At 33.4% G+C, this 58172-nt stretch overlaps 1 protein-coding gene across 1 annotated transcript; it reads right to left on the reverse strand.

The window, feature by feature from the left end:
* Positions 1-594: 594 nt before the first annotated feature.
* Positions 595-54189, reverse strand: LOC149926903 (plasmolipin-like). Its single transcript, XM_090158467.1, has 4 exons — positions 53789-54189; positions 12043-12207; positions 7039-7173; positions 595-1395 (listed from the first exon to the last, which is right to left on the reverse strand). Exons 1-4 carry the CDS (start codon positions 53957-53959, stop codon positions 1309-1311), a joined length of 558 nt encoding a protein of 185 aa, XP_090014593.1. The 5' UTR covers positions 53960-54189; the 3' UTR covers positions 595-1308.
* Positions 54190-58172: the final 3983 nt, after the last annotated feature.

Raw genomic sequence — 58172 nt, forward strand, 5'->3', positions numbered from 1 at the left:
TGTGCCAGGTTACGCTTGGCCGCACACGCCATCATACGGAGGCCTGCCGAGGCGGCTAGTTTGCACGGACCGTCTCCGTTTCCAAACCTGACCCTACAACCCGCATACTCACTATTTTCATATTTGAATTTCATATCAATTGTTACAGGCGCCCTCTAACTCGTTCGCCAGGTAACTCGAAAAATTCGGTTTGTCTAAAAATTAATTTAAATTAACATGGTCGCGTTTCGCTACTTTATTTCCATAATATGATTGAAAATTTGTTCAAATTTAAATTTAATATTTAAAATATAGTTATAATATCGGGGAGATTGTGTGTACTTAAATGTCCGTGATATCTTGTTGCTTCTGTTAACACTGAAGAGGGTAAAAGCTATGTTCTTGGTTATTGCTTATAATTGTGTATAACTTAACATGGCGAATACACTTCGTTTTAAATTATTCTAATTTAACTCTTTTAAGAAGCAAATGCTAGTTACGCATTTAAATCCATAATTCGTTAAAAAAATTTACATAAATTTGGTAGTTTCACAGCAACCAAAATAACATCTTTAAAATTTCACTAAAATAGAAACCCTTCGAAACTTGGTTAAAAAATTTTATTACTTTGAAAAATGAATACAAATAATTTACGCAATATTCGAAGGAGGCTGGTACACGCATATTTCTTATTTAAGTCGCTTAATTCAGCGCATCGTTAGGCAAAACAATTGATTTCTTAATACAATAAAAGCTATCGAAAACGCCACGTTTTTATTAAAAGATAACTTTTGCCCCCTTTTTTACTCCCGGTGATTTTGGTGATATATCAAAATAACAGAATTAAATCTATTTTTTAAAAATCCTCCCTTATAAAGCTTATAATTCGTGAAAAAAAAGAGATTTAAATTAATATAAAATGGATAAAAAAATTTCGATCAAGATTGGCTTTTTATTTTTAATAAATTATTTAAAAAAACCCCTGGTAGCGGATGACATGAAAAAAAACGGAAAACTTTGGACCAACCGCAGAGAGCTTTAAGTTTCTAAAAATTTAAAATAAAAAAAATCAGGCCTTAATATTTTAAGTAAAAAACCAATACATAACGAAGGAAAAAAATATTCAGTATTGAATAAAAACACAAACACGCAAAAGATAAAACCAGAATCTCCTCAGAGGAGATTTGAAGTTTTAAATGAACCGCCCTCTTCGATCAGGCTTTCAGAGATGGCGCGACGATCTCGCGTTGATATTATTATTATTACAGTTTTTATGTATAATACAAAATTAAAGTAGTTGGAAGTCTCCCCGCCACTAGAGGCGCTTCTTTAGTTGACTTGTCGGGACTGCCTCCAGTCTCTGAAGAGGAAGAGCAAGCCAATGCCGTAGGCGATCACGTTAAAGATGGCGAAAACCTGCAAAAAAGTGACGTTATCGTATTAACAAAAAAATGAATTTATCAAAAACGTAATAATGGAAAAAGAAACTACAGCGCATTGAGCGTAAATAAAGCAAGCTTGGTCAAAGTCAAACCCCAACCGGTAGAGGTGATTTTGGGAAAAGGAATATTTTAGATAAATATCCGATAGGATGGAGGTAAAAATAACACTTTGGAGTCACATATTCCGCCACCAAGAAAACTCACCCATTTGAAAAACGTTTCAAGTATAAAATAATAGTATAAATAGAATGTCTGCTTTTAAAAATTTGCAAATACCATAGGCTCCAGGGGCGTAGGAACGTTGAGCAAAGCGAGCCCCACATATATATGATATTATAAAAGTGGACAAATATTTGGAAATTTGACTTCAATTTGACCAAAAATCGAAAGTTGAATTTGAATTCGATCTTACTTTGTTGTTAAAAGTTTTAAACGACAAATATTTCTCTTTCAGAAGGGTTGTAAAAACAAATTCACAATATTTCAGGGGGGGACAAACACAGGTGTTGTCCCCTAGTAGAAAATTTAGGAGGGGACATTGTCCGCTTGGTTGCTCCGCCGCTGATAGGCTCCATATTAAATCTGGCAACTTTTTTCACTCGCCAAACAAATTACATTTTATGTTTTTTTGAAGATATCTTTCCCATAATATACTTTATTTCATCATACGAATAATAGATTTGCGATAACCAAAGTTACGATGTTATTAAGCTTAAGTAACTCAAGAAGATGCACAACTAAAAGCCGAAATTATTGCCACATTTCTTTTAAATTTGTAGTGACCGAATAGATTTAAAATGTATGATTGAAATTTATTAATTTTTAATTTATTATTAATATTTTTATCAATTAAAAATTTCGCCCCAAAATAGACAATTTAAATTGGTTTTCGCGTTTAAAAAATATTTCTTAAGATTTCTGTTAAATTTAAAAATATTTTATTTATTACACGCATTAAACTTCTGTACTATGGTAAATTAATATTGGTTAAAATTTTATAAAAAAGACCGATACTTTATGGTTAAAATATTTAATCCGAAACCTCCGTATTTGATTAAAGATTTTAACCATTAAATTTTAACAATATTCCATTTATCGTATCTGGGCGATTCGGATTCTATCCGTGGATTTTAGGTTTCTATTTTTTTTAAAAAGATGTACGTTTAAATATGTTTAAAAACTTCATAATAGCCAACATTGCTAATTGAGTTTGTTTGTAACAAATACGTGCCCTGAGAAATCGATCAATTTTACGCAAAAGTTGACTTCCCCAAAAATTACGGAAAAGAAAATTTAATACTAGTATATAAAAAAAAAATCGCGACGTGCAAAATTTTAATAAATTTTCGGCGGTTTTTCAAAATGTTTCATTTACGATCCTTTCAGCGTAATTTTTATAAAATATTACCGGAGCCTGGCTTCCAAAAACGTGCTAAAACCAGAAAATCTACGTATTTAAATGTGACTTTAATTTAAAGCGAAATACGCCCTCCTTATTTAATTACACGTTTTCTACAATTAATGGATGGTTCACGAGGCGCCCGATGGTTTGCCGAATGGTTTGCTAAAACTGCAAATACACCAAGCGCAATGGAAGGGCTGATTTTCATTTCATTTTGATAGAGCCATTTGACGGCAGGGTTGGCACTTTTTGCATTTTATTGATTTTGGTTTTTTTCCTGTATAATTAACGGTTGTTTTAATTTTATCAGTTAGCTAACCTTGAATTAAATAAAATCTTAATTAAATTTAATTATTTAACATTTTAGTTTGCTCAGATTTTCTACGTATTTTAATTTTTTTGAGAACCTAATTTTTGCCATTTTTTATTTCCCCATTGAAGTATATTGTGTGACTTAAATCAATGATTTAAAAAAAATCACTCTATTTAAATCAGCCAACCCTGTTCGAGAGTGTCGTAATAGACGGGTTAAGCAACCTCTCGAAAACGTGTAGCCGTGTAGATTGTATACAATAAAGCTTCTTGTACACTCGTACAAGTTTCACCTACACGTCTTTTAGAGCTGGCTTAACCTGTTTAATAAATGAAACGTGCAATATCAGCAGCCCAAGTAAAAATACAGAAACACTGAAATGCTAAATTATGGTTAGTTATTGAATTTTACTACTATCATAAATAAATAAAATCACCCGTATAGAGAACTATCCATATCCCTACCTAATGCTGTCACCTTGAAACATGTACCGGAAGTTTTCTAATGATTCTGTGCTGTCCTGCTAACTCTAGGGCCGTGCGGAACCATTTCGGGCCCCGGGGTAAATTATGCCTTCTAATTGAAAGATCCAAGGGGGAGGGGATATTGGTGCGCTTAAAGAGCACGCCGGGCCCTGGGGATTTTGCTATTTCCGCCCCCTCTGCACGGCCCTGACTATAGCTCTAGAGCCTAGACGGAGGTGGGGTGGCAGAGTGGTTGGCCCTTTCGCCTCGCAACAAGAGGAGCCGGGTTGGATCCCAGCTTAAAGCAAGGGGCTAGCCACTTCCTCAAATTCTGTACACCGATTGCAGCGAGTACAGCCTTTGGTAGTGCTAAATCCGTAATCGATTACGTAATCACGTAAGTACAGTCAAAGCTACACTGTAAAAAATAAAGGTATTGTTAAGGTACCTAAAAAGACCCCATGGTATTTAATAGTACCTTGAAAGGTACTCCTTCGTTTTATTATCCGCGCAGGTATTAAGTGATACCGGTAAGGTATTTACAACTATATCGTGGTATTGAATAGTACCTTGAAAGGTACTCTTGCGTTGTTTAATCGGCACAGGTATTAAGAGATACGGGAAAGGTATTTCTTACCATTAAAGGTATTTACGGAAAACGTTTTGGGTTTGAACTCTTGATGTTGTACATTTATGGCATTTAACGAATCCTTTTTGAGTTTTATCGCCTGAGGTGGTACGAAACCCTCAATTTTATAAATATATAAATTGTTTTGGTAACCAAAAGTTTCTTTCACAATAATTAGTCGTAACTCAGTGTTGCACATAATTTTTCTTATCTATCAATTTTGTATATTTACTAAGAGATGGCGACAGTGATACTATCTTATCTTTTTTTGACATCTGTATTTCAGATGGCAGCACCATTTCGCTTTGTTTTCTAGGTGAAAATATTTCGCCTTTTTTAAATAAATATATAATTTTAAATTATTTACTTCATATCATACTGTTTGAAATATATCATTAGTTATATTTCAAAGCTAATTAATATAATTCATGTTGAAAATATTTTCGTATCCAAAATTCATTGTTACCACAATGAATTCTTGGTATAATCTAACACCCATTAAGGTACTTTTAAGTACCTTCATAAAATTATAAGTACAAATGGGAACCATTCTTGGTATAAAATAACACCCGTTTAGGTACTATTAAGAACCTTCACAAAATTATAAGTACAAATGGGAACCATTCTTGGTATAATCAAACACCCATTTAGGTTCTATTTAGTACCTACACAAAATTATAAGTAGCAATGGGAACCATTCTTGGTGTAATCAAATACCCATTTAAGTATGGTACAGTACCTTTAGGATTAAGGAGGTTTTAATAAATACCTTCATCAAGACGTACCTTATAGCACCTCCTTAAAGAGCCATTATTTGATACCTTTAAAGGTTCGTCTGGGGATGCAACATAAAATACCTTAGTCGGTACCAAAATGCACCTTATTTTTTAACAGTGTACGGGCTTGTACACCGTATGCAGCGAGTACAGCCTTTAACAGTGCTAAATCTGTAATCGATTACGTAATCACTTTAGTACAGTCAAAGCTACGGGCTTGTACACCGTATGCAGCGAGTACAGCCTTTAACAGTGCTAAATCTGTAATCGATTACGTAATCACTTTAGTACAGTCAAAGCTACGGGCTTGTACACCGTATGCAGCGAGTACAGCCTTTAACAGTGCTAAATCTGTAATCGATTACGTAATCACTTTAGTACAGTCAAAGCTACGGGCTTGTACACCGTATGCAGCGAGTATAGCCTTTAACAGTGCTAAATCTGTAATCGATTACGTAATCACTTTAGTACAGTCAAAGCTACGGGCTTGTACACCGTATGCAGCGAGTACACCCTTAACAGTGCTAAATCCGTAATCGATTACGTAATCACTTAAGTACAGTCAAAGCTACGGGCTTGTACACCGTATGCAGCGAGTACAGCCTTTAACAGTGCTAAATCCGTAATCGATTACGTAATCACTTAAGTACAGTCAAAGCTACGGGCTTGTACACCGTATGCAGCGAGTACAGCCTTAACAGTGCTAAATCCGTAATCGATTACGTAATCACTTTAGTACAGTCAAAGCTACGGGCTTGTACACCGTATGCAGCGAGTACAGCCTTAACAGTGCTAAATCCGTAATCGATTACGTAATCACTTTAGTACAGTCAAAGCTACGGGCTTGTACACCGTATGCAGCGAGTACAGCCTTTAACAGTGCTAAATCTGTAATCGATTACGTAATCACTTTAGTACAGTCAAAGCTACGGGCTTGTACACCGTATGCAGCGAGTACAGCCTTAACAGTGCTAAATCCGTAATCGATTACGTAATCACTTTAGTACAGTCAAAGCTACGGGCTTGTACACCGTATGCAGCGAGTACAGCCTTTAACAGTGCTAAATCTGTAATCGATTACGTAATCACTTTAGTACAGTCAAAGCTACGGGCTTGTACACCGTATGCAGCGAGTACAGCCTTAACAGTGCTAAATCCGTAATCGATTACGTAATCACTTTAGTACAGTCAAAGCTACGGGCTTGTACACCGTATGCAGCGAGTACAGCCTTTAACAGTGCTAAATCTGTAATCGATTACGTAATCACTTTAGTACAGTCAAAGCTACGGGCTTGTACACCGTATGCAGCGAGTACAGCCTTAACAGTGCTAAATCCGTAATCGATTACGTAATCACTTTAGTACAGTCAAAGCTACGGGCTTGTACACCGTATGCAGCGAGTACAGCCTTTAACAGTGCTAAATCTGTAATCGATTACGTAATCACTTTAGTACAGTCAAAGCTACGGGCTTGTACACCGTATGCAGCGAGTACAGCCTTAACAGTGCTAAATCCGTAATCGATTACGTAATCACTTTAGTACAGTCAAAGCTACGGGCTTGTACACCGATTACGTATAGTGATCAGCCCCTCTGCGTTCGCAAGTTATATCCCCACTGGTTATGGAAAGAGGAAACACCTTTAAGTGTAGGGAGCTGTTGGCTCCTGTGGCATGCAGGGCTTGCCACCACTCATTGTAAGCCGGCCACCTGGATTAAAGGAAATAAAAGTCGCTAGTTGACTTGGGCGTAAGGTGATGCCTTGGTTATTAGCCTAGCTGATTATTGTTAATTGTTAAAAGTCGCTGATGACTTGGGCCTAAGGTGGTGCCTTGGTTATTAGCCTAGCTGATTATTGTTAATTGTTAAAAGTCGCTGGTTGACTTGGGCCTAAGGTGGTGCCTTGGGTATTAGCCTAGCTGATTATTGTTAATTGTTAAAAGTCGCTGATGACTTGGGCCTAGGGTGGTGCCTGGCTGATTAATATTATTCTGTCAGTACGAAATATGAATAGCGTGAACAAGAGTAACTTACCCCAGCGGCGATGTAAGCGTCGAAGAATCTGGCGACCTTCAGTGCGTACGCGTAATCGCGTCGGGAAGTCATGGCGAGTTGAACTATGGAAGCGAGAACGTAGAAAGCGGTTGCCACTGCCGTGAAGATCAGTTCCTAAGCACGAGAAACAGGCCGATTAGTGAAACATTAAATCATCATTAGCAGGAAATTTTATATCGACCTACTCGGAATGTCTAATGATATTCATTGGATGACCATTGTGGCTAATGTCACCTTTTAGCAACAAACACAAGGAGAACGCGGCTAGCCTTTAAACACGCTAACGCAGTGTTGCGTACACACTTCATTGGACGAACCTTTTCGCTGAGCGTTTTACGGAAAAGGGGAAGACAATTTCCGTACTTTCCCCTTCCGACGGTAGGAGGCGCTAAAGCGTCTAACCAATGAAAATTCTACGCGAGAAAATGCACGACTTTTGACGGGTTACGTTCTCCTTGTGTGGGCAGTGCTGTGTTTGTTGCTCCTAGATGGCACTCACTCGAAAAATAAACCGAAAATGGATTTAAGAAACCCAGATTCGTTCTTGGATAATTTATTATGTAAACTAGCCAAAATTAAACGGTTAAAAAAAAGCCAATGAAGCGTCGCGGGCTCTTATTTGAGACAAGGCTTAATCTCGAATTGAAGCTTCGAGTACCATGGCGCGAGCGAAAATCTCAGTTGTAAACCACGCCCATTTCTATGATAATAATCATGGTCTTTCTTAGACATCCCAAGTGTTTACGTATATTATTACCTTATAATAATAATAATAATAATAAAATTCAATTCTCAAAAAAAAACCTTTTACTGGCAACCACTGAGGCAAAACCCGATCAGAGTGGTTACAAGCAAAAATTATAAATTATTTAAAAATTAGAATAATTTAAGAATTTAAAAAAAAACTTAAATAAAGATAAAATATATAAATAAAATCGATGGCAACTGCATAATTATGGTTCATCTTCCAAACACACAAAATGTATTCAACCTTTGAGATTAAATTAAAGCTTTAGCGAAATAATAAAGCTTGGCATCCTTACAGTCGAGCGTTGAAAAATTTGCCGAAACCTTTTCAATTTTGACCTTTTGCCCTAGTTTAGGAGCTTTATGAAGAAAATATTTATTGGAAATGGGCTTCGATCGTAACCTATAAAACATAACTCTCGTGTTGTTCAACTCGACAAACAAATCACTTGTTTCCGTAGCCCACATTCCCCAAGTCGCTTATCACAAAATAGCAGAAAAGTGTGATAAAACAGACTTCCATTAGCAGTTAAATCTGGAACAACAGTTTAAAATTTTATCAAGATTCTTATACTTGTCTTTTTGGTCACCCCTATATAAACATGCCAAAAAAACCATATTTAACTACGTTAGGTGGAAATAAACAAGTTTTGGGGGAAACAAATTTCAGCAAAAATGGCTGAACGAAACATGACTGCGCCCAGGAATAGCTAGAAAAATAAGTGTATAGACCTGGCATAAGTAACACCTAGTAGCCACAAACACAGCACCCCACACAAGGAGAACTCAACCCGTCAAAAGTCGTGGATTTTCTTGCGTACAGTTTTCATTGGCTGCCGTCGAAAGGGGAAAATTCGGAAATTGTCTTCCCCCTTTCCGTAAAACGTTCAGCGTAAAGGTTCCTCCAATGAAATGTGTACACAACACGGCGGCGTTAGCGTGTTTAAAGGCTAGCTGCGTTCTCCTTGTGTTTGTTGCTCCTAGGTAACACCATAAGTGTATAATATTGATACATAAGTGTGAAATTTCCTATTCTTCATATGCAAAAGTTTTACTGAGAGCTATTCACAAGACAGACTGCATTACGGGCTTCGTCGCCGTTTTGGGTCAGTTTGCTCCCGCGTCACACGTAGCCTTTGACAGCGCCTCGCTAGGAGGAGATTTCCTTCTTGTGATGACGTCACTTCGTTATTAGCTATCAGTAAAATATTCCCCAAAGTGACAATATTATAGATTTATGGTAACACGAAGAAATTTAAGTATGACACAGCGATTATGTAATCGTAAGTTTCGGCATGATTTTGAAAAGTTTAATTCTTTAATAAGTCTTGGCTGCTCCGTAAATATGGGTGGAGTGAAGTCCTGGCAGCTCCAAGGACTAGTAACATCGAGAGTCATTAAAACAGACTATCACTAAAAAAATATAGCGTGTCATACTTATAATGTTACCTATAAGAATATTAAGCAGCTATGTTTATAAACCGCATTGCAACAGGCCTGAGGTATCTCGTAGTTATTACAAAATGCGCGTCTCTAAATTATATCAATTCGTGTTTCGTGGTTTCCGGGGTCGAACTGAATTGATGCATTCGACCCCTGTTCACACGACTAATATTTATTTCTTTGAGCAGTTGATTATGCAGCAAAGACCGCGTGAAAAAAGGTGAATTTAAATCTATTTTTCCTACTTTTGTTTGAGATAATTTCTAGCTGGCGGATTTGTCGAAAGTGAAAGAAGAATTTCCCGAGGCATTGTTGCACACACTACAATTGGAATCTCGATTTGGTCATTAGCCCATTTGCAATTCGAACAATTAAAAAGAAATCGAAGAACACGACAAAATCCTAAAAGGTTAATAAACCATTGCTGGCAATCTAACTCTACACGGGACACCCGGGTCAAAATTCTCTGAATCGGCACAATGAGCGCTCTTACAAGTTTTTGGACAGATGTCAATTTTTTTAAATAAAATAAAGAAAAGTTAATTAAAGAAATACCAACGTTTGGAATCGCTTGAATAATATTGTATAAAATAATTATAATCATATTAATTATATTATATAGTTATATTTAGAACGTATTTTCAACTATAAATGAATATATCAATTGAGAAGCACATTGTGAAACAAAATGAAATTCATAATGAGACAAATATTTATTTTATAATTTAACGTTTCAAATTAAATCTATATTTTGAATATAAACCGTTAATTAAACGTGTAATTAATTTTATTTCGTTTCACAATTTACTTCTCAATTGATTTATTCATTTATAGTTGCATGATACGTTTTTTTCGCTATAATTATATATAATATAACTAATCCAAAATAATTATTTAAAAATAAAATTTATATCTTAAATATCAACCGTTTCTTACTTCTAATTATTAATATTTAGAATAATAATGTTTTTATAATTTTTTCCCTTAAAATTCGGAAAATTCGGAAAATAAAATTACGAAAGCGTAAAAAAAATTTGAAATGAAATTGAATTTTTTCTATTTCTAAAATTTAATTTTTTGTTTTTTTTTGGGGGGGGGGGGTATTGTTTTTTTTCAATTACTGAAAGACCTACTTTTCTTCGTCTTGTCCATTTTAATCTTTTCAATCAGAGATCAAAATCCACGCAAAAGTGCCCTATACTCTATTCTACCAAACTAATATTTGATATTCTGATTCAGGGCGTTACCAGGGAATCCGTGATTGATCAGTACTATCCGCTATTCAAAATGAATGCTATTCCGTCATCAACCGAATACAAAAGATTGTTACCTACTTTTAAATTACACAATAGCACGAATACGTAAATGTTACCCCTTTCCCAGAATATTCTTATTTGAAGCCTTACCAGAACATGTCATAAATTGCTTTCTACGTTTTACAGGGTTGCCACGGCTTTTTTTCAGATTAAAATTCCCTGACTTTTCCATGTTTCATCTGGTCATTTTCTTTGAATTTTAAAATTTTTTACAATTGTTAACCAATAGATTAGTAAAGATTTCCTATTTTCCCTATTTCCGTGGATTTTCTATGATTTCTTTTATGCCGAAATTTTACAATTTTTAGGAACTATTTGCAACAAAAAATTAAATTATCAGATTATTATACTAATTTGTAAAATTACGACGTTTCCCTGATTTTTCGACCAATTTTCAAATTCCCTGACTTTTCCCTGATTTTTCGACCAATTTTCAAATTCCCTGACTTTTCCCTGATTTTTCGACCAATTTTCAAATCCCCTAACTTTTCCCTGATTTTTCGACCAATTTTCAAATTCCCTGACTTGTCCCTGATTTTTCGACCCATATTCAAATTCCCTGACTTTTCCCTGATTTTTCGACCCATTTTCAAATTCCCTGATTTTTCGACCCATTTTCAAATTCCCTGACTTTTCGACCCATTTTCCAATTCCCTGACTTTTCCCTGATTTTTCGACCCATTTTCAAATTCCTTGACTTTTCCAGATACTGTGGCAACCCAGTTTTAAGTATGAAGGAATGAGGGTTTATCCCAGTTTATCTGAACCAGGGAGGCTCGTAACTTATCCGCTAAACTTGCAAACTTTGTAGCTAGGTTAAATAGTTAGATATATAATTCTTTAAACAAACCATGGTTTGCAATGAAGTAGGTTACTTTAAATATTCATTTAATTAACAATTAATTTAATATCAACAAATTTAATATTTTAATGAAATGTTTTACTATAATAAAACTTCATTTATGCCATAATTTGTGTCTTTTAAATGACAGTTAAAGCAGTGTAAGGTTAGAACTATAATATTTTAGTATTCACTTAGTATTTATTTTTAGTATTTTTTCATTTATTTATTTTTAGTATTTTTCCATTTATTTATTTTTAGTATTTTTTCATTTATTATTTATTTTTAGCATTTTTTCATTTAGCATTTATTTTTAGTATTTTTCATTTAGTATTTATTTTTAGTATTTTTTATACTATAACTATATCCAAAAAATTACCTTCAGGAAAATAATAACAGAAATGTGTTCAACATATTCTAATTCCGACTGAACTAGAACTTATATATTCTTTGCGAAGGCTTTTAGATGGTTTAGATACGAAATTATCTATTTCCGGTATAGAAAGCGATTTAGTTCGCTAAAGCTAGTCATTTTGGACCAAACTAGTCCATCTCAAATGACTCGTAATGTTAGGGACGAACCATAATAGCGGGTAATGAAGATCGAAATGAAATGAGAAACAGCGTATACGATACCATGAATAGCCAGGGAATATTAGCGGCTAGTTCCTGGATGGAGAAAAGGTAGACGAAACACAGCAGCACGGTGGTCAGGAAACACGTCGCCACCACGAACATGAAAAAGTGAGTGAAACTTGTCAGCACCGGACTGGCGCATGCCATGCAAATAATGGCGAACAACTGCGGGAGAAACAAAACACAATTACTCAATGAACACGATAATAGGTGTTTCCAAAAAATAAAACAATACAAAAATTAGGGTTGTTAATTTTCCGGAAAAATAAAATGCGGAAAAATTTCCAGAAAATTTTCCGCAAATCGGAAAAATAAAAAATTTAAACATATATTACTTTTCAAGGGTTTTTAATGTTTTAAACTTTTTATCGATTTAAAATGACTAATATCAGTAAACATACTACAAAACAATAATAGTGTTACATTTCAACCAGTTTAAACTAGTCTATAGGTTTAGTTTTACTTTTAGATTAGAAAAAATGAGGTGAAAATGCCGCTTTATTTAAATTTGCAAACAATATATTAGACAAATCATGGAATGAAAACGTTTTTAATATTTTTCGGAAAAATACGGAAAATTTTCCGGAAAAAAGGCCTCCGTAATTTTCCGGAAAATTTTCCGAGCGGGAAATTTTCCGACTTACAACACTAACAAAAATTAAAGTATAAAATGTTTTTCTGCGCGTCATGAGCTTAAGCTTTTGAGTACTTTATTGGCACGCGCGTTTCACACATCAAATTCCAAAATCATTATCGACTCCCGCGCGCGCTCTATATCTTCAATAACTATTGCTAGTGACGTAGAAAAACCATTTTTACGTGACCTCCCGTATTTTATCGAAAAATCTATTATCACCTGAAAAAATTCATTTAGCCGAGTGAATGATAACTTGGGGTTGTCTCAAAATTTTCAGATTCAAATTCTCTGACCATTTTAAGAGATTTTCCCTGACTTTTTAGGACCGAAATTTTTATTATATATTTTACTTTTATCAGAAGTATATAAATTTAAAATGGATTTATATTTCAGTAAAAAGGTTATTGCAAGGTTGAAAAAATTAGACAACTTTCAAGGAAATAAATTATAATCATAGAATTTGTCATAGATCTAGAGTAAAATTACCTTCAAAAAGTGTGAAGAGAAAATCGAATTCCCTGACTTTTTAGGCCCATTTTTAAATTCCGACTTTTCCATGATTTCCCGGTTATCTTATACTGTGAATTATGTCTGACATTTGCAAATTTTGCAAAGGGAATCTTGAATCTTTAAGTTATTTCAGAAATGAGAAACTGATTTTGAAATTTCAAAGCATAATTTCCGTGTTTATTTCTGTTGAGGCTGATTTTTAGATTTTTGGACTGATTTTATCCCATTTTTCTGAATTTTCCGGTTCATTTCAAGATTTCTAAAATCATTTTTCTCTAGAGTGTATGGGGTTTGTACGCATTTCGGACCCCTCGGTCTTGACCCAATAACTAAAACAGTTTCAAAATTTATCAATACATTTGTGTGGATCGGCAAATCTAAATGATTTTATACAAATTAGATTATCTCGTATAAAATACTTTTTGTGAAATCATAATAGGATTATTCATAGTTTAGCTAAGATCAAAGTGTAGTATTTTTCGTTCGTGAAATCATAATAGGATTATTCATAGTTTAGCTAAGATCAAAGTGTAGTATTTTTCGTTTGTGAAATCATAATATGATTATTCATAGTTTAGCTAAGATCAAAGTGTAGTATTTTTCGTTTGTGAAATCATAATAGGATTATTCATAGTTTAGCTAAGATCAAAGTGTAGTATTTTTCGTTTGTGAAATCATAATAGGATTATTCAGTTTAGCTAAGATCAAAGTGTAGTATTTTTCGTTTGTGAAATCATAATAGGATTATTCATAGTTTAGCTTATAGCAAAGTGTAGTATCTTTCATTTTGTGAAATCATAATAGGATTATTCGTAGTTTAGCTAAGATCAAAGTGTAGTATCTTTTCGCATACGCTAACCATATCTGGACACATTGACGTTTAAAATTTGATAGTCCCAACTGCAACGTAGATTTAGCTCAGGGGTGAAGCCATAGGTGGGCCGGGTGCGGTGGAAGCCGCCCCTCCCCCAACTTTTTTCCAGAGTTGGAAAACTAGGCATTTCATTCTTAAAGTTAGCAAACTTAGAATAATGTGATATTTGCTTTGTTATTTAAAGAAACTTCAATTCGTTAAAATATATTTAAAACGATATCAAATAAATGTTTGTACAATTACGCAGGCCCGGACTAGCCAGTAAAAGCCATGTCGGTATTTACCATTTTTTGCCATATTATTTGACACCTGAAATTTACCACTGCAGAACACTGGGTTTAAGACTAGCTATTAAAGAGAGAGTGTCAGCTAGGGAAACAATTTAATTTTTTAATTTAGTGTTCTTCATAAGATAGCGTTTTAGGTCCTGATTCCGAAAATATATATGTTATAGTACTTTAAAAAATTATTTAAGTATGAAAATTCAATTTAAAATTTTGGGTTATGTTGGCTTCCTTGAAACTTTACGGTCTTTACCCAGTCTCTACGTCATTCTTTCACGAGACGTCAAGGCAGCTAAAGCGTCCTACTCGCGCGCGAGCTGAGAAAAAAAAAGATTTCAAAACCCATTTGTGACGTCAGAGAAAGCCTACCCATCCATTTAAGAACTGAAATATAATAGTGAATGCGTAATATTTAATTAAAATCATTATTTCCACAATTATTATCAACGCATATTCATATACTTTATGTAAAAATTAAATATGGGCAAAAAATTATGTCACTATCTCTTAAAAACAATTGAAATATTACTTAATTGAAAGTAGTCGCACGTGCCTAATGTTATCCTAGGTGGAGGGCTAGTATTTTTACTACAATGGGGTACATGACTACTGAATAGAAATCAGAAACTGCAGATCTAGGAGCTTTTTATTATAATGGTTTTAGCCTCGTCTAAGCACCTTTAATTTCTTTGTGTACCCCGGCTTAGCGCAAAAATACCCAGAGAATGCTCTATCCATCGGAAGTTCGGAAATACTCGCCAAACAATCTTCGCGTAGCTTTATAAACCATAGGCGTTAAAACGGGGTTTACACCAAATATTTCCCGTAATCCATTAGATTGTATTTTTAGCGGGATTATTAAATCAAAGCCATTAACTATGAATTTAATTAGACAGTTGATAGTGAAAAATATATTCCACGAAGTTGGCCAAAAATTTATCTCCCCCCCCCAAACCTAAGTGCTTCGCTACGCCCCTGAAATCACAGTAAATTTATACAAGATGGCACAACCACAATAGTAGCCTCTTCCTCCTAGCACTCTTGATTTTACCCCATTGATTAAAAACCGCGACTGAGCACTGGCATAGGTAGTTAGAGAGAACTAATAATACCAATCGAATGACGCCTGAATTAAATTTATATCGAGTGCCGTTGAAGAGAATTCGTCGATTCCCGGGGTCCTATACGGAGTTATAGCCTGTACTGTATCCTAGCTTACACTGTACTATTCACCTTCACCACCACCGCCTACATCAGCGACGAAAGTAACAGCCTCTTTCCTCAATACTAGAGGAAGAGGCTAAAAAACGACGAATTAAATCACTTCGAATTAATATTAATTTCAAAGTCGCTCGATGACTTAGGCCTAAGGTGGTGCCTTAGCCTAGCTGATTATTATTATTAGAATTCCATTCCTTTAAAAAGGAATTTAAAAGTAATATTAAAACAAAACGCCAGTACTGAAATAATTATTACAAAAATTCCCCGTGGGGCTGACCACTATCCGTAATCAGTGTACAAGCCCGTAGCTTTGACTGTACTCAAGTGATTACGTAATCGCTTACAGATTAAGCACTACCAAAGACTGTACTCGCTGCAATCGGTGTACAGAATTTGAGGAAGTGGTTAGCCCATGGATTAAATACCTTACAGGATAGCCCCTCGACTTTCCCGACAGATATAATTGATACTAACCTAACTAGATTAGATGGAATTTTAGTGTTAGACACTGGAATTTGATGTAATTGATATGATATTTTAGGGTTAGTCCCTCGACCGAGGGGTCGGACACTTGGCATTATTTTGTACGGGATTTCGGGATTTCGTAGAGATTTTGGCAATTTTATCAGTACTTTTTGAAGTGATTTTGGGATTTCAATGTTAATTTACCATAGAGAGAGAGTTAAAAGATTTTGCGATTTTCGACAAAGTGTATGGGTAAATGTCCGACCCCTCGCCCTCGACTTTCCCGACAGATAAAATTTATACTAGATTAGGTGGAATTTTAGTGTTAGGCACTGGAATTTGATATAAATTATATGATATTTTAGGGTTAGGCACTCAAATTTCATATAATTTATATGATATAAATTAAAACGATAATTTTTAATTAAATTGAAGTAATTTGACCACAAAACGACGTCAAATACGGGTAAAATAAATATTATAAATATATGGAGAATCTAGTTATGACCTTGAAATTTACAAAGCGTTAAACAGAATGTATTTACCTACAAGGATAATCTTTCATTCCTAGTGGCCAACGAACGAATAGAGCAACTTCAATGACATCACTCTTTGACTGGAATATAAAACCCGTTATAGAGAGCCGCGGAGAGAGGAACGTTCGTTCGAAGGGTTACGGCTGGAACTGGCTCGAGGAGCGTACGCGAAATAACGCAACAACGCGCCGGAAAATAGGGCTTTTAAGGTCAGTCGGTCTAAGCTTCGATTCCCCCAAAAAAGAAATAAAAACTTAAAACAAAATAAAATACCGATTATTATCTTCAAAACTTAAATCTCTTGAATAGAGATAAAAAAACCCACAAAATGTGATAAATTCTTAAACCGCGAGAAGAAATAATTTATAGAGACAGATTAAGGTAAACTCTAAACAAGAAAAACTAAATTTATTAACTCAGATCACGTAATATCAGTTTGATTAATTACGTATTAATTTTTTTATTCCATAAATAATAAGATGAATTTGGAGCTCAGTGATTGGTGACTTCGTTTATACACGAATCACGCAAAATTTGAGCTGTTCGGGCTCAACCAAGATCTTTTGGGTTTCACGTTGTTTTTGGTCGGATGGCACGTGCTTTTAAGCCGCTAACATATTTATAGTTTTGCAAAAATAATGCTTATCCAAAATACATTATTGATACATGGTTTAATTGGTAGCGTTAGTATTAATTACAATCTTAGCTTGTGGCACTGGGTGAAAGCTCGGAACAATTCCTTCGGCATTGATTTTGCAAGTTCTCTCCCCACTATTTCAGAGGGTTTTAAGAGGGTTTCCCCTGTTAATTAAATTTTCGTATGCACTCACAAGGAGACTACCCGAGTTGGTTATCTCCGATTTGGTTCAAACTCGGGTGGTAAGTAAACCTTCGTGTAACTTGAAAATCCCTAAAAGGGTGGACAAGAATGGGCTTAAGTTTTGCCATGGCAACCAAAAATGTTTTTGACAACTTAAAAACTGATTACTCGTATTTACCCAATATATGTATATTTAATCATATTTACCAAAATTGACGTATATTGGTCCAAATGTACCAGATTTAGCCATGATCTGAATTATGTATCTAATTGATGAACCTTTTTTAATTTTTTTTAAGGGGGGGGACCCTTAAAATCTTCGATTTTCCCATGTTCATTTTCATAGAGAAATGCAGTTTTTAAGTTGCGAAAAACATTTTTGGTTGCCATGGCAAAACGAAAGCCGATTCTTGTCCACCCTTTTAGGGATTTTCAAGTTACATGAAGGTCTACTTACCACCCGAGTTTGAACCAAATCGGAGATAACCACCTCGGGTAGTCTCCTTGTGAGTTTTGCAAGTTCTCTCCGCACTAGTTAAGAGGGTTTCCCCTGTCCATAAAATCTTATAGACATTAACGGTAATAGTGAGTGTAGAGCGCTGTTGGCTCGCGTGGCATGAAGGGCTTGCCACCACCCTCCTGCGGCGCTGCGCAGCTTAACCCGGCCACCGGAATTAATGGCATTAATGACTTGGGCCTAAGGTGGTGCCACGGGTATTATCTGATTATTGTTATTATAATTAGCCCATTTTAGTAGAAATTAGTGCTTATATGGGAGGATCTCGATGTCAAATGGAATAAAATAGTGTCATATATATATGAAGCAGGATACTTAATATATATATATTCATTTTCGATCACAGTCTGTACTAATTTTTCTTTGTTGATATTTATGAACTAGGAAATAATAACATAGAATACCTTTAACATGGGTCATTTTTCGAAAAATATTTGCTTTATACTAGATAGAACGTTTCAAGAATTCTTCAAAGTTTTCATATCCAATTTTTGTACGGGCATGACTTCAATAAAAATATTAAAAATAATTTTGTAAAATTTTCAATTAGTTTCTCTAATTTTCTTCAAAATCATGTTTAAAATCTCTTTACAATGCTTAAAGAATTTTTGAGAATGTCTACAGTCAATTTTTGTACGGGCATGAGTTCAATAAAAATATTAAAAATATTTTAGTATTATATAAATATATTTAAGAATATTCAATTCTGGAGATTAAATTTATCTATAGGCTAAATGCAAAAGAGCCGCATAAAATCTCCATAAAACTCTTTCTATAGAAAATATTTGTATAGGCATGATTTCAATAAAAATATGAATAAAAAGTTCAATTCTGGAGATTGAATTTTTCTTTAGAAATATTTATAGAATACACAGCCTCATAAAGTCATCTATAGAGATTATTAGAATTTCTACAGTCAATTTTAGTAGATCATGATTTCATTAAAAATATTAAAAATTAATTTAAATTTTTTTCAAATTGGAAATGACAAGTTTATTGTCTACGTCCTTAGACCAGTGACCATCTTTTCACTTTATAGCAATTTCCATATAGGGTACTAAATCAGTGGTTTTTAACCTGTGTACATTTCACAAAAAATATAAAAAGGTTAAAAACCCAAATAACAAATTTATTATCTAGCCTATTCTATTTCATATTTGAGTTGTTTTGATTAATAAATTGATAATTCTGCAGTTTTTTGTTTATAAAATAATTATAAAAATCATTATAATTAATAATATTTTTTTTATATAAATACGAAAGATTTTATATTTGAATTCTGAGGCGTTTTAGTTTTCAAGTGGTTTTTCCCTAGGGGCTGGTCTTTTCCATTTTGGGTGCGTCTTTATCATAAAAATCTTGATTAAATTAGGGTAATCAAGATTAAATCAGGGTAATCAAGATTAAATTAGGGTAATCAAGATTAAATCAGGGTAATCACGAATTAATCAATCTAATCAAAATTTAAACGATATTAAATATTTCTAATCATGATCTAATCTTTTTAATCATGATCTAATCATTTTAATCATGATCTAATCTTTTTAATCATGATCTAATCATTTTAATCATGATCTAATCTTTTTAATCATGATCTAATCATTTTAATCATGATCTAATCTTTTTAATCATGATCTAATCATTTTAATCATGATCTAATCATTTTAATCATGATCTAATCATTTTAATCATGATCTAATCTTTTTAATCATGATCTAATCTTTTTAATTATGATCTAATCTTTTTAATTATGATCTAATCTTTTTATTCACGATTTAATCAATATAATCGTTCGAATCGAGATTTTATAATTAAAATCAAAACTAAAGTACGATAATTTAATATGAATTATTAATATTCGTGGTTCTATCGCAATTGTGTTTGATTATCGTTCTAATTTCTAATCGCGATTTAATCATACTAATCATGATTAAATGGAATTTAATCAAAATAATCACGATTAAATCGGATTTAATCTTTCGAGGGTTGCGTCGTTAATCATGGAAGTGACCTGCCCCTCAGTTTTTTCAAACGCTGGAACCAACCCCCGGGATATTAATTAATTCCCAAAATTTCAGTGATTCCGCGGATTTTGTTTGTGATCGCGAAGGGTTCCGCAAAATATAAAGGTTGAAAGCCACTGTACTGAATAATATCAGATCCGAAACTAATTCTTTCACAGATATTTTAGAGATGTCACCAAATGAAACACTTAGCCCGAAGATTATATGGTCGAAACAATGTAAAAATATTGACCCGAGAAAAACCTGGATGTTTCCTTTACCCATAATGGTGCTCAAACTAAGATAAATAATGGGAAAAAACGCATGGTTAAACTGGCAGACTACTTATTTTCAAGCCCAACGGCGAAGTGGAGAAAGCGGAAGCGAAAACCGATCGACAACAATGACATTAGTCAAGCTATACGCCGTTTTGAGTTTTTCACTATTTAGTACGGTACCATTTTTGGGTGAAAGGTGAAAATCGGCCAGAACAACCGGCGACGATTAAAACCGTTAAGAATCCCTCCTCTTTTTGACAATTACCGAACGATAATTTAGTCGAAACACTTCGAACGGCACTACAAACCCGTTCTGAAGTCGATTGCATTTAAAAGAAGGATACCACTGTTATTATTTTTCTTTCCTAATGGTTATTTTACGCTTTTTTCTCTCCATAAGCCGCTATAGTTCCAAATATTTTGAATAATTAAAAGTTGGTTGATAACAACAAACACAGCACTGCCCACACAAGGAGAACTCAACCGGTCAAAAGTCGTGCATTTTCTCGCGTTCAATTTTCATTGGTCAGACGCTTTAGCGCCTGCTGCCGTCGGAAGGTGGAAAATTCGGAAATTGTCCCCCCCCCCCCCGTATAACGTTCAGCGTAAAGGTTCATCCAATGAAATTTGTACGCGACACTGGGCTAGCGTGTTTAAAGGCTAGCTGCCTTCTTATGTTTCTTGCTCCTAGATAGCACGATCGTTTGGAGACAGATATTAATGTATAATTTGTCATCTGTTAGCTAGGATTTGTCGTTGAATGATTCATTCGAGGTTAACTGGATAAGACACTAGTTAGATATTCAGATAACAGTTGCGTAATGCGTTATCAGAACTTAAAAACCGTTGATAAATCAAATATCAAATTATTCGCATTTACGCTTAGATATCATCAGATCAAAACGCAAACCAGATAGTTTAAACCCGAAACTATTCTAAATTCATTGTAAACCCAAGGACAGAAGATTGGCAGATTTCAGATGCGCTACAGTTACCGATTTTACATTTACCCCTGATTAAATTTCGGTAAAAATTTTAATTACTGTTTTATTTTCACAAGATTATGTATCTGTTTTGATGAATTATCAGATCACATTGGATTGGTAAAAGATAAACCTGATCTGACCAACTAATTATCTTCACATCTCTAAAAATTACGGCTTGAATAACCTGTTCAGTTGGACGTTGGAAGGTTAAATTTTGCCGTTTTAACTATTGGCCAATTTAACACAGTTTGGAACCATAATTGTTGGTTACAACGTCCTAGAAATTTTCAAACTTCCTTGTTCAAAATACTTTAATATTTTGTCTAATAATTATTTACTTAATATTAATGATCGCTTCAATTAAATTGGAAATAATGGTTATATAACAACCGGTTGGTTATAAAAGGGTCGGCGGACGTCAAACCCATCCAAACTTGATCAGATTACAGAAGTTTATAAACAAAATATTAAATATCCGTAAACAATAACAACCTATTTCACATTGACCACCGTATACGTAGCCAAGCAAAGCAGAAACTAACAGAATGGAAAATAATTTCATTAAATTTAAGGCTATCGTTTTGGACGACTGAGAGCTAATAGTTGAAATCGTGATTTAAATCAATTTTTTTTTCATTGTACTAAAGTTGGTTCTTTAGAAATTTCAATTCAAAGAAAATTCAATTAATCAATAAAAATTAGACTCACATAAATCGATTTTTTTTAAATAAAAAAATCAACAACTCTAATAGGGTGGTCCGATTTCAATCAATTTGATTTAATTAGTGTTTTGATTAATTATTGATTTAAATAGGTTCTCCAGCATGTCAATTCAGAGCAAACTCAATTTCATTTCATTTTTCATTAATAATTAAATTTAATGAAGATTAAATTAAATTTTGGTATACATTACCGCTGCACTCATACTATTAATGAGTTTAAAAAACCAATCATAAAACCTTAAAAAAAATCAATAAAAACCGATTTAAATCAAATAAAAAAATTTTTTAGATAGAAAAAAAAATCAACAAATTTGTCCAAAAAGTTGAAATTTCCGCAATAACATAAATTGATATACCTTTCTTTGCTATATTTTGGTGTAATTATGTAACATACTTTTTAAAAACTGAAATAAATTGTTTTGGGGAAAATTGATAAAATACTTTTTTTTTGAAATTTAATTATAAGCTTATTAATCTTGAACTTTAAAATTGTTCAAAGTCATGGTTTTTGCTAATTTAATTAAAATAATTTTAGAGGACAAGATACTTCATGACTAAAATGTGATTGTTTAAATAAAAATACATATTTAAATATGAATTTTTATTAAAACAATCACATTTTAGTCATGAAGTATCTTGTCCTCTAAAATTATTTTAATTAAGCTTATTAATCGTTTGTAAAGGTAAAAGTGTAGTAGAAACATACCTCGTTACGGCCACCCTTAATATTGCATAAATTAATACCTTACATACTCTTTTGGTTAAATAATTGTAACGATACAAATAAACAATTCAACTAAATCGTAACTAAACAAGGATAAACCAATAATTAGAATATTGTTATATATTTTTTAATTAATTCTGAATAAACAAACATTTTAACCGTTTAAATTTCTCAATATACACTAACACTCGTAAATTAACTTTTTTTCGCCAAAAAATTGTGAACAAAAATGAAATAAATATTAAAAATACAATATTTGGTAAATCGGAAAAACGTAGGACAAAAGCGAAATTTTTGGCAATGGGTAGTGGGCACACTTCCGGCGTTCAAACGAAGCGTTAAAAGAGATAGTTCCGGGCACGGGGCCAAAGTGGCGGTAACGCGATATGCCGACGTGACTCGTCCCAGGGCGGCAAGCAGTCACCCACGGTGGTTCCTCAACCGTTTCCAGGTCCACCGACACCCGCTGGGACGACGCTATAAATAGTCTCCTTCGCGAAGCAAAAATATAGACACAGTCGGGTGTCACGGCAAGACAAACCCAGGCTGCGCGGAAAATTGGGCTTCTCCCCATTTTTTGTCACGAAAAGAGACAATTCGACTCGACACCCGGAAGAAAGACAGACGGCGAAGACCTCCAACATCTTCCACATTTATTATTTCAAGGACTTTTTGGACAAATCGAGAAAGTGTTAGTACAAAACCAAGGTTCGTAAAAACTAGAAGCAACAAACACAAGGAGAACGCGGCTAACCTTTAAACACGCTAACGCTGTGTCGCGTACAAATTTCATTGGACGAGCCTTTACGGTGAACCTTATACTGGCGAGGGGGAAGACAATTTCCGAATTTTCCCCTTCCGACGGCCGCAGGTGCTAAAGCGTCTAACCAATGAAAACTGTACGCGAGAAAATGTACGACTTTTGACGGGTTGCGTGCTCCTTGTGTGGGGTGCTGTGTTTGTTGCTCCTAGGTAAAAATGAGTCCCCTTAGATTCTTGGTCCATAGACAGTACATATCCCTAAGGGGACGAGAATACTTTCGGATTTTTAGACCACACCACAGTCGCTTGGCGGCCAACTCCAAGAGTTCGTATCGATGCTAGGGCTCCAGCTGAATAAAGACGGCCGTACTTTAAAAGTGTAAGATTTTAAAGTCATTTGAAGCGCTTAGAAGCTTCGTTTGTTCAGCCTCTTTTAATAACAGAACGTCAGTGATAGAAACAGCGGCGCTAATGCTGTGGGAAGAAGGCGATTTCTCGTCCCCTCAAGCCAGGCGCTCACTGCTCTTCGTAACGTCTTCGTCGTAGCTTCCACAAGCCTTTGCTTCGTAACGGAGACAATGCCTTGTGGATGGCAGGACGGATACGAAACGGAGAGCCAGTGGGCGCCTAGCCTTAGGGATATATACTGTCTATGCTTGGTCAATGATCGCACCTAACACAATAGATTGGACCACCGAAAACGACATCTATCGTAGTATCCAGGTACTATACTAGAGCCGCCACCAGGGCTGGACATAAGACAGTAGTCACGGCATTTGACTACTAAAATAAAGGCTCGGACTACTAAAATTTGTCGAAATCTTTGAGCTCACTAGTCAATTTAACTAGTGAAAAATTCACCTAAATATTCACAAATAATACCGAATATGGCGTATTATAAATTCATCATTCATCAATCCCATTTTATTTTTAAAAATTACAACATGTTTGTAGAGCTTATACAAGTTCTGATTCAGAATCTCGATTAATTAATTAATATTATCAATGAAAATATTTTAAACTAGTCAAAGACTCTTAAGTCATGAAAAAAATATGATGGGCCAAAGTCATTGTAACTCAAGTGATTACAATATCCTATTTTTATTATGTGGGCTGTCTTTCTTGTTTTTATACCCCATTTTTACCCCCACTAGTTGGTGACTACTAAAATAAATTAAGATAGGAGGATTACTATAGTCAGGCTGACTACTATAAAAAAAAATCCTTATGTCCATACCCTGTGTACAAAACACATTGAGAATTACCGTTACGACTTTAGCTCGTACGTCTACGTCACTGTTTTCATTAAAGTAATCAATAGGAAACCGATTACTGACGTCCTTTCCAAAAGATTAAAATATAATTGATTTATAATCTTTCTTATTCTGAATTCCGGCCCGAGGACAGACGGTGGAAAACCGTACCAAATTTCTGGGGCACGTGGCGCTTGGGTGGCCCCCGGGTTTGGGCCCTTCCTCGAGTGCCCCCTTCCCCCCTATAAACATAAGTAACATAATATCAATAAGTATGATGATTGACTAAAACTATCACCAAACTGATTTTCCCACTATTTGACTTCCCGTTTCTACGCAACGCGTTTTGAAATGATTAAGGTTTAGGCTTAGTTTATCTTTTTGATTTAGATAGTCTCAAGCCAGATTCCCTGCGCGGTACTGATGAGCTCCAAATAGGACTAGCTTTTTTAATTCCATTTTAATTTGTTTTTCACTCGAAGATCTATTTGGTCCGAGTTTCACGTTTTAATTTTATTCTCGAAGACCTATTGGTCCGAATATTTTCGTCAGTTTTATCATTAATAGGTGGTTCTCGGACTAAAAGTGTACTCTTTTTTTTTAACCTAAAACGTTTTATTCGCCTGTTCCGGGGATGAGAATTGCTCAGGGCCCACAAGGTATTCGCTTGTTCCGGAATATTAGGGCTACTCTTTTTACTCCTTCCGAAAAGGAGGTGTGAAGGAGTAAATCGGATTTTGTCGTCTGCTAGTTAGAATTTATCTGCTAAAAATGCCACAGGCAGCCATTTTGGAAAAAACATTTTTACTCCGACTCGAACTATGCTCCACCACAGAATCTTACCCTACTCCAAAATCACGGATCAAGCGAAAAGAAACCACCTACTTTAAATTGGTGAGGGTTTAGCTTTTTTGCCCCTTTTTATTATGGACTTTTCTACTTTTTTTGCGTAATTTAACAGCATTATAGTCCATAGGTGGTTTTTATTAACTTTAACTTATTGTGAAATCAAGGTTTAGTTCAGCACAGAGTCACCTAGTGTCTAAATATGCCCATGGCGAAATATTCCAAGGACAATAATAAACAACCCAATTCGATTGCAATTCCAAGTCGGAGCTGAGAAAGGTTCGGTAATAAAATTAGCATTAAAACAAAAAGAAGTATCATAACTATTATTATAATATTATTTATGCTAACACGCATCTTTATCTTATATTATAGCTGCTTTTTTAAGACCCAAATCAGGGCTCGTACGAAAATTTCTGATCTAAAATCCCTGACTTTTCCAGGTTATCCCTGACTAATTTTTGCCAATATTCCTGACCTTTTTGTTTATATTTTTAGACATTTTTTTGTTAATGTGTGGTTTGGTTGACTAACTAAAATCTCAGACTTATGGCTGACTTTCTAAGAAATTATTTAAATCCCTGACTTATCCTAGACATTTTTCCTCCATTTTACAGATCCCTGACTTATCCAGGATATCCAGGTTCTGTACGAACCCTGCAGATAATTAGGGTATTCTTTGTAAAAGATGGTACGGAAATAGTAGCAGACGACGACTATCAGAATATTTTTTCCGAAATTAAAAATATATATAAAATTTCGCCAATGAAATTTGCAGATAGGTCAATAAGCTATTTCAATTCTATCGGACGGTTGGGCGGTTGGGCAAAAAAGCAGACGAGGATGGTACGTTGACGTCACACCTCAGAGTGACCTGGATTACCTTTGACGTCAGCTTAGGCTTACCCTCGTTGTTAAAAGTACCATAATAATAGTTATTTTTGATACCGATATATGGCAGTGCGGTTATTGAAACTAGCTCGTTTTAACTGTTCGGGGCATCGACCAAGAATCTAAGGGCACTCACGTCGTCAGTGTTCCCGTTATTTTGACAGGATAGGCGTGGCCTAAATCGGAAGGCTTACTGAGGTACGCCAGCCGCTTTGAAGCGCCTCAAGAATTCTGTTCAACTATCACTACGAGAGGCTTAGTCGGGGCTTAGGCGAGAAGGTTAGGTTAGGCTTAGTTCATTAAATTTTCAAAAATTAAATATATTCCAGTGAATTTGATTAAAAATCCTCAGTCATACGCGGCTTACTGGTTATTTTAAATTAACACAATGGTTAGTTACCATTACTTAGACCTTTAAAGAAGCAATTTCAAAAATAAAAGGTCAAAAACTTACTAAGCCTAATAATTTAACCGACAACAACGGCGCCGTTTTGTCAAAATTGAACGTGAACGCTCCAGTTTCTCTACGAAACTACGCCGGAAATCGACTTCAGCGACGCCAAGTTTGTCCGCATTGAACTAAAATTAACCTTGATTTTCCTATTCCCAGTATTCACGGGTGCCTTTAAAAGCCTGAACAGTGAGTCCCCTTAGAGTCTTAGTCCATGTTCAAACTCAAAAAAAATGTTATAGGAAAAATAGGAAATTTGTAGTCAATTTATAGGATTTTATTGACAAGATTTTTTTGCAAATTAGTTGATTTTATAAAATGTCTTTACGCTTGCCCAACTTGTTGTAATGTTGCCCTGGAATAGTTCAGCCAATGCCTAAGAATGAGTTCATAAACTCTTTAGTGGAAGAGAAAACGGATCCACAGCTGAAGCCGGGAGGCAACATTTCAACAAGATGGCCAAGGTTATTTTATAAAAAGAACTATTTCATTAAAATTACTGGAAAATATAGGTTTCAAGTACTTATAAAGGGAAAATCAATGGTTTTAGGGTGGAATTTTGTTTAATAATTGGTTGGGCGAGCGAAAATTTATAATATTTCAAAAATTATTTCTAACTTTGGTATCAAAAGATATAATTGCAACAGTTGAAGCCCGAAAAATTCCACAAAAAATAGGAAAATAGTGTATTTATAGGAAGTTATAGGACCACATTGCAAATATAGAAAAAATTATAAAACGTATTTCTAATGAATTTTAGTGAGCTTTTAAACTAAATGAAAAGCATGGTTTCAGTTTACAATTTCGGCCGTGAGATGTCTCTGATGTCGAATAATAAAAAAGCTATAATTATATAAAATTTGTAAAAATGCGCGTAAAGAATACTGAAAAGAGAGGATAAACTACATTATTTAAATCTACATTTAAGATATAATGGATATATTGAAATATATAAGAATTAACTGTCGAGTTATTGGACCATAGCGCCCACTCGAAATCATCGGGTATTTGACGCACCGGTTAGAGCTACAGTTACGGACTATCGTATCTTCAGCTTACTTTGCTTAATATGATCGTCCAATTTCAAGGCTTAATGAACAGCAAAATTACGCTTGGAAAACTAACAACTTAACGTGTAACCTAGAAGACGTAAGACCTTCCTATAATTTGTTTACTTCAGATTTAACAAGTGGTAAATAATGATTTTAAATGGGAAAAGTGGTAAATAATGGTAGATAAGATATTTCAATGAATTATTTACAATATTTAAAACTTAAGCCTATATTTATAGAGGTAAAACATTGAACGTTTAGAAAAAAAAACTTGTAGAGTCATGAAAATAGAGTTTAAGATCTTCCAAAGTTGAAATATTCAATTTTTTTAATGATTTTCTTGATTTCACAGATTACCATACAATATAAACTATATTTATTTTTCACCATTTACCAACGTAACCATTATTTATGAGAAAAAAGTGGTATTTTTGGCAGTGGCGTAACTAGGCACACCGCTCCCCCCCCCCCCCCACCCGCGAAAAACGACTCGGGGCCCTTATAAATAGCACCGATTTTAATCATAAACGTTTGGGGGCCCCCTTAGTTCTCCCCCCCCCCCGGCGCGGGTTCTGCGGGGGCGCTATTTACGCCACTGATTTTATGGAATATTGGACACGTTAATCCAGATCTAGAAACCGTGTAAGTGATACTTGTAGCCGAGTGTGGACGTAGCTTTATTGCATACAATCTAATCTCCTACAAGTTCATCCGTTCACGTTTCCGAGACGTTGCTTAACCTGTCTAATGTAACATTTCTACTTATTAGAACCAAAAATGTGTATATTTCAATTTATTTTTGGATTTTATTATTTTTCCACATTTAATACCTCTATTTCTCGACAAATTAATAAATAATTTAAGCGCAACGGTAATGTAAACTAAAATTGAAATTACTCTGAATTAATTGTAATTATTAATAAAATGATCTTTATCTGAAAATCGCGACAAGCGGACATAACGGAATTTTATTTTTCAAGATCTGCAAATTACGTAACCACAGAGAAGGAAATCCAAAGACTATAATTACCAGTTTCACGTCACCCATGAACTTATCCACATACGTAGATATGTCTTTGGGCGTATTTTCTGTAAAGTTTCCCATGTAGTTCGAGTAATATTCTACTACACGTATGGGTAGCCACAAATATTTTAGATTCAAATTCCCTGACTATTCCCTGTTTCCCAGACAATTTTAACGGATTTTCCCTGACTTTTTCAGGCCAAAATGTTTATTTTATATTTCACTTTTATCCAGGGCTGAAAAAAAAAACGTTTTTTTTTTCAATAAAAACCCAAAAAAGCGGGTTTTTTTGGGTTTAAATCAGGTTTTTTAAACACTGCTTTATTTTACTTTTAATCTATTTTTCGCTTTTGTTTAACCGTGCATACATATAACCAATCAACTCAAAATTCATATGAATAATAAAAAATATGACTAGATTAAACCATGCACAATCTCTCTGTAAATTGTATAGAAAAAATAGGAAATATTTAAGCGAATTAAGGGAAAATATATTAAAACCCATAAGCAAAAATAAGGATTATTGTCGAAAAACAGTAGCTAAAATTAAGTGAAATATAGGATGAAGAAGGGTACACGACGACGGAATGTTTTCGGGTTATATACTACACGAGAAAACTTAAGGGGTTAAAATATAGGAAATGTGGCCACCTTGTAAATGTAAGAAAATGTACAATAATTTTGAATAATTTTTAGTTAATTAAAAAAATAACTTGGTTTTAATTATGAATCGGTTTAAACTAGCCAACCCTGTTTTATAAGAAGTTAATAAATTTAAATGGACTTATATTTCAGTAAAAATGTTATTACTATGTTGAAAAAATTAATTGATTTAAAATAATAACACTACACGACGACGGATACTTCATGGTAGTAATTATATTTTAAAAACACTCACAATATTTTTTAAAAAATACAAATTTATACAATTAAATTTGTAAGGACTAGTGTTTTCAAAATAAAATTACTACCATGAAGTATCCGTCGTCGTAAAGTGTTATTATTTTAAATCAATTAAAAACCATGGTAAGTAAATTCAACATATACGATTGAAAAAATTTGCCAAACTTTCAAGGAAATAAAAAATAATCATAAAATTACCTTCAAAAAGTGCCAAGTTAAAATTTAATTCCCTGACTTTTACCTGAATTTTCACAAATTCTTAAAATTCCCTGACATTTCCCTGCCTTTTTAGGCCCATTTATAAATTCCCTGACTTTTCCCTGCCTTTTTAGGCCCATTTATAAATTCCCTGACTTTTCCCTGCCTTTTTAGGCCCATTTATAAATTCCCTGACTTTTCCCTGCCTTTTTAGGCCCATTTATAAATTCCCTGACTTTTCCCTGCCTTTTTAGGCCCATTTATAAATTCCCTGACTTGTCCCTGATGTGTAATACGAACCGGGCTTTCAAGTGAGCGAACCGGAACGTCCTGGGGTTTTTCAACTCTTTAAAATTAGAGGAAAAAACACGTGGAGAATTTCATAGTGAACCGGGAAAATGATTTTCTTAAATTGGATATGGGGAAATTAAAGAAAACAAAAACGTATAAGCCAATAGCCACAACGGTCGAAGGTTATTGTCCGAGCGAGGACTATTTGTAGACATCAAATCTTTTGGAGTATGTGTTTGTGTTGTCTTGAGACTCTGACTCGATAACTAAGGCTAAATTTCAACAGAAAGGCTTGAAATTCTAGCAATACACTACTTAATTTACATTCCTCCTTGCTGTATGGTTTATATTTAATCGATTTATAAGATAGTACATTCGTAGATTCAATTAAATCAGAAGTAAATGAACCGAAGTTATTGAAATGGCGCTCAGAATCGGAGGGCGTTTCTTTATGAAAATGATGAGAAAATCGAGTGAAATAAAATCTAATTTCCCTCCCCGTCCTTTGACGCGATAAATTGCACTTGGGAATTGCTGGTATAGCTATTTCTATGTAAAAAAATGATTTCATAAAAACAAAAACGTTTTTTTTTCTACCTAGGAGCGCGCAAAATTTCAAATTCGAGGTAAAAATGTAACTTCATAAGGAAAACGCCTCCAACATGGGGAGTATATAGCAGTCTGATAACTTCGGTTCATTTACTTTAAATCAATAGAGATAATGTGTATGGAAAACAGCTACAAGTTCTACCTACGCGTTTTTTTCTAACTCGGGCTTAATCTGTCCAATGATGTTACCACAATTTAAATATGTTAACTGATTATAAACTACAAACGAAAAAGTACCAGTAACACGACTCATAATGAAAATAAGTTCTACGCTTTCAAACTTTAGAACTCTTCAGTACGCAATATAGCAAAATACGTAATTAGGTTAAATAAAATAATCTTAAAGGTTTTGAACATTCAAAACTTCTTAAGTGCTTTGAGTGTTTGATTACGATAAACGAGACAAACATTACCGAACTTCAAAGCGCCGAAAGAATTGAATCGAATTAAAAATCTAAATTCAAACAGGATGTTACGCCACCACATCAACGAAACGAAAATGAATACTTCAAGGCAAAATATTTTTGGAACTCTTTCTACAAGCTGATTACAATTTCACGCAATACGCTTAATTAGGCCGTTACCATTTATTAGAAAATTGAGTAACTAGATTGAATATTACTAAACGTAGTTATAAAATGAGGACCAATGCATTTCGTAAACTTTGAAACTCTCAGGGTCATATATTTCGGTACGAATTGGGAAATTTGGGAGGGAACTTCCCTATTTTAAAAGGTGGGTGATATCGTCACCGCGCCATTTCGTAAGGAAGTACGTGACCTTGGACCACAAATTTATGTTCTAAATTAGTAGGTTATTTAATGTGATATAGGTCCAGTGTTCTGTTGTGGTATTTCACAAATGGTAAATAATGTGTTATTAAATTATGAGTTAATTTAACGATATTTAAAATTTAAATCTACAATTCTGGTGACTATTATATCAAGAATGTATTTATTTATACTCAGGGAGAATGAATATGTCGAGACTATCGACGGACACGTTTAGGCCCTAACCCCGTCACGCTAAGGGGGGGGAGGGAAAAAGGAGGGGGTCTTATTTTTTGCGTCCTCCCAGCAGCGTTAATCGCGTCGAAAAACGTAATTTTTAAGGACCAATGAGATTGCAGTATTATTTGATTTTATTAAAGCGGGGGAACATACCGGGGGCCCCAACGGGCGGAATTGGAGAAACGCTAAAAATAATCATTCTCCCTGAGTATAAATAAATACATTCTTGATTATATTTAAAACTGGAGTTTTAAAAAACTATGAAATGTAAATTAAGGTTTAAGAACTTAAAGTTGATAATTTATTTTTGAATTATTTTCTAAAAACTAATATTTTAGGCTGATTACCATATTTACCAGCAGTAAGCGCAATATTCGAAGAAATTTGAAGGAACACTGTATAGGTCTTATCATAAAAAAAAAATACCAATAAGTATGACAATTAGTCAAATTATCCCCGAACTGATTTTCAGAATTTTTGGGATAATATTGGTTTATTGTTATTTGTTACTTATGGCAACGTTAGAAATAAGTCAAAATAATCAGAAGAATTATTTCATTATTATTGTAATTGCTACAAAAACTATGTGGAACAATTTCATAAATACATTAATGTGTATTATCTGATGGAAATCAAACAGTTATCGAGCGTTAGGGTTGGTCAGATTTCAATCAATTTTATTTAAATCGCAATTTAAATCTAGTTTTTTTTTGGAAAAATAATTGATTTAAATCACCTATTATACTTCAATGTTTATGTTACATCTGCACTCACATTATTAATCATAGTGTCGTAAAACGTTAAAAAATAAATAAAGTCAAAAATAAATAAATCAATAAAAATCCGATTTAAATCAAATTAATTTTTGGGATATTTCTTTAGAAAAATAAAAAAACAACAACCCCAATGCTAGTTCAAATTCTGAGACGCAAATACATATTTAATAGTCGTAAACACTAAACTAATAAGAAGTACGAAAGAAATAAAAATGTAATCTTAATTGGGAAGACTACAGTGGCTATTGTCTAGTTTCGCGCTATTTCAAGCTGAGCTCTTTTAGTTTTGAATTTTAACTTATAAAATTTATATTTATGTGTAGTGACTAAAATAATTTTTACCATTTTAAATTTAAAAGTAATTAAGTTATTACGTTTTAATTCGAAACCCCGGAGCTAAACAAGTTGGGCAAGCGCCCAAACTACCCTTTAGTTAGGACCTTATATCTCGTTAACTATTAATATTATAATTATTAATATTATTTTAAGCACTCGAGGAAGGTTCATCCTAATAAGAAAAATATAATTTAATTGTTTAATTGTTAAAACAGAAACGTTCAGCTTGAACGAAAAAGAGGCTTTTACTGTATTCTTCCCCCTTAAAATATACAGACTTGTAGATAAACGTAAAAAATATATACATACCGCATATTTCCCAAACGATTAAAATTCCTCAAAATACCGGCAACACCGTTTCTTTAAAATATGGGATAAATTAAAATGACTAAATTCTGGGGAAACGGGTGACTTATGCAAAGTGAATCGAATGAACTCGTACAGTGGTCAAACCAGTGTGGCCCGAAGACAGCACCGGTTTCCTGGGAATATCAAGTTTAAATAAAAATCGTAAAAATTTGAATCCTAAATATTGTACATAGCTATTTAATTCGGTGGACGTCACCTCGGCTCGATCGGAACGCCAATGAAGTGGTACCGGCCACTTGATCAGAGAGCGGCTGACGAATACAAACTAGCGGCGGTGGTGAGGGTAAAATTGTAATCGGTAGAAAGATTCTTTCGTCGGGGGAATAAAGGTAACGAGGTCACAAAGTCACGCATCACCGAGGTCTCTCTTTCTGGCTCCTTCGATAAGACATCTCTCTCGTTTCTTTCATTTTATGGCAATATGCTAAATTGACGAAGTATTCGATAATGATGGGGTTATTGGGATGCGACATTTTCACGTTTTTAGAATTTATATGAGTGCGTTTCTATGCATTTTTCTTATCAGGGCCGTGAGATAAACATGTTTAAAAGTTTCACTCCTAGATTTTCAACAATTTGATTACTTAATGCCGAGATTTTGAACAATTTGATTACTTAATGCCGAGATTTTGAACAATTTGATTACTTAATGCCGAGATTTTGAACAATTTGATTACTTAATGCCGAGATTTTGAACAATTTGATTACTTAATGCCGAGATTTTGAACAATTTGATTACTTAATGCCGAGATTTTGAACAATTTGATTACTTAATGCCGAGATTTTGAACAATTTGATTACTTAATGCCGAGATTTTCAACAATATTATTTAATGCCGAGATTTTGAACAATTTTATTACTTAATGCCGAGATTTTGGACAATTTGATTACTTAATGCCGAGATTTTGGACAATATTATTTAATGCCGAAATTTTCAACAATTTGATTACTTAATGCCGAGATTTTGAACAATTTGATTACTTAATGCCGAGATTTTGAACAATTTGATTACTTAATGCCGAGATTTTGAACAATTTGATTACTTAATGCCGAGATTTTGAACAATTTGATTACTTAATGCCGAGATTTTGAACAATTTGATTACTTAATGCCGAGATTTTGGACAATTTGATTACTTAATGCCGAGATTTTCAACAATATTATTTAATGCCGAGATTTTGAACAATTTTATTACTTAATGCCGAGATTTTGGACAATTTGATTACTTAATGCCGAGATTTTGGACAATATTATTTAATGCCGAGATTTTCAACAATTTTATTACTTAATGCCGAGATTTTCAACAATTTTAATACAAAACCCAGGGAATTTGAACTACTTTAAAACTACATCTCGAAATTTTAAACAATTTTAAGACTACTTCCCAATATTTGAACTATTTTAAGACTACACTCAGATTTTGAACTATTTTAAGACTACATCCCAATATTTTGAACTATTTTAAGACTACACTCAGATTTTGAACTATTTTAAGACTACATCCCAATATTTTGAACAATTTTAAGACTACTTCCCAATATTTGAACTATTTTAAGACTACACTCAGATTTTGAACTATTTTAAGACTACATCCCAATATTTTGAACTATTTTAAGACTACACTCAGATTTTGAACTATTTTAAGACTACATCCCAATATTTTGAACTATTTTAAGACTACATCCCAATATTTTGAACTATTTTAAGACTACATCCCAATATTTTGAACTATTTTAAGACTACATCCCAATATTTTGAACTATTTTAAGACTACATCCCAATATTTTGAACTATTTGAAGCAGCCAGGGTCGTTTAAAGAAAGGGGAACGTACCACCAGGGGCGCCAACCCAATGAAAACGCCCAAGAAATTGGGTTACCTTTTTTTTCGGGATACCATAATTTTAAATAGGCACCGTTTATCTCAATTATTCTTATTCTTTCTGCGTGTATAAGAAGAGTTGCTTGTATATTTAAAAACTAAAAGTGAAGTCAAAAAGTTTCAAAACCAATAATGAACTTTTTGTGTTACCTTTTAGTTTTGAAATATATAATTTGCGCAGCAAGATTAGTGGCAGAAAACATACAATACCGAATAAAGAAATCTAGCTTCAATATTTCAGAGACTAAATTTCTTAAATTTTATATTAATCTAAGTTTTTTTAAGTATGTTTATTGATCAAATTTGCCCCACCAGAAGTATATAACAATTCCATTACGAGATAAGTATCCACCTCCCTATCAAGCTAATGTTAATGAAATAACTTAGCCAGCTCCCGCTGATTTTTCAAACATTTTTCCGAAGAATAAAGGATAAATACATCACGTACTAATTTTCAAAAACTCTAACATCGAGAAAACATGTTTTAGAAATAAGGTAATATCCCAATAGGTGCTTGAATAAATCTTATTCATGGAAATCGATAAGAAGTAATATTACCGAATGCCAGGACCTGCAAGTTACAGTAGTAACAAATTAAGGCTTAGCAAAAGCACCATATTATGTTACTTATAAAAATTAAATCAATCAATTTTTTATTTTATTGAAATTATTAATTTTTATACAATTAATGGCCCTTTTTATTAACGGATATTTTACTTTTATCAATTATCTATTCTTGAATTAAATGAAATCTTAGTTAAATTTAATTACTATTTAATATTTTAGTTTGCTCAGATTTTCAATGTAAATATTTAAATTTTCTTAAGAACGTATTTTTTTGGTAGTTTTTATTCCTCCGTTGAAATACATTGTGTGATTAAATCGGGGATCTAAAAAAATCACTTGATTTAAATCAATGATTTAAAAAATCACATGATTTAAGTCTTGATTTAAATCAAATATTTACAAAAATCACTTGATTTAAGTCCGGATTTAAATCAATGATTTAAACAAATTACTTGATTTAAGTCTTGATTTAAATCATCCAACTCTGAACAGTAACTTGAAGGTCCTCCGGGCACTTTGAGTTTTTATTTAAGCGGCTATTGAATTTATTTTTAAAATTTTACCTTTGTTCTAAATCCAGGTAAGTTGACTTAATCTAATTAGATTTTTTGCCGTTTTTCAAAAAGCATATCTAGTTATCAACCTTCTTTTATAGTAAAAATATGAAAAATAAAGTCCATATAGTTTTTAAGTGATTGATTTTTAAACATTTCTAAAACTGATTTTTTTCTACAAAATGTAATTTTCTGAGATACCTGATTTTGGAACTAAGGTAGCGACTTAAAGGCATTACAATTTCGATCATATGATTCCTATTAAAAAATACTTTGATGCGAAATGAAAAAGAAATAACTAAAATGAGAACGTGAACTCAAAAATGCATAGTAATTTTGTATTGTGGATTATCTTTAATGCGCTTATCAATGAAACGCACGACTTGAAGTGAATAAGAAAATAATAAGATATTTAATTATTCTTTAGCCATATTTTTTTCTAAGAAAATCGTGGAGCACGGAGTTAGATCTACTGATTAATTAACTGACTACCGAATTTTTCGAATTCAACGCACGCGTGAATACCGAAAGTTTTCGACCAATATTTAACTTATAATTACACTGCAAATCTCGAAATCTAACTAAACCTAATTACTAATAGAACCTTACGAATAAACCAACGTGAATTTCCGTGATGTACCGATAACTAATATGGCGAAAAGATTTATTATACAACCCTCATTAATATGCGTTTGAAATTTAGAACGTCCAGTAAATTTTCATAATTTTCCCATAATTAAATCAAACACACAAAAACGTCTTTATTTTCTTTCAAAGCGAGACCGATTTCCGCGTGAGTTTCACGATAAATTCGGACACTATTCTTACAAATAAATCACTTTTATACAAACGAACAAACACGTGGTAAAATGTTGGAACAAAACCGGTTAACAATAAAATGAATGGTTATTTCACCGGCATTGTGCTCGATTATTAGAACGCAAAAATTATGTAAATTAACGCGGTAATTATAATTACCAAAACGCCAAATTCGTTAAAGAATTTGTTAAAGATGATGGAAAATGAGATATGATTCTCGGCCATACCAAGCGCCAAGCGGCCATCCATCGGAAATTCCGCGAACTAAAGAAATATTCCAAAATTCCAATAAATAAACTATTTACCCAGGTGGGGCGATTGTTATTTCAACCCCCTTATTGTAAAACCAGTTGACTACAGTGACGGTATGCGATAGACCGTTGCAAAGTGTAATATTAGCCACACGCGTGGAGGGGGGGTGGAAGGTTTTCACGGCTAGTTTATTCAAGCGTAAATGAAACATTATAATTTTCAAAATCTGGTAAATCCGGTGCCAAAGGGAGAAGGTAATTTTACTTCCTTACGGATCCGCCAGGGGCCACGTCAGGATCTGCTAGCTTTCGGGGCCCATGCGGGGGTATCACATTTGGCGAACTTGAAATCGTGCAGCTAATGCCACCTAACGGCTATGGTTGGAATTAAATCATGGTTTCAAGCGTCGATTTTTTTTTCAAGGTTCTTTGCCGTTTCAAGAATTTCCGAGTTTTTATTATAATGTTGTAAGTCGGAAAATTGTCCGGAAGGTGACCAAGGCTTTTTTTCCGGAATATTTTCCGTAATTTTCCGGAAAAAAATAAAAAAAGTTTTCATTCCATAATTAGTCTAATATTGTTTGCAAATTTAAATAAAGCGGCATTTTCGCCTCATTTTTTCGAATCTAAAAGTAAAATTTAACCTCTAGACTAGTTTAAAGTGATTAACAATGTAACACTATTAAGGTTTTGTAGTATGTTTACTGTAATTAGACATTTTATATCGATAAAAAGTTAAAAAAAATTAAAAACCCTTAAAAAATAATTAATGATTAAATTTTTTATTTTTCTGGAAAATTAACAACACTATTTTATTATATTTGATCAAGAATGTAGACGACAACCAATGAAATACAGGGCTGATTTAATTCTATTTAGGGGGGAGGAGCTTACTTATTAAAAATAAATGTATTCTTGGCCTTTTGTAAAGCGAAACCAGAACTTTTTGACTTGGGAGGTTTTGAAAAAGAAATGATTTTCCAGTTCCTTACCTTGAACCCCAAAATAATTGCCCATTTAGAAACAAGCCGTTAATTGCAATATAAATACCGTTTAGAAAACCGAATCACGAAACAATGAATTGTCTGCGGTGGTCAGAACAAAGAGAATTTTTAAGGCCGGCACTCGAAAAAAGTATAATTTAATCATTTATATTACTTAAGAAAATATTACTCGCGGCTATTTTGTTTAATGTTGTAAGTCGGAAAATTTCCCGCGGAAAATTTCCCGCTCGGAAAATTTTCCGTATTTTTCCGAAAAATATTAAAAACTTTTTTATTCCATGATTTGTCTAATATATTGTTTGCAAATTTAAATAAAGCGGCATTTTCACCTCATTTTTTCTAATCTAAAAGTAAAACTAAACCTATAGACTAGTTTAAACTGGTTGAAATGTAACACTATTAATGTTTTGTAGTATGTTTACTGATATTAGTCATTTTAAATCGATAAAAAGTTTAAAACATTAAAAACCCTTGAAAAGTAATTTATGTTTAATTTTTTTATTTTTCCGATTTGCGGAAAATTTTCTGGAAATTCGGAAAATTTTCCGGAAAATTTTCTGGAAATTTTTCCGCATTTTATTTTTCCGGAAAATTAACAACCCTATTTAAAACCATTTCTTACGAGGAAAATCTGATTTTTTCAAGTGATAAAAGTTTCGTAATTTTGTTTCTATTATACATTCCAATACAAGAGTTAATAACGAGGTTAAATACGCACCACGAAACGCGTAGAAATAGCGCGTAGAACGACGGTTACTTCACTACAAGAAAAAGTTTAATATGGCATAATTAAAGTTATTTTAAATATATTTTATATTTAAAATTAAACTTAGCATAGCACCACAGTACCCTAGACGTTCACGTTAATAACGTCAGGCGCTTAACCTCTCTATAAACCGATACACGTATGAAAAGGGTGAAGATCCGTTCACGGGGGTAACCTCATTTCAGACCCGATTTTCAAATACCCGAAGTTTTCCCAGATGGCGGTAGCAGTCTAAAATGTAGAAATTTCAAATTATACAAAAACCTAGAAGAACATTTTTATGCCAAATTTTTACTAACTAGGTTTGCGCGTAATGGGAAATGTTCTATTTATGAACTTCAATAAAATATGAAGTTAAAATTATCCGTCTAGTGTACACGTTAGAGTGATTTGGGTACATTTGTTCGAATTTCATTCGTCCGAACGGTGGTACAAATGTCCGAATGCCGGAAAACAGGATCGTATGTCCGAAAACGTATTTCATTTGCCCGAAAAATTTATCATAACTTTTGTTGGTGATTTAGTTGTTCAATTTATGTTAACTTTACTGGCGAATTTCATTTGTTCGAATAATCGTTTGTCCGTTTTTTCGAACATTAGGAACTGGTTGTTTTTTTTTTTAATATTGTTAATATAAGAAAATAGTAACATTAACGTGAACCTAACCTAACCTAAAATATCCACAACATTCAACGCAATTCCCACAAAAAACAGCAATAAGAAATACTAATTTAGCGACAGAATTCGGACAAGTGATGCTACCGATTCGGACGAATGAAACAGACAAGTTGTCCAATTCGAACAATTGAAACATTTGTTATTTCGGCGGTTCGGACGAATGAAATTCGAACATTTGTTCCACCGTTCGGACGATTGAAATTCGAACATTTGTTCCACCGTTCGGACGAATGAAATTCGAACATTTGTTCCACCGTTCGGACGAATGAAATTCGAACATTTGTTCCACCGTTCGGACGAATGAAATTCGAACATTTGTTCCACCGTTCGGACGAATGAAATTCGAACATTTGTTCCACCGTTCGGACGAATGAAATTCGAACATTTGTTCCACCGTTCGGACGATTGAAATTCGAACATTTGTTCCACCGTTCGGACGATTGAAATTCGAACATTTGTTCCACCGTTCGGACGATTGAAATTCGAACATTTGTTCCACCGTTCGGACGATTGAAATTCGAACATTTGTTCCACCGTTCGGACGATTGAAATTCGAACATTTGTTCCACCGTTCGGACGATTGAAATTCGAACATTTGTTCCACCGTTCGGACGATTGAAATTCGAACATTTGTTCCACCGTTCGGACGATTGAAATTCGAACATTTGTTCCACCGTTCGGACGATTGAAATTCGAACATTTGTTCCACCGTTCGGACGATTGAAATTCGAACATTTGTTCCACCGTTCGGACGATTGAAATTCGAACATTTGTTCCACCGTTCGGACGATTGAAATTCGAACATTTGTTCCACCGTTCGGACGATTGAAATTCGAACATTTGTTCCACCGTTCGGACGATTGAAATTCGAACATTTGTTCCACCGTTCGGACGATTGAAATTCGAACATTTGTTCCACCGTTCGGACGATTGAAATTCGAACATTTGTTCCACCGTTCGGACGATTGAAATTCGAACATTTGTTCCACCGTTCGGACGATTGAAATTCGAACATTTGTTCCACCGTTCGGACGATTGAAATTCGAACATTTGTTCCACCGTTCGGACGATTGAAATTCGAACAAATGTACCTACAACGTTATAGTGCACAAAGATAACTTTTAATTTCAACTGTCATAAATGAAAGTTTTTAATGGTGTACCTTCCAACGTTGTGGTTTCTTTATTAAAAATATTATATAGAGATTAGTTAAAAGTTGCAACGAGAACTTCCCAATAGTTTGAAAGTAATGCCGATTTAGCTTCACGTTGCAAATATTCCCAATTTCAATATTAAAGACAAAATCATGATCACTTAAGATCCAACGTCATAGTTGTAACACTGTCACTCAAATGGGAAATTGACGATATTGTTTAACAAGGCATTATACGGCAAAAAATCCCTGATCTTACAAATAAACAATCGACAGACAGTTATGGAAATACCGTTAATAAAATATATTGAATGACAAAGCACGTACAGTATGAAAAGGCATTCACAATCAAATTGAAAGTCGACATTTGCAATTTCGAAACGCCAACGAGGTTACCATCAAAAGCCGGACGAGTATACGAAATTGCGCCATACGTCAACACACCGATACACGAAAGAACTCGCCAAGTCAGGGTTATATTTAGGCACAAGATTCCTACAATAATATTTAACAGGGTTGCCACAAAAGTTTCAGATTCAAATTCCCTAACTATTCCCTGTTTTCCCTGACCATTTTAAGAGATTTTCCCTGACTTATTAAGGCCAAAATTTTTCTTTTATATTTTACTTTTATCAAAAGTTAATAAATTTAGATGGACTTATATTTCCGTAAAAAGGTTATTGCAATGTTGAAAAAATTAGCCAAACATTCAAGGAAATAAATGATAATCGTGGAATTTGTCATAGATCTAGAGTTAAATTACCTTCAAAAAGTGCCGAGATAAAATTGAATTCCCTGACTTTTCCCTAAATTTTTACCAATTCTTAAAATTCCCTGACATTTCCCTGACTTTTTAGGTCCATTTTTAAATTCCCTGACTTTTCCCTGATTTTGCTGTTTTCCCTGACGTGTGGCAAACCTGTTTAATTTCTACTGTTGGTAGAATTTTGAGACATTCCACGGCCACCATGCTCGAATTTTCCCCCAGGCGGGGCGGGGGGGGGGGGGGAATAAAACCGTCAATGGCACGCGCATTAATCGCGTTCGAAGACGGCAGTTGTACAGGGTTACCACAGAATATTTTAAAATTATTTAAAAGAATTATAGGAGATTTATAGGAAGAAAATTGGGGGGAAGAGAAAATTAATTATGCAATTTTGCAATTAAGAGAAAATTGATTAAAGTGGGTATAACCTTCAAAATAATTCATTCATTTCAAATGTTAGATATTCAATATTAAAGTGTTTAGTGTATTTATTTCATTACAGTTTTAAAACAAATTTACATGTTTTAAGCTTTAGCAGAAATGCATACCTCTACTTGGAATGCTTATCGCGGCAGATTTTCGTCTCGATGTGGCTGACGGTTTTTTAGGCGTCACTATGTGAACTTAACAAACAACAACGTGAGAGGGGAGCGCGTGCAGAGGGGATTTTTTTCTCGTAGGCGGGGCCAAAGCCGTCAGAGTGATCTTACCATACGCGATACGCCAGGATAAGCATTCCAAGTAGAGTTATGGATTCCTGCCAGTGGGTTAAGAACTTGCAAACTCTACGCAAAAGGAGTAGTTCCGAGTTTTCAACCAGTGCCACGAGCTGGGATCGAACCCAGCTCCTCTTGCTGCGAGGCGAAAGCGCTAACCACTCCGCCACCCCACTTATAAAAAAAGCGTCATCTTAAAATAAATACATTGTTAATGTCTATCAAATATAGCTGAATCGCGAATGCCCTTCGAAATAATGAATACATTTTTCGTTCCTTTTCCGTGCCAGGCTCTCGACAGCGTTTCCCTGATCGAGATTCTTGGATTAGCTAACAGGATGATGAGAGGCGCCCTTCGAGATACGCGTGCAAAAAAATGGCACGTATTAATACGTAAAAATCAACCCCCCCCCCCCCCTCTTCCTAGATAAATATACAACTACGACGCCCCTTTAACAATTCTACCCTCCCAACCTTCATATTTGACATCCGGTTGAGTCAATATGTAAACGCTACTTTGATGCCCCTTTCATTAAGCATTTTCGATTATGTTGACTCAACGAATGAAATTGACTTTCAATTCTTTTATTTTGACATTGTATTTTTCACGAGAGGTCGTGCATTTCACCATTTTGCCTAATGAATTTTGAATACTAAAATTTAAAGGCGAATGTTGAGATTTTACAGATTCATTTCGCTGCAAATTTCTATTTATAATCTGATTTCAAGATTTATTTAGTAATTTTACGGCATTTTTACCATGGGATTTATGAATTTATGATTTCTAATCAATTTCTGATATTTGTTTTAACGTTTCAAGATTTATTAAGTAAATTTACGGCATTTTTACGCGCATTTTTACCATGGGATTTATTAATTTATGATTTCTAATCAATTTCTGATATTTGTCTTAATGTTTCAATATTTATTAAGTAAATTTACGGCATTTTTACCATGGGATTTATTAATTTATGATTTCTATTAAATTTCTGATATTTGTTTTAACGTTTCAAGATTCATTAAGTAAATTTACGGTTTTTTATACCGTGGGACTTATGGATTTTCAAATTGATTTCTGATTTCTGATACTCGTTGTAATGTTTCAAGATTTATTTAGTACTTTTGGGGAAATTTTTAACATGGTATTTATAGATTTTCCAATGGATTTACGATTTCTAATCAATTTCTGATATTCGTTTTAATGTTTCAAAATTTATTTAGTAATTTTGTTGAATTTTTTATCATGGGATTTATAGATTTTCCAACTTAAGTTTATGAGGGGGAAAATGCGTGATTTATTTCCATTTTTTAGTCCTGGATTTTCTTTAAGGAATTTTATGAAACAATGCGGGGAGGGGAAAATCTAGATTTAAAAAAAAATTCACTCTCGACTTTAATTTTTAAAAAAATTTTGTGCGATAATTTTGGCCCGATCCTCTTTTCTGATTTTAGTAGGGTAAATTAAACAACAAAGAAAAATAATTGGATAAAATAATTTTAATCCTAAGGACCAATAGGGGCATCCATTGTATACGTGCAATAATTAAAAAGATTCACTTTAGATTATAATTCAAAGTATCTATACCGGTCTTACACTTTTCTCAAACAGATAAAATAACTAAAAATCATTATTTTAAAAAAAATCAACGGTTTAAGTTTTAACTAAAAATTAACCCCTATTGCTTAAATCAGCTAATCTACATTATTTAAGACACTCAACGATTTACGTTTCAACTAAAAATTAACCCCTATTGCTTAAAACAGCTAATCTACATTATTTAAGACACTCAAAGATTTACGTTTCAACTAAAAATTAACCCGTATTGCTTAAATCAGCTAATCTACATTATTTAAGACACTCAAAGATTTACGTTTCAACTAAAAATTAACCCGTATTGCTTAAATCAGCTAATCTACATTATTTAAGACACTCAAAGGTTTACGTTTCAACTAAAAATTAGCCCGTATTGCTTAAAACAGCTAATCTACATTATTTAAGACACTCAACGGTTTACGTTTTAACGAAAAATTAACCCCTATAATAATTGAAAATTCAATTAAAAAAGTATAACGCATAAAATTACAACTTAATAAAATATAAATGTAATTGTAGAAATAATTAAGGTAGAGGTATTGAAAGTTAAATTAATGTGAAGCATCAGGACTGTAGACCCTTAAAAGTATTACGAAACACTTCCGGAGGTTAGGCTTTAAGTACATATAAAATAATATCCATACATAAAAGGGACGGGGGGATGGCAGACATTAAAAGATTTCAATTCGTCCAGGCAGGGATGCTTATAATGAAGATTTTATTACGTGTGTATTCTATGACGCCAGGGTCTGGTTGCAAAGAGCCATTTTTGGGCACTGGAGGCTCGAGTGGGCTGGCCGCGCACAACGACCCACGTTGTCAGAATGAGAGGCCGCAAAAATGAGACCCCCTTTCTTTAGTCAAAATATACCAGTTTTCTAAAACAACGTAATTAGCGTATATGTAAAAAGGAGTACGGAACATTTTTGGGATAGAAATTCATTTTCGAAAATATACGAAAGAAGGTATTAAGGTTACTGAGAACGTAACAGTCAATCCGTTTAGAGAAGCCACAGGCCTAAATTAAAATCGCAATTCAGTCATAATGCATCCTGTTGCTTGCTTTAAAATATTTTTCTACAGACGAAATAATTAATTAATTATAAATATGAAAATAGTTAATTCGTAATTTAGTCAGTAATAACACCTGTTGCTTGCTTTAAAATATTTTTCTACAGACGAAATAATTAATTAATTATAAATATTAAAATAGTTAATTCGTAATTTAGTCAGTAATAACACCTGTTGCTTGCTTTAAAATATTTTTCTACAGACGAAATAACTATTTTCATATTTATAATTAAATAATTAATTCGTAATTTAGTCAGTAATAACACCTGTTGTTTGCTTTAAAATATTTTTCTACAGACGAAATAACTATTTTCATATTTATAATTAATTAATTAATTCGTAATTTAGTCAGTAATAACACCTGTTGCTTGCTTTAAAATATTTTTTTACAGACGAAATAACTATTTTCATATTTATAATTAATTAATTAATTCGTAATTTAGTCAGTAATAACACCTGTTGCTTGCTTTAAAATATTTTTCTACAGACGAAATAATTAATTAATTATAAATATGAAAATGGTTAATTCGTAATTTAGTCAGTAATAACACCTGTTGCTTGCTTTAAAATATTTTTCTACAGACGAAATAACTATTTTCATATTTATAATTAATTAATTAATTCGTAATTTAGTCAGTAATAACACCTGTTGCTTGCTTTAAAATATTTTTCTACAGACGAAATAACTATTTCATATTTATAATTAATTAATTAATTCGTAATTTAGTCAGTAATAACACCTGTTGCTTGCTTTAAAATATTTTTCTATATACGCAATAATTGAGATTATATCAAATAATTTTATATTTATAATTAAATCGTAATTAAGTCAGTAACCCCATCTGTTGCTTGCTTTAACATGTTTTTATATAAACGCAATAATTGAGTCTACCTACTATTTTTATATATGACTAATTAAATTAATTAAATTGTAATTCAGTCAGTAATGCCTAAAATTATTTCTGGTAGACGCAATAATTGGGAATCTACCTACTTTTTTAATATTTATAATTAATAAAATTTTGACTTTTTTATTTAAATTGAACAGTCGATTTATTTGATTTAAATCGGATTTTTGAATTGCTTTAAATTGTTCTTTTTTATTTCATTGATTTTTCAACGTTTTACGCCTCTTTTTCTGAACAAATTGATTAATAATTTGAGTGGAACGGTAATGTAAACTAAAATTTTAATTTCTTTTAATTAATATTTATAAACTAAATTCAATAATTTTTTCTCTGAATTGACATTGCTAGACAACCTACTTTTGTACATTTTCTTAAATACATTTACGTTTAAATCAATAACAAACCCGGTTATTAAATAGTTATTCAGCCTGTAATGATATCTATTTTCTGGCAGTAAAATGTTTTCTGTAAAAGCAAATAATTGAGAATCTACCTCCTATTTTGATATTTATCATAAATTAAATTATTTAAATCGTTAAATTCAGCTTTTCTTAAAGTTGAACCAGCTAAATTATGAGTTCAATAGAAACATTCCTGTAATTAATTATACACACGTTTTCTCGAAAAAGAAAATAAAAAGTTCTGCCGACCAATACTAGGTGGCGCTTTAGACTTGAAAACGAATCCGTTCTCATTAACCTTAATACGTTCTTGGTGGTAATGCATTAGGAGCTCGTTTTCTAAATGATGTTTTGGGGAAATGTTCAGGTGGGAGGTATCTAGTCTTCTTCGAAATTCGTCGCCTTGCTCTGTTAATGGCTGGACTAACCAGTCTAGGTATTTGGGATTGGATTTTTAAATGACGTATTTTACCAGGATTTCAAACAAACAGAAGACTATAAAAAAACCCTTTCAGTTTACGTTGAGAAACTTGAAATGCAAACCCCCGTGGAGTTTCTTCTAATTGGAAGGACACATAAAAATAATGGTACGTAATAACAAGAATTTCGTAACTTTGGCCATGGCTGCCATTTTAGGCACGTTTTTTTATCTATGGAAAAAGCATGGGTGACGTTGCGTGACGTTACACTGATACTATATTTAAGCTACTAAGATCGTACAAGTCTCCAATTTTTCAGGAACAATAAAAATCGCTACCCGAGGTGTAACACACCGATTTTGTTCAAACTCGGGGGTTAAATAGGCCTTAATGAATCATGAAAATTCCCCAAAGGAAAAGTTTCAACGGACATTAGTTTTGCCATGGCAACTAAAAATGTTTTTGACAACACAAAATGGAAAATTCCTTACCGAAAAGAACATGGAATTTTGAAAAAAAAAAATTAAAATGCAAAAACTAGGAAAAATTTATCAAAATTGACGAAAAAAAATTAAATTGATCCAATTTTCCAAAGGGGCACCCTTAGAATTTTTCAAAATCCCATGTTTTTTTCGGTAAGGAATTTTCCATTTTGTGTTGTCAAAAACATTTTCGGTTGCCATGGCAAAACTAATGCCCGTTGAAACTTTTCCTTTGGGGAATTTTCATGATTCATTAAGGCCTATTTAACCCCCGAGTTTGAACAAAATCGGTGTGTTACACCTCGGGTAGTCTCCTAGTAAGTATTACCTATTTATGATGAATACAAAATTAATCTGTTAAATTCAAGTCTAACTAAAATTGCACGAACTAAATTAAGAGTTTAATCGAACGTTTCCCGTAAAAGAAAACGTTCGTACTACCGATACTAGATGGCGCGATACAATTGCGAAATGGGTTTGTTTGATGTAAGAGCGTATCGTACGTTCCCAGTAATCGTAATTAAGTAAGTAACCCCATCTGTTGCTTGCTATAACATGTTTTTATATGACAATTGATTACATTACCGTTCCACTTAAATTATTAAACTAAAATTTCAATTTCTTTTAATTAATATTTAAAAACTAAATTCAATGAGCGTATCGTACGTTCCCAGTAACCTAACACCGATCTTGTGGCCAGATGGGAGGGTTTCTGCTTGGGGGAGGAGCGTAATGGTAACGGACGGGTTGCCACCAAATTTTCAGATTCAAATGCCCTGACTATTTCCTGTTTTCCCTGACCACTTTAAGAGATTTTCCCCGACTTTTTAAGGACAAAATATTTATGTTCTATTTTACTTTTATCAGAAGTTAGTAAATTTAAATGGACTTATATTTCAGTAAAAAGATTATTGCAATTTGAAAAAAATTAGCCAAACTTTCAACGATATAAATGAAAATCATAGAATTTGTCATAGATCTAGAGTAAAATTACCTTCTAAAAAAATTGAATTCCCCGACTTTTTTCTGAATTTTTACAAATTCTTAAAATTCTCCGACTTTTTAGGCCCATTTTTAAATTCCCTGAATTTTCCCTGACGCGTGGCAACCCTGATGGCCCTAAAAGTGGATTTCTCGGTAAGCTAACTACGATCTTGTGGCCAGATGGGAGGGTTTCTGCTTGTGGGAGGAGCGTAGGTAGTAGTAGGTAGTAGGTCATGGTAATGGACCTGAAAAGTGGATTTCTCGGTAAGCTAACTACGATTTTGTAAAAGTTTATGACACAAAAAGGGAATAACAAGCGTGTTTCGCGTACAAATGAGAGGACACGAATAGAAAATGGAGCAGATATTTGGAAAGAATTCCTCGCGCCGACCCGGGGTTGGAGGGGGGGGGGTCCGGGTCTATTAACGGAATAGACCAACAGTAGACTGATAGGCAGCCGCTCTCAAAATCCAAATACCATCACCGTTGCTAAAATCAACACGTCGCCCTGGGGTGAAAAGGGGCAGCAGATCGGGGAAAGAAGATTCGAAGAATAACAAGTGTTAAAAAACACCAAATCCCTTCCAGAAATCGGCCAACTACAACTTTATTCGTGTACCTACGGCGTTATTATTCTTATTACAAGTACAATTTTGCAGCCTGCGGAAATGAAACTTAATGGCGCTGATAATAAGGAGTTGTTTTCAAGGTTCCGACTTCCGAAACAGGTATTCTCAACCCGACGGCCAAATTCTTCATCCGTCATTTACGAGAACGGGCCTACGGACCTCGACTCGCGAAACAACACAAACCTCAATTCAGAAATAAAAAACTATTTAATTTTATCTATTTCTATTTAAATTAAGTTATTTAAAATAAACATCATTCATTTAAATGACCTATTATACTTAAAATAAATGTATTTATGAAAATGTAGGAACGTACGTTCTCTAGCAATGTCAATTCGGTGCAAATTCAAATTAATTTAATTTTTAATTAATTGTATTAAATTTTTAATTAATTGTATTAAATTTTTAATTAATTGTATTAAATTTTTAATTAATTGTATTAAATTTTTAAATAATTGTATTAAATTTTTAAATAATTGTATTTCATTTTTAAATAATTGTATTTCATTTTTAAATAATTGTATTACATTTTTAAATAATTGTATTACATTTTTAAATAATTGTATTACATTTTTAAATAATTGTATTACATTTTTAAATAATTGTATTACATTTTTAAATAATTGTATTAAATTTTTAAATAATTGTATTAAATTTTTATATAATTGTATTAAATTTGTAAATAATTGTATTAAATTTGTAAATAATTGTATTACATTTGTAAATAATTGTATTACATTTGTAAATAATTGTATTACATTTGTAAATAATTGTATTACATTTGTAAATAATTGTATTAAATTTTTAAATAATTGTATTACATTTTTAAATAATTGTATTACATTTGTAAATAATTGTATTACATTTGTAAATAATTGTATTACATTTGTAAATAATTGTATTACATTTGTAAATAATTGTATTACATTTGTAAATAATTGTATTACATTTGTAAATAATTGTATTACATTTGTAAATAATTGTATTACATTTGTAAATAATTGTATTACATTTGTAAATAATTGTATTACATTTGTAAATAATTGTATTACATTTGTAAATAATTGTATTACATTTGTAAATAATTGTATTACATTTGTAAATAATTGTATTACATTTGTAAATAATTGTATTACATTTGTAAATAATTGTATTACATTTGTAAATAATTGTATTACATTTGTAAATAATTGTATTACATTTGTAAATAATTGTATTACATTTGTAAATAATTGTATTACATTTGTAAATAATTGTATTACATTTTTAAATAATTGTATTAAATTTTTAAATAATTGTATTAAATTTTTAAATAATTGTATTAAATTTTTAAATAATTGTATTAAATTTTTAAATAATTGTATTAAATTCTTAAATAATTGTATTAAATTTTTAAATAATTGTATTAAATTTTTAAATAATTGTATTAAATTTTTAAATAATTGTATTAAATTTTTAAATAATTGTATTAAATTTTTAAATAATTGTATTAAATTTTTAAATAATTGTATTAAATTAATTTAATTTATTATTTAATTTAATTGTTAGTTTAAATTCTCTGCACTCAAATTATTAATCATTTTTAAAAAAAAAAGCAACTTGAAATCTTGAAAAATCGATAAAATGAAAAAAGTTTTTTTTAAAGAACAACCCTGTTGATTTATAAATGGTAAAGAAAAAACAATAATATCGCCACTTTTAACTCCGCTGATTCCTCTTTTTTTTTCAAGTATTTATCTAATTTCGCGGTTGTTTTAAATTTAGGATATAAAAACCGGCTTTTAAATATAAACTTGGAAATGATACGTTTGGTTGATTTCACGACTGGGCGATTTTAACAAGTTTAGCGTAGATAATGTATAAAAAGTAAAAAGTTGTTTAGAAAACCAACAAAATGATTGTGTAACTGTGTTATTCAAAAGGTATAAAAAAAATTCTTACGTAAATTTCCAAAATAGGAAAATTCATTCACATTCTAAACATACCATTGAATTAAAAAGAAATTCCATAATAATTTCCTTACTTTTATCAAATGGTAAACATTTAGATTTATTTCATGTATTTTTATAATCTTATTAAAATAAAATATTATCAATAAACAAAGTTTAAAAATACAAATTTACGTTGATACGCGAGTGTAAAATAATTTAAAAGCACCAAACTAAACCCTATAAAGTAGTGTTGTTAATTTTCCGGAAAAATAAAATGCGGAAAATTTTCCGCAAATCGGAATAATACAAAATTTAAACATAAACTACTTTTTAAGGGTTTTTAATGTTTTTAACCTTTTATCGATATAAAATGTCTAATAACAGTAAACATATTACAAAACATTAATAGTGTTACATTGTTAATCAGTTTAAACTAGTCTAGAGGTTTAGTTTTACTTTTAAATTCGAAAAAATGAGGCGAAAATATATTAGACTAATCATGAAAGGAAAGCTTTTTTATTTTTTTTTCGAAAAATACGGAAAATTTTCCGGAAAAAAAGGCCTCGGTCATTTCCCGACTTACAAAGTAAAATATGAAAATTAAATAATAAATTAGAGATGGAAAAACAATTTAATAATATAATTACAGAAATAGAAATTTGCGTTAATACCACGCGTATTAAAACATTCACCGATCAAAAAATAACCCCTATAATGTAAATACGGAAATGAAATAAGAGATTCGATACAATTCCGCGCAGTGCGGGAGCTTAAAACAATGTACCGTACAAAAACAATTTAATAACATAAAACAAACAAAAATAAATTTGCGCGTGTTAAAACATTCACCGAACTAAAAATAGAGCCTAAAAAATATACACGGAAATTAAACTAAACAAAACCGGAACAGTTGCCAAAACGGAGAAAGGAACCTCGCTAAACGTCTAAATAAGAAAAGCGAGCCAACATTTAGGTACTTAACCCGGGACGCGTCGCCAAAGAAGTCTGAGATGGAGAGCCATATTGGCCCGTACGGGGAAAAATTTGCCAAAAAATGTAATTCGTCGGTAAAGGTAAAGGTCTAGGTAGGGGTAGAGGCGATTGCGACTTATCTTAAATTGGAAAAGGACATCCGCGTACCTCGAACCGGTTTCATCTCTTCAGGAAGGTTTATCATCTTCTCGGGGGCCATATCGCCACGCTTCATTAAATGGGAGGGGATCCCTCAGTCTTCCATCTAACGAAGTCTACGCCATTTGCATATCCAATTCGGATTTCTAAATACCGGAAATTAAAGCGGGCGAGGTCAACAACTGTACGAGTGATACGCGCGTTTTTAAAAAAAATAACGCTTAAATATCGCACTCAACCGTGCTTAGAAATTTTAAACAGATGCCGCGGGATATTTTAACCGGCAAAAGTGTCATTGTAGTTATGGTTTTGACAAATATCAATGACAGGGTTGCCGACGAAATATGGCCAATAGGAATTAAATTATTCGCGAGGCTTACTTCCGCGTAGAGTTTGAAAGTTATCTCCCCACTGGTTAAAGGGGTTTTCCCCCGAGTTCTTCGGTTTCTCCTTCCATAAAAACTTGTTGAGGTTAACGGTAATAGTGAGTGTAGGGAGCTGTTGGCTCGCGTGGCGTGAAGGGCTTGCCACCACCCTCCTACGAATTGTAACCCGGCCACCTTAATTATTGTCTTTAAAAGTCGCTAGATGACTTAGGCTAATACCCAAAGCACCACCTTAGGCCCAACTGATTATTATTATTATTAAGCAGCGGTCATACTAGGCCTTAAAAAACTTAACTTAGTTATTCACACGAATATCTATTTGGTCCGAGACTCGCGTTTTAATTTTATTTTTTTTGTAAGTTTTTAAATTTTTTCAAATTTGTTTAGGGTTTAGCTTTTGGTCCTTTTTCATAATGGACTTATCTACTTATTAACTCTTTGCGATGCAGTCCGTAGGTGGTTCCTCTTAACCTAAAAAACTTAAGTTGATTTGACTGTCAGTTTTGTACAATATATTTTAGAGAAACCCTGGTTTCAAGCGATAATGTGACCCTGGTTTCAGATTTTAATTGTTAGATCCCCAAATATTCATTTAGTTTTTACTTATCACAAAAACTGAATTACTAAATTTTAACTATTGTATAAATTGTTGTAGCTTTAATCATTTTGTAAACTGCACTTAAAAACAAGTATAAAAAAGTGTTTTCCAGTTTTAAGGGCCCTTTTAGGGTGTTTTAAGGGCACTTACAGGTTTCCTGGTATGATCTCTGCAATGAGGTTTATTCAATATGTTTATGTTTTCCAAATAGAGTTTAGTTGACAGTCCAAAACCGAGGTTATTTTGATAATTGGGTGTAAATCAATTGTCATCGCCTTAGTTGAGAACCGCGAATAAAATAAATCACAAAACTGGTTCAAGGCGAATTAAATTAAGCTTAACGCTTATAAACGAGACTTAATTGGCTAATATTACAGGACCCGCCGTAGTTTTGTTTTTTAAAGTAACTAGTTGTTAACGTTAACTTTTGATAAACCTGTTGGCATAAATTTAAATTAGTTAGTCTCAAAAAAGTTCGCCGGTTTAACGATTTACATAAATCTTTCACCTAATTTGGATTGACTTGAAATTTTTTAATAATTTCACCTCGAGGTATAAAGGTTTCCTAATTTTAAGCCAACTTTAACCGCTTGTCTAACTCGAGTGGCTGAGAAATTCCCAAAAAATCTACAGAAAATGTACAGTCTATAATATATAATAATTTACATCAATATTCTCAATAACGAAAAATAAAAGATGGTAATCTTACCACTTGTATTAGTTTGCAAATCCCAGGGATGGTGGCGAAGTACCATAATCGTAACTGTATGCCTTCTCCGATAGCCGTGGTTTCAGCCTTCGTGGTAGCCTTCACGGTAACGGTCCGCGAAGTTTGAGTTTCGGTTTTTTGGGCGGGTTGATTATTGGCTTCTACGGGCATGGCGTCTTCGTAAAATTACAAAACAAAATCCCGAACTTAAAAACGAAACGAGACGAGCGGTAATCCAAGAGACGAAACCGCGCGTTTATTTAAATAAACTCGAAACGGAGGACTCGTAAATATTTCCAAGTATCCAATTACGCGAATCGCTCGAACTTGTCAACAATCGAGAGACACGATTTTACGATAGCGTAAATCTACGATTTAAAATCAAAATAGAAGCGAAACCGAAGAGATGTACGCGCGTCACGCAGCGGCGGCTCGACGAACGAACTTTTCAAAAAGTTTCTCTCCGGAGCTGCTTTTTCGGTAAAGTTGCGGGCGAAGTTCTACAGCGTCGATGAGGAGGGGAGAGACAGGGGAGGGATGGAAACTAACTCCGGGGTAAAACGGCGAAGGGGGCATACTAAAAATAAGGATACTACCGACGCGGGAAATAAGGGCTATTCGGATATACAGAGTGAGGCGCTGCACCTGGGACCAGCTCGTGATTCCCCTCAACACGACATGGTTTAAATCCATGTTTAAAGGCTGGTTTTCATTAGGGCAAAAACGCCCCGACGATGAACGTCGACGCGAAAAATTCCCGTTAGGCCTAATGCAATATTTTTGTGTCGACTCCCACCGTTGTGGCGTTTTTGTCCTAGTGAAAACCAGGCTTAAATGTTTTAACGTTTTGAGGCTGGTTTTCACCAGGGCGTGCGTCCCCCTGGAGAGATGCCTGAAAGAAACACTGCCCTAGTGGACAGCAGGGCTTAATCTTGGTTTCCACTAGTACGCGTCATAATGTAGTTACAAGCGCTAGTGGAAACCAAGGCTAAAACGTTAAAAGTCAAGCGTTTAAATATGTATATAATCAGGAATCCATAACGCTACTTGGAATGAATAACGGCTTCGATTCCCCGCCGTTGTGGCGGAACATAGTAGGCGGAGCTTATAAGCCTTTGTTTGTCACTGAATTTGACGTCATTTAAGGCGGTATAAGCGTTTTTAGCCCCTCCCACAATGTTCCGCCACAAAATACCACAGGAGATATGGGGAGATACTCATTCCAAGTAGCGTTATGGATTCCTGATATAATGTATATATGGTTTTTAACAGTTAGTTTTCATCATGTTATATATATAAACACATCCCAGGTAAACTCCATTTTCTCATACGAAACAGATCGTCGTCGAGCCAAAGACTCCATGAGAGGGGTAGGGGTAAAAATAACAAACCATCAATCTATAATTATGAGGCATTAGTGTATCAGTCAGTGTCAGTCGAATTAGTTATTAGACCGTTTAAATTTTGAGGAGATTCGAAGACGTCATTTTCATGTGTCTACGTACTGTCTATTGATAGCTTAATGACGTAGAATTCTCGTCGTACCTAATAAGTAAGCGCCCCTAGTGAATAACAAATTACGCCTTGGCTCCCTACTATTAAGGCTGGTTTTCATTAGCACAAAAATGCCAAGACGGTGAACGTTGACGCGAAAAATTTCAGTTAGGACTAATGCAATATGTTTGCGTCGACTCTCACTGACTGACCTAGTGAAAATCAGCCTTTAGGCCTAACGACTTAGCCCGAAGTCCACTAAATATGTGCGATCATTCTGTCATAAAATGTTAATACGCGTAACAAAAGAAAACCGATAGACGTATTTGAAATATATTAATACATTTATGGCCAAACTTACGATACACCCTGTATATACGAAGAGGAAAAATAATTTTTATTTTAATACGGGGGGGGGGGGTAGAGGGGGTTGTTATCAAAATGGACAGGCACGCTTCACGACGTCCGACTTAGCTCATTTGGAAAAATCAGTCCTTATTTATGAAATACGACCGCTTTTGAGTCCTAACTTAAAGTTCAGAGAGATAATTATATAATATAAATGGCAGACTCAATTTATTTCATTAGTCAATTTATGTGTTCAATTGTCTAGTAATAAATAAAATAAAACCTTGTGGTAATTAAAATGCGTTTATTTTTAAAAATTAAAACATTTTAAAGAATATACATTAAAAAAAATTGCTAGGCTACAAAATTCCAATTTTGGAAAAACTCGCGGTTCCCATGTAAAAATCTGACCTCGAACGTTTTTAATTGTCGGCGTTTTCTTTAGGGAAAAAAAACTTTCGAGGTTCTTTTCTCGCGTTTTAAATAATACTATATTAAACTAGAGGGTAAAAACCGGAACTTTATTCGGTAAATAATATACCCCGAGGAACTGATAAATAGAGCTAAATTCTCGTAGCAAAATTATGATTTTTGCCAAAGTGTATTGTAAAAATCTCATCGTTAAAAAAATCATCTCCGTTTTTTCCCGTTACTTTGAAGAACTTGAATATTTGCGGAATAATATTTTAAGGTGCTTCTATAAAGCCTTCAAACGAAGAGGCGGGAATGTTAGATTTAAGGGGAGCAAGTAATTGTGTAAACCTCTGTAGCGTATGTATATACCTTGCTTTAATCTTACCCCCTCGCCTCCCCCTCTCTCCTAAAAAAAACGTTTGTGTAATGTTGCCCAACCGGTTTGGTAAGATGCAGCTTGGGGCTGTCTAAATAAAAGGTGTTTGCTAGGAATTTGGGGGGATTTTAAATTCAAATATCTTCTTGGAGAGGCGCTAGCGGTGTACCAAGAATGGATGTATTTATCCGTAGAGAGAATGGCTATGGCGGGAATCGTGGTCGAAGGGGGGATTAAACCAATCTATACATCCTCCTAGCTAAAACTAAATATGAATTTATTCACAAGGACGATTTTAAATTAGTGACTCCATCTAACGTATTTTTCATTTCTCCCTTTTCTTGGCTACAAAAGTTCAACCTAGTTTCTAAGGCCATTTAGAATTTCTAAAAATTCGGTGCTCAAATGGTAAGCACTAAGCAGCCGAACGCCCTAGCGGCCCTATCGGTAGTATTCGTAGTTTAAATTTTTGGAAACACTAGTGACATACAACGACGAAAAATGTAACAAGCCGATCTTTTTCGTCTGCCCACTTTCGAAACCTTTATAAATTAAGCTTCTAGCTCGATTTTATAAATTTAGCTGGACCCATAAAAATAGAAATGAGACTAGAACCAATGCACTTTCCGCCAATTACCAGGGAAACGGACAAGCTAGAAGGCTGCCATTAGGGTGGAATCGGGTTATACGCGCCATCTGAGAAACGCATTAAACATTGTCGCCATGGTTACGGCGGAAATTTTGAAAGCGGGGAGCCACTGCGCGTCGCGTCGTGCGCAGTGACGTTACTTTTGTGTTTGCGTTTTTCGCGTCTATAAGCGATAAGCATAACCGCGGATAATTAAAAATGGTAAAAAATTGCGTTTTTTTTGCACTGTAAAAACCGATTTCGGCAAGAAATAAAATGCTAATTTCATAAGTATGTAATATTATAGGAATTATACTTGCTACTAATCTCGGAATAGAAGTGTTTTTCGTTTTCAACGAACTTCAAGACAATATTTTTGACTTTGAGTTGGGGATGGGCCATCATCGCAATATTTTAATTAGGAAACTAATTATGTTCACCAGAGACAAAAACTTGGAAATGAAAGGGACAGTAATTACACATAACCTTTCTAAGCTTATTTTATTTCAAGACTAGTAAATTTAAAATACTTTATAAAAGTGGCTTACCTGTAATTTACGGTAATGTAGATTCTTGTGAACGTAATGATTTTTATATTTGTTTAAATAACTCACATATTGTCGTTGAAATAGTCAAACAGTCTTTTTTACAGCTCTACAATGTCGACAACCGAAAAGGCTAATTGATTATAAGCACAATTATTTTTGTGGCGGGAAAAACTCGACCGAACATGGGTTTTCAGCACAAAACGTCTTTTCGTTAGTTACTGAAACTAAATGTTTTCGTGGACGTAAATGTCGATCATTTAAAAGGAAATAATAATAATCCTGGCCCGAATTCGCTAACAGAACTATATCATCAGCATACATCAAACACGGTATAAACGAATTACGCAACACAGTCATTCCGCCGTCCACCGGTCTGTCCACGTCATCATAATTTGGAATTCTAGCACCGACTTTAAGGGTGGATAACTTTAACGCAAGCTCGTCAAGAAACACTACAAACAGTAAAGGAGACAAAGGGCATCCTTGAAAGCCCTATTCTACTCTTGACCGGTTCTGTGGTAATATCATCCAGGGCGTATGTATAGGTGCAACTACTGTACAAACTCTGGATTAATT

This window comes from Leiobunum rupestre, chromosome 9 (genome assembly GCF_980474605.1).
Source record: "Leiobunum rupestre chromosome 9, qqLeiRupe1.1.hap1, whole genome shotgun sequence".
Taxonomy (NCBI): Eukaryota; Metazoa; Arthropoda; class Arachnida; order Opiliones; family Sclerosomatidae; genus Leiobunum; species Leiobunum rupestre.

Bases quoted from the DNA above. Each gene is read 5' to 3' on its own strand.
- LOC149926903 (XM_090158467.1), bottom strand. From the start codon at position 53,959: ATGCCCGTAGAAGCCAATAATCAACCCGCCCAAAAAACCGAAACTCAA. The intron at 12,208-53,788 runs GTAAGATTACCA...TTTCTCCCGCAG, and splicing joins TTTGCAAACTAATACAAGTG to TTGTTCGCCATTATTTGCAT. The intron at 1,396-7,038 runs GTAAGTTACTCT...ACTTTTTTGCAG, and splicing joins ACGCTTACATCGCCGCTGGG to GTTTTCGCCATCTTTAACGT.